Source organism: Crinia signifera, chromosome 1, assembly GCF_055691185.1.
Source record: "Crinia signifera chromosome 1, ASM5569118v1, whole genome shotgun sequence".
In the NCBI taxonomy this organism is placed as follows: domain Eukaryota; kingdom Metazoa; phylum Chordata; class Amphibia; order Anura; family Myobatrachidae; genus Crinia; species Crinia signifera.
Window position 1 is genome coordinate 397689839 of NC_139217.1, and position 60948 is coordinate 397750786.

General features: G+C 44.2%; 1 protein-coding gene across 4 annotated transcripts; it reads left to right on the top strand.

Annotated features, from left to right (window-relative positions):
* The first annotated feature begins 15820 nt into the window (after positions 1-15820).
* CCDC112 (coiled-coil domain containing 112) lies at positions 15821-59631 on the top strand. Of its 4 annotated transcripts, XM_083151637.1 has the most exons (11): positions 15821-16116; positions 18338-18456; positions 41220-41332; positions 43545-43666; positions 46699-46788; positions 47700-47775; positions 49063-49447; positions 50751-51167; positions 52504-52593; positions 54219-54337; positions 57781-59627. In XM_083151637.1, the coding sequence occupies exons 2-11, from the start codon at positions 18430-18432 to the stop codon at positions 57809-57811; spliced, it is 1470 nt and encodes a 489-aa protein (XP_083007763.1). In that variant the 5' UTR covers positions 15821-16116; positions 18338-18429; the 3' UTR covers positions 57812-59627. The 4 variants fall into 4 exon arrangements, with proteins under 4 accessions (XP_083007763.1, XP_083007762.1, XP_083007761.1 ...); XM_083151636.1 differs by lacking the exon at positions 15821-16116 and having other exon boundaries at positions 18161-18456; XM_083151635.1 differs by lacking the exons at positions 15821-16116; positions 18338-18456 and adding an exon at positions 37830-38169 and having other exon boundaries at positions 57781-59626.
* Positions 59632-60948: the final 1317 nt, after the last annotated feature.

Consider the following 60948-nt stretch of genomic DNA (forward strand, 5'->3'; position numbering starts at 1 on the left):
ATGTTATCTGCTTGTTGCCCAGGGGGAGATACATTCTTGTTGCCCAGGGGGTGTTGGCATTACTTATGGTCCAGTGTTATAGACTTGTCCCTCAGGCTAAAAGATGCCAGCAAGCCTCTGATGAGGGGTGAATGACATGGGACCATTAATAAAAGGGGGGAAATAAATGAAGGGGAGGGATGTAATGAATAACAGTGCTGTTGTGGATAATGATGAAGGACACTTACTAAGCTGAAGGATTTACTGAAAAGCAGGGAATTCTCGAATTACCAGGGTATTATTGGACTAAAGGCGGACAGTTTCCAAACCTGCACATCCAGATGACAACCAAAGGAATTCATTATGCATACAATAGTGGCAATTATTTTGTCATGTTTTGAAACAAATGTATATTTCTAACAATCTGTTTGACGGTGCTGTTCTGGTGCATGTCACTGTAACTCATTTTGCCCCATCCTAAACAATGTTGGTTACTTGGTGGGGATAGCGGCTGGGGGGGAAATGTGACACTTAAAATGAATGTGGTATAATAGGTCAATAGCCAGAATATCGATATGGACCACATGCCAATGTGTAGCACATGGAGAGAAATACCGTATAGGTCATCATATTGAGCACTGAAACTGTGGATGTTGACAGTGAAAATGCTGACACACCATTTTTTAACTATTGCCGTGCAACCAGTGCAGGTGTCAGCGGTCTAAGCAAGCCCTAATACTAACCCTAAAACACACTGACTGTCAACATACACAATGTTGACATTATGAACATGTTAACATTATGGGGCTGTTGATACTGTATTCTGGTTGTTACCCCCTAAAACTTGAATCCTTTGCACAATAGCCACAGCTCCTCTGTGCACTAGTGACACCTACACTGGTTGCACGGCTAACTATAAACACAGCATAAAGTTCATATAAAAATAGTGATTATTTGAAGATTAGGGTTTTTTTTCTCTAACGAATTTGTACAGATTATAAAGCACAAAATCATTTATCTGGTAGGGTAGTATTATTCTAGCAGGACAGAAAAGCCTGATAGCAGGACAAATTTGTTCTCAAAATGGGCAAAACGATGTTCACTGCAGGTGGGGCAGATGTAACGTCAGGAGAAGCCCGGAGAGGAGACTTCCAGCTGCAGTTCGGGGGGCGGGGCTGGAGCGTGCTGTCATTAAGCCCCGCCCCCAGGATGTAAAATACCCCAATTCACAGATCTCCATGGAGGGGGCGGGGCTAAAATGCAGCGATTGTGGACATTTTAGCTCCGCCCCCCCCTTTGAGACCCGCAAATTGCTGCATTTAAATGCAGAGGTCAGGGGGAACATGCTGAAATCGGGGGGTGGCGTGGGAATCCGGGAGGGTTGCCCACCTTTCTGTGGGGCCGGTAGGAGGACACGATTTTCGGGATCTTCCCGGCCATTCCGGGAGGGTAGGCAACCCTGTGTAACGTGCAGAGAGAACTGAATTTGGGTGGAGTGTTTTATAACTGAATTCTAATTAAAATAAAGCAGTCAGTATTTAACCCGCACAGAAACACAATAACTCACCCAAATCTAACTCTCTCTGCACAAAGGGTTTTGTCCATTTTGAGAAAAATTTGTCCTGCAATCAGATCTGAATTAGGCCCAATGTACGACTCCAGGTAGTCTAGACTGTTAACTATAACTATGTCTTTGGACTGAGTTAGAACTGCATATCAAAATATATATGGATTATCCAAAGAGTTGAAATGATTTTAATAATAAATGTAGTACCTAGTGTGTATACGCATTCTCCATTTATAGATGGTAATAGAGTAAAGTAATAGTGCTAGTGACAGTAAAAGTACACCTTTCCCAATGTACTTTCGCTCTTTGGCAGAATGCTTAGTAAAAATAACAGCAGCTTGAATTACCAGTCAATAAGAGCCAGAAGCTACAACGGTGCTTTAATGAGTAGGGATAACAGTATAACAGCTGTGCCTCTAACTAGCGTCATGCATTCTTTCTCCCTAGCTCATGGTGTTAATGTTGGAAAGGGTAACATTTCGCAAATCCGTTGTTTATATTTTTGTGTCACCATACAGTATTACACAGTACAAGGAACACTGACTTGTCACTGACACATATGTAAGCTTTTCACCTTTTTAATGACCTAGAACCATTGCTATCAATTTTATTTTTTAAAATACTTCCAAAAGTCATGGTCAGACACATTTCACATTCAGTGCTGTGCGCAAGTCCATATTGCGGATGGATATTGATCCGCGCGCAATATAACTACCATATTATGTTCAACTCTGAATCAGACTCTTATCATTAAGAGAGGTATTCAATCCCAGCCGCTATTTCCGCGGCCGGGATTGAATTGAATCGAATCCACTGCCATTTTCAACAATCCGCATTGTTTTTGCCGATCCACGGACTTTCAGACACTTGATGGCTGGAACATTGTATTCTGATTGTTGAGTTATTGTCGGCGAAAACGTTCCGGGACGTTCCGACAGTCGGATTCCTGGATTGATTACCCCCCCTAAGTTTTTTTAATGGAGAGTACAGTGCAACTTTGTATTCTTGTTACACGCTGATGTTACAGGTAGGCAGTATGGACGACGGACTTCTTTAGCAGCACAAACAGCTGGCTGCTGTGCAGCAGGATTGGAGGAGATCGTGGTCAGGGTCTGACCCCACGACTCCTGTCCGATAGTCTCTCTAGTACTGTCTGTGGTGCGCAACAATCACAAATCAAAATACATTGTATATTGGGGAAGGGATATGGGAGTTTAGTGTGTGTGGTCCACGCGCGTATCGCCGTTAGCTTCATCAGGACCAACGATTGGGAGTTGAATTCACGTTACCACCATCAGATTCGGTACTGCAGTCCAAACAGTTTCACTTTTTGGACAAAAACAGTTTTGGACAAATATTTTAAAACTTCCTGTTTTTTACTGTTGTGAGTACGGGTGCGTGTCTCCAAGTAGAAAGACACCTTGATATATTTGTGTATTCAATTTCTATAGTGAGTTTGGTACGCTCTTATACTGCCAGAAAGATCTATTTTAATATATCCTAAACTTGAGGAAAGGATATAACACATTATATATATGTATATTCTTTTCCACATATTCCAAAATTCGTCTAAGAGGACAAGAGAAATCTAAGATAAGAGGAATATCGCTAGAGGAGGTTCCCACCCCAATGCGAAGGGAAGTATAAATCTTTTGATTATATCTCCCCACCATCTATAGATTTATGCCCATAATGAAGAGCGCCTAGCATCTGAATCCAATCTGTATATATTGGCTACATTTACCTGCTCGCTAGGCTGCAAATATATTTAGTCTAGTGAATAGGTCCGAATTATGCCCTAAGTGTATTAATATTGCCTATTACATAGCTTTGAAAATGATTCACAATTGATGGCATGTTGGCATGTTATGTAGGCCCTTATTCTGATCTGTGCGGATATTCCCGCATTCTTACGGAGCGGTCCGCACGCCACGGTGTTTTGCCGCATGCGGCCATCGTCCGTAGAAACGCCCACGTGTCCTCCGCATTCGGACGGACTCACTCTTTAAGAACAGGGCGTGTTTACGGACGACATACAAACCATGCGTGTGCGGGAGAAACACTCCGATTCGGCACGGTATTACAGAGTATTACAGAGTATGCTCGGGAATACCGCATCCGAACGGGAGCCAAGCGGTGCTACCGCACGTAAGCGGAGGATTTACGCCAAACAACCCACTATGAAGTATCTTCTGCAAGACATCACATGACCCACTTATTCAATTACCTATCCTCATAAAAAACTGCTTATTTGGAATTGGAATCAATTAGATTCCAATATATCCTTACAAGCATGCCTAACACATGCATAGCACACATTAACCCTTACAGCAATTGAAGTGCAATGGTTTCAATTAAAGCACTGACAAGCGTCCTATTAGTGAGTAATGAGTAAAGGAGTAGATTGTTATTGGGTTCAGGTGTTAATGGTTGTAGTCATTAGGCGTACGTTCGCCTACCGCATGAACGAGTGGTGTCCGCAAAGCAATAGTACACTTGTGGACACCGCACATTTCAGCCCTTTTTGCTCGCGTGCATTCGGAGTGGTTTCCGAATGTACGCCCCCCAACATAAGTGTACTCCCCCGTGTCCGCCCATGTTTCCGCCCCGTTTTGCCCACTTTGAAACTACGCCCATGTGTCATTCCGCATGACGCCCATAATACGCCCCTATTTCCCGACTGATTGCGGTGACCAGTTTTGGACGGGCTTTGTCCGAACTGGTACCGAGTCAAGGCGTGGCACATGCGCGTAGCGTTCTCCACGCATGCGCAGACGCCGTAAAGACGCGATCCGTAAGAACGCGGTAAAGTCCGCATCAATCAGAATAAGGGCCGTAATCTGGAGAGTGAATGCTTTCTATTGCAGTAGACTACAACATTATGTGGGACACCTCTTGGAGCACCCCAGTAGGTGGAACAATTATAAGATGAGAGTGCAGAACACGCGCTCTATATGATAAAGGTGGTGACACTGAAATGTTGAACTGAGCTCCGATCTCTGAGTCTTTTGTGGCTGTCCCGTGAGTGCTGGTATTGTTTCATATTAAATATGATTTGTGTGTCACATATGTTTGGTTACGGTGCGGGCGCTGGTGGTCAGAAGGCTGACAGTGGCATCCTGATTTGAAGGCTGACAGTGGCACCCTGAGTATATTAGCCCCCCTACCCACCTAACACTAAATGTGCCCATACACAGGTCCGATATGGCCTGTTTTCACCTGACGGATTGGGTAAAAAGTGACCAAATCGGACCAGTGTGCTGATGCGTGGTCCCTTGCGCATCAGAACGGAGATCATACGTGCTGTGTGTATGATCTCCCCTTAGTTCCCTCCCTGCAGCGGGGAATTATATTATTATATTATGCAATAAGTAACATGCAGAAGGACCACATGCCAGCTTGCCGTTAGGGAAGGTCCCGGGCGGCTCAAGGGGATCAGATAGCAATACACTGCACTGAGAAGTTGGAGCACCATATGGCCACTTTAACCCTCCTTTCCTGCTGCCTAACTGAAACCCCCTCAACCTACACCTTGCAACCTAACCCTAACCTTCCATGCCCACAGCCTAACCCTAACCTCCATATACTGCATAACCCTAAAACTCCTTTTCCCTGCAGGCTAGCCATAACCTGTCATGATGGACTGACTGAAAGCACCCTGAATGGCGTTATCCTGACAGGATCCCCCTTTGGTAATAACATTACATTTTAACTACCATGTAACACAGAAGTTCTAGTGGCATCAGAGTACCGGTAAGGGAAAAGAGGATATGATAGGTTAACCAACTTTTTGTGCTTCTGGAGGTTTAAAGGCCCATACACACTGAGCGATGTTGAGCTGAAAGCAGCTCCGTTTTGTCGTTTGAGCCACCCAGTGTGTAAGGGCCAGTGGTGAGCACTGATGCATGCTAGTGCATCATCACTGGCCCAGCCTCTCATCTACTGGTATTACCTGGCATAGCGTCCGGCTATAAAAATGGTCCATCACTTAGATGGATGAAAATCGCACAGTGTATATGCACTGAACGATTTTCAGGCCAGCAATTTTCCCCATCATCGCTGTCCATACACACTGGGCAAAATCGCCCAGTGTGTCTGTATGGACCTTAACAGTGTTATTGACAATAGTAAGAAAATATCTTTATTGGTTGGAAGATGAAGTATATCTGGGTGACTTTGGGCTGAAAGCCGCTCAAAACACCAAGCTTGAGCGCCTTTTAGCTCATAGCCGCCTAGTGTGTATGGCCCGGCAATGAGCGGTGAGCGCTGCTGAGTGCTCTACCATCCTCGTCAGGAAAGCTTTAAGGACGGCTTTGCATAGTGCAGTGCTATGCAAAGCCGTCCTCCCCCCGCTGACAGCACCGGGCAAGGGGAAGTGTGTATGCACTGAGCGGCTTTTCCCCCAACGATGATAGCGATCATCGCTGTCCATGCACGCTGGGCATAATCACCCAGTGTGTATTGACCTTTAGAGGTGTGAGCAGCTACAATATTTTAAACAGCTCATATGAAGTGTGAATAGTATTACACTGATAGTGTATCCAAAAGGTTTATAGCCGAGCTTCCAGAAGCAGTGCTGTGTAATAGGGCTTTTTCTGATCAGATTATGTGTTCAGTCATCCATGAAATGCAGTAGTAGAGATGGTAGGGAACATACAGTAAATTGATCTATAGACCATGTGGGCGGCACAGAAAACTTGCTTTTAGAAACAATCTGCATAATGTATGTTGTTCTCCCTTTCTCTGCTGGTGTCTGTTCCCCATATGGCAGTACTGGATGGAAGAGGAACAGGAAACCACAGCCGAAGAAGACAAATGACAGCTGGACACCAGGCCCGTAGCACAGTGCAGCATTTACATCCCATAGCAAAAAGGAAGTCTGCACAGCCACCTAAATGTCCTGGTTCCTTATCCCGACCCTCTCCCCCAAGGCCTGCTCTCTGCTGCATCATTTTGTAAGTTCCTCACCCCCATTGAGGTCACTGTCATATTAAACAATGTATAGCCAGGACTGATTACTAGTCGCTGAATGAGGTTTTAGTAAATCAGCACATAAATGATATACTACAGTACACATATAAGAAATACTGTTATACCAGACTGGATTTTAGAGGAAAAGAGCAGGTGATAGCAGAAAGCTTTAATATGTTAGTATAGCTAAAAGGTATAATTGGTGGACGTCAAGTGTTAGTCTATAACAGTGGTTCCCAAAGTTGGGCCTCAAGGAGCACTAAGTCGGGCTAGGTTCACTAACAGTCAAGGTTGCAAAGATATCCATGGAACAGAACAGATTGTTAAATCAAAATTCCCAAGATACTTATTAAACCACCTGTGGCCAAGAATGGATAGCGTTAAGACCTGGACTGTTAGCGCTCCTTAGATCTCGAGGACCAGTTTGGCCAGCCCAGGTCTGGCCTGGGAACCTGTGGCCTAGATGATGAATTGAAACCACAGACCTTGATACTCTGACATGTGCACTGACTCATGTGACCAAAGGTGTGCACAGGTTCTTCCTAGACTTAATTGCTGCTGCTGCTTGCAGCCAATCACAGGCCAGCAGGGGGGATATAGCTGAGGCCTCTGGCCCCTTACCCCTGCCTTGAACAACTTGTCTGATTCCTGTGTATATCCAGTCATCAGCATTCCAAGGCTCCAGGTTCCTGTCCAGTGTCCCTGGGGATACTCTGTGCAAAACCCTGTGCAATTTGCTGCTGTTATCTGCTGCTGATATTAAAGCTCCCTGGCTCTTTTCACCTGCTAGGTTACCTTCCTCGCTGCCTACCATCACCAGCTCCCAAGGGAAGACAATAGAACACTACAGCAAAGTTTGCTACTGCCCTTAAAGGGCCATACCATCTCCGACTCCCAAGTCGAAACAGGTGTCAACTCTGCAGTTCCTGTATCTCCTGTGTCAGCTCCCAGGCTGTCAACTCCCGTGTCGACTCCCAGGTCAACAACAAGCTCCTGTTGATTTCCAGGTCATCAATACCCCTCCGGCTTCCAGGCCATCAACTTCCCTTCGGCTCCCAGGACGTCTACAGTACCGTGTTGGCTCCCAGGCCGTCAACACTCCATGACGGCTCCCAGGCCGTCAACACTCCATGCCGGCTTCCAGGCTGTCAACCCTCAGTGTCGGCTCCCAGGCCGTCGGCTACCCATTGGCTCCCAAGCCACTTTCATCTCTCCGGCCTCCCTGGCCAGAGTTCAGACTAAAGCTCCAAGTTCCAAAGCTCACTGTCACTAGTCACTTTCCATGTCCTGTTACTGGCCAGTTAGCTGTGGGGAACTCAGGTCAGAGGGCCGCGACCTCGCCACTGAACACAGCGGAGTCCAAACCTCCTTGCGGGGGTCCCTGGTGAAAATCGTTGGTGGTGTTAGACTCCGTGCCTCTGACTAGAGTCTCGTCAACTCCCCCCACCTAGCTGTGCCCCCAGTGTCAGTGTTACTCCCCTGAACTGTCCTTGCCTAAAGCCTCCCGTGTTCTAGTGCCCAGCATCCACCACTGGGCCACTGCTGCCACAGCTGGTAACAGCAGAGACCCGAGCCCTGACACTGTTATTATACTGTAAGTTATAATTGTTTGTAACAAGGAGACATACCTGAGATGGTAATATAGTATGTGAAGAATTATTGCAGATTGTTAATCCGTGGCTCATATTCTTGTGCATATTACAGAGGCAGCTACTAGTATATTTATCAAACAATCCCTTAAATATCTAAAAGCAGAACACAAAACTGGAGCAGATCCCATCTGCAGAATTATTCTCTACCGACCAGTACTAGTTTCCAGCATAGTGAAGAGGTGGTATATTGTTCTCGAGTATAAAACGCCTCCCTCCGTTTTTTGAAAACCTTAATCATTAACCGCTGGTTTTAACCTTTCACAAGTCAGTATGAAATGTGAATGTAGATATGTTTTGTTGTAGGTAAAGACCTTTAGTTCTCACACAAATAAATGGCTGTGGAAACTAAAGTTTAGAAGTGATACTGTCAACTATGAGTCAACTCCTAATGGTAAAAATATGTCATTATACAAATATGCTTTATAGCCTTATTTTTATATATAATTCTTAGTAAAGGCCATGATGTTAGGAACATGTCCATAATATTACTGTCTTGCAGCATTGGTGCCATGGCTTCTATTCCAACCAGGGCCTTATACATGTGGGGTTTTTATGTTCTCACAATGTTTGTATGGTGTCCTCCTACTGTCCAATAACATGCTGGCACTTTAATGTTTGTAAGGTGTCAATGTGTACGCTCCTGGGGTGTATGTACTGATGTGAATGATTAAACATGCTCTGTAAAGATGATGTTGTTGGGTACAAGAGAATAGCACAAAAGCCCCGTACACATGGGGGAGATATATTGCTAGCAATATGTTGCTGAGCAATATATTACTCAGTTTCTCCTTTTCATCAGCGACCACAGATGGTCGCTGATAAGACGGAACCTCTGCCGGGGGTGCCGCAGAGGGAATCAGCTGGTCGTAGGAGCAAGCTCCTGCGACCAGCGATTAGAATGGGGCTGAAAATGGGAGCGCGCACCTGGCGATTTATCGCCGGGGCACACTCCCATCACTAGCAATATGGTCACCAGCGACCATATTTCCAGCGATTTCAGCCCCTATCGCCCCCGTGTGTACACAGCTTTAGAATGCCAGTGGTCACGTGATCGATAACTGCGTCCTGATTTATAGCATTCCTACACCAGGTGGGTAAGTATAGTGACCCTCTCCCAAACCTAACCCTCCCTTCCCATAGCCTAACCCTAAACCACCCCACTCACAGCCTAACCTTAAACCTCCCATAGGGCTTTATTCTAGATCACTCTTTCTGCCAAAATCCTTCTTAGATGGACAAAACCATTTGCACTGCAGGGGGGCAGATGTAAAATGTGCAGAGAGAATTAGATTTGGGTGAGTTATTTTGTTTCTGTGCAGGGTAAATACTGGCTGCTTTAATTTTACACTGCAATATAGATCTCATTTTGAAGTAAAACCCCACCCAAATCTAATTCTCTCTGCACAAGTTACATCTGCCCCACCTGCAGTGCACATGGTTTTGTCCATCGAAGAAGGATTTTGTCAGAAAGAGTGAACTAGAATAAGGCCCATAGTGCCTAATCCTAAACCACCACCACCACGCATCTTAACCTTAACCCTCCCTGGGTTACTTATGTTCTGGATGTCGGCTGTTAAAGACTATTCTGATGCCGGTCTTCTGATCACCGGCCTCCCAGCGGTCATCGTTTCTACTGTCACAATTCTCGGCTGTGGTATTCTGATGCCCACAATGCCAACAGAGCTCAGCAGTGAGAATTAATGTTAGGGTAAAGTGTTATGTGTAGGCAACGGGGGTGAGTTACATGACACAACCCACCCCTTACACATAACCCTTTACCCTAACACTAATTCTCACACTTACGTCTAGGCTGCGGGAGATGATAAGTAAGTTTAGGCTGCAGGAAAGTTGGATTAGGGTTAGGATACTCACCGGGATCCATCTGTGATTAACAGGATTTCTATGCTGGGATTGTGAGTATTGGGCTCCTGACCACTGGAGTATTGTACCCAACCTCTATAATTATATTGGTATTACATAAAAGGTTAATGACAATAGAGAATTACGAACTGACATTCATAGTTATTTGATTCCTTTCAGGTATTCATTATTACTGATTGACAAGTTATTAGAGGTTCCAGAAATAAAAATACTTAAAAAAAAAAAACTTTTTGTATAATAAAAATATTCTAACACCCTCAATTAAAAACATGCTATGCTTTGCAACTAATACAATGAGTTTGCTGAAACGTTAAGCCATAGAAATCCTATGTAAGGGAGATGATTTGCAGTGACGCATTTGTGTTATAAATTTGTCCATGAGTGTCAACTTACATGTGAGCCATTTGCATGGAATGTATGACATGTTTGTGATATAGTGCATGTCTGTCACACATTCAGCATTATCTCATGAATCAGCCCTGCCTCGCTTATGCCGTACAGAAAAGCCTGCCATTCTGGGGAAGAAAAGGAGCCATATTATTGTAGCCAGTTCCATTTATTTTCATATCTGTGCAACAAGCCGCAGCTTCAGAAAATACAAAAATGATCTAAGCCAGCATCATTTGAATGGGTTCCTACTGTAACTGTTTATTGTAAACATATCATTTTATTGAACAGTACTCCGCCTTCCCAGTAGATGGCAAGCTGAAGGGGCACACAGATGAGGTAGGGAGAAAAAATGTGAACTCGCTGTATGTAGATCACGTCCCCAAAGGCTGTGGTGCATAGGATCTGTCTGCTTTTTGTCGTCCCCAGACTATCAGCCCAGCGGCAAATGCAGGATCCCTCCCCATTTATGATATTGCTAAGCCCTGCCCCGTGCAGCAAAATGCCACAATTTGTGGGTCTATTGGGAGGGGGAAGAACTAAAATGACACAATTCTGATGGAATTCTTGTTATATTGGCTCTGCCCCCTCCCCATTAACCCATAAATTGTCATCTCATAAATACTATGCAGTGTTAGAGTATATGGGCCAATGCCAGAGCTGTCCTCAAAACAATCCTGGCGGTAGCCTTAAGCTCTTTTGCATGTCTGCTACCCTGCTAAAGGGTACCCGGGGCCTGATTAACCAATAGGCTGAATAGGCTGCAGCCTATGGTGCCACAATTGGGGGGGGGGTGGGTTAGAAATAATATGAAGGCCTAATTTATTCATGCTTGTTAGATATCACCCGTCCCAGTGTACCCTGGGGGAAGGGGGGGGGGGGGGGTACGGTTCTTAAGGTGACTGCCAGGTGGCTGTGCCAATGTAACTTACTGATGGAACCATTACGTTATGTGTGCCATTTGGGCAGCCTAAAGCCAAAGCCTCTTTCCCACACCACAAGTATTAGATCCTACATGCCAGTTCTATAACTTTCATTACATGCACATGGGCAGTATGAATGGCGAGTCCCTGAGCGCCCATACATGTGATTAGCAGCATTACAAGGGAAGCTACATGTGTATTAGTCTAGGGCACCTGGAACCTTTAATCAGGCCATGGAGAACCCACCACTTTCCAAGGAATTCTAGTTGACCAGTTTTGGAGATGGTAATGTGATTGAAGGGGCCCAAACTGAGTGTTCCCCTGCTATGGCAATACCCCACCGTGGCTGATTTCAAATTGATAGGAGGGAATGGGTACTCATAAATGAAAAGTCTAATCAAGGGGTATGGGGGAGAAAAAAGGTTGGGAACCGCTGCCCTAGGCCACTCCCTAAAGGTACCTTGCAGAAACAGACATGTTTAAATGAAGAAATGGGTTAAACTTTAAAGTGACATTTCAGTCTTTGCAGCATGCACATTTGTGTGCAAGTCCAGATGGCTGCAGAGATCTGAGCAGACTGAGATTGCTGCAAGGACTGTGGCGTGAAGCATGGGTGAATGATGAAATGCACTAGGCAAACAAGAACTCTTGTACCATAATTGTCTTCTCTCATTATTGTCTTTCTTGGAGACTTTGGGAAAATAGACAAAACTTCTACATCTCCCCTCTCTCATAAGGATTTAGGGGCCTATTCAGATCTGTTCGCACAGGTACGCCTACACATCTGTTTGCATCCCTGCACAGGCATTTATGCGGCGCCGGCGGGGACAGGACATGCGTTTGGCGGGGCAGCATTAACCTGCCCACAAGGATGCGGAAACATGCAGCTTAGTGTGCAGGTCTGAATCGGGCCTTTAATTTGATAGTGATTGTAGCATTAAAGAGGAACGATGATGACATTCATTGTACTGCACAACCCCCACCCCATGACCTCCACCTTCTCTAATCTAATGATGCACAGACAGAAAACTTATGTATGTGTGATTTGCATACACAAAAAAGCGTGTACAGATATTGTGATTTGTAATTTTCTTCATTTTCCCTTCTGCTTCATTGGCTGCGGAGAATGAATGGGAAGTGGCTGCCAGTTTTGCATGTGAACAAATGACACAAATTATTGTTACTGTATTATTGCAGTAAAACTGCTGTTTTCTTTCATACATTGTCCAACTTCCCAATCAGAGTTTACTCCTGTGATTGCTTTGAAATGTAATTTCCTTGATTGATGATTGTGATTAATTTATGTGTTTAGTGCAGGTGTCAGCAGGGGAATCCTATGCTTTGCATTCCAATGAACTGCGAGCTTAGAAGAACGGCCTCTCTTGTTCCAGGATGTTTGTACATGGCCTTTAATTACATTCTGAGACTTAATATTAAGATGTTAACTGGGTGTTAAAATTACATTTTGATGTTTTATTTTAGTTAATGGTACAGCTTTCTATTGAATATATTCATGAAGAACAAACATGATTAGTAGACTATTATGATGAGTTAAATTAATTTGTAGGATGTTTAATGGAATTTTAGCTGCAAGCCTGTTTAATTTACACAACATTAACAACAAAACCTAGGCTCCCTCATCAATGAATTTTAGGCCCTTATACTGGTTCACCCGCAAAGGCAAATTCCTTCTCAAATGGACAAAACCATGTGCACTGCAGGTGGGGCAGAGGTAACATGTGCAGAGAGAGTTAGATACGGGTGTTATTTTGTTTCTGTGCAGGGAAAATACTGACTGCTTTATTTTTACACTGCAATATAGATCTCACTTTGAAGTAAAACCCCACCCAAATCTGATTCTCTTTGCACATGTTACATCTGCCCCAGCTGCAGTGCACCTGGTTTCGTCCATTTGAGAAGGAATTATCTTTGCAAGTGAACCAGAATAAGGGCCTTAGTCTCTTACATCTGGTGATTTTTGATCTATTGCTTGATCAAAAATACAGATTTGATTTTGCTATAATCAAATCTGTAGGCACTCGCAGATGGGGCAGACACACTAAAACGAAGGATGTGCCCAGGAAAACGCTTGGTGTCCCCATGCGAATACGGGCGGGTACCTGGCTTCTGGGGGCAGGTGGTTGATGCCACCGCTCGCCCAGTTCTCAGAGCCGCAGATCTAAGTCAGCAGGGACAACACAGCAAATCGATGTGGCCTGCAACTGACCAGACACACTAAATTCTGCTTCTTATTTCATACAGTTATTATTTTTATCTATAGTGATTATTTTGTTTGATTAGTGAACTTAAGTGAGACCCTGCAGATTCTTAAATGCTGCCCAGTGGTCAGATATGTTCCCAAAAGACACTATAATGGGACAAAGAATCTTCTATAAAAGTACATAAAACAGTCCCCTGCTACAAGTGTAAAAGACTATCCCACCCCTCTGACATCACCATTTACATCCCTCTCAACCAATGGACATGTTATAAGAGAGCTGGAAGTGGAGGGTAAAAAGGAAGTGGATGATTTTGTCAGTGGCGTAGCTACGTTTTGGGCGCCCCCCCCCCCGTCGCCGCCCCGCCGAGCACCCCTACCCCGCCGCCCCGCCGCCCATGCAAACCCCCCCTCAATCCCCCACAGCCTTACCTATCGCGCTGGTCCCGGTGGCTCCGTTCTTCTGCTGAGGACCACCAGAAAATGGCCGCCCCCATACAGCAGACAGTTTCAGAGAACTGTGTGCTATATGGGGGCGGCCATTTTGTGGTGGTCCTCAGCAGAAGAACGGAGCCGCCGGGACCAGCGCGATAGGTAAGTCTGCGGGGGATTGAGGGGGGGTTTAACTATAGCACCGCAGCCCCCGGCGCCCCCACATGCACAGCGCCCCCCCGCGGTGGCGGGGGCTGCGGTGCTATAGTTACGCCGCTGGATTTTGTGTTAGCCTGGAGGTGAGAGGTTGTTCTCTCCCAGTGCTGGAGAAATCTGGGGGAGACCTTGTGCAGCTAAAGGAGTGGATAAAGCTGATATACCCCAAGAGTGGACTCAGTGAATATCAGCAGCATTTATCAGTCAGATATCCTTACGCAGCGACCTGAAATGAGGGTGCCACTTCCAAGGAACATTGAGGCTGATCTAGCATCAGCCCTTTAGGGGAACTAAGTAAAAACCGGACCCGAGCTAGACCCCGGAACGCTGGACCGGACATCAAACTCTGCATTGTAGTGTCCAATCCGGGGGTGTCTTGTCTGTGTGTATGGCTGTCATAGCTTTCACCAGAGACAAGATGAAAGGGAGAGTAGAGCCTCCCTGTGTGGTCCGGACTGTTCCAGTTTTTGCTACATGCCCAGACCATACAGTGAGGCTTTATTCTCTCTCCACCACCCCACCCCCCCCCACCCACCCACCCCCCCCCCCCCCTAGGACACCCCAGACAGGCACCCTTCTCCCCCGGACCAGACACTACAAGCTAAAGAATGACAGAAATTGATGAATGGAGCCTGTCTGGTTCCGGTTTTTACCCATACTCCCCTTTAGGTAATGCCTGGGTAAAGGTAAGCAAAATGGAGTAAGCACTTTATAACTTTATATTGCTCTAACAATTGGCATCATGATGCTTTCCTTAATGCATGGTCCTACTATGGGATAAAGTTGCTTATGTATTGTGGTTTAGATGTGATCATTGTAATTTGTTATCACTACTGTGTGTGACAACACAAAATTAACATTTGCTCTAATGTATCAAAAAGCAAATACAGGGGCAAAAGCTCTAAAAAGTAGCCTGTCCCTGCAATGTACTAGAATAGAAGTGAGCATGCATCATACTGGTGGTGTAGTGTGGAGACATGGCACCTGGAGCAAGCTCATGTCACAGCATCCCCCCTATCTCCCCCATAGCATTTTATTTATTTATTTATTTACAGTTTCTTATACAGCGCACACATATTCCGCAGCGCTTTACAGAGAATAGTTGAACATTCACATCAGTCCCTGCCCCAGTGGAGTTTACAATCTATACTCCCTACCACATGTACACGCACACACAGACTAGGGTTAATTTTGTTAGAAACCAATTAGCCTACCAGTATATTTTTGGATGGTGGTAAGAAACCGGAGCACCCGGAGTAAACCCACGCAAGTATGGGGAGAATATACAAACTTTGCACAGTTAGAGCCATTTTAGTGCCACTTTAAGATAATGCACCCAGTAGTGCCATTCACATACCTCCCAACTTTATCATCTCTTGAGGAAGGGGGAGGAATTATTTGTGTTTCATGGTATAAGTATATGACCAACGAGCTAAGGAAGGTACGGTGAATAAACCTGTTTGAAAGAGACCGTCTGCAGTCATTTCTAAGGCTCTGAGATATCTGCGTGCTCTTGAAAGGAAGGTCGCATTCCTAAAGCTTTCAGGGGCATGGCCTGGCATTTTGCCACTGTGGGGGCATGGACAGAGACTCTGTGAGCTTCTAGCCATGTCCCCAGCCCCACTGGCTGCAGGAATAGCAGCGTCTATTCACTGCTGCTTGGCGGGTGACAGGGAAACTCCCAAATGCCTCCCCCCCACGCCGCGGGACACTGCCGTACCTGCAGAGCCACCCTCCCTACATCCCTGATCATACTTGTCTCATCTCCCAGGAGGTGCGAGAGACTCACAATTGTCTCGAGCTTGGTAAAGCTGACAGCCTCACATTTACAGAAACATATGGAAGCTATAGCTGCTGTCAGAAATGGGGAGCCGCGTCAGAGATCTAAAGGTATGTGCTACCGTTCATCCTTCATACATCGTGTGATCATTTTGGAGACATCCCTGAAAAAATGCTGCAAATATTAAATGATAAATAGGCCCCATAGTGAGGCTGTCCAAACATATTGATGGAAATGTACTAAGATGTGTATTCTACTTCACATGTGATGTTGCTATGGGCAACTAATCAGAAACAACTTCTTATTTATTTAGCACCCTCTAGATAGTAGACAGGATCTCATTTGGTTGCCCATAGCAACATCACATGTGAAGTAGAATACACATCTTAGTAAATTTACCCCATTATGTTTACAACCACTAGTATAGACACCTACTGCTGACACAAATGAGACCATACTGCTGACAAGCATTGATCTATTTAAGCACATCTCCAAGCCTTCTTCTATGTAGTGTGCTATGTGCATTATTATATGTGAATTACTATGTGAATTATTATATGCAGTATAATGCCTGTACATACTTCTAGAGAGATGCACGCAACTGGAGAACGTTAATTGTGGTGCTCAGTTTTGCAGAATAAGTAAGCTACATATATAACTTATCGGATTTCCCTGTATTGTGACAACTTTTAAGCCTCGTACACATGGGTCAACTGGGAGCTGAGCTGAGCGAGCTGGCTTAAGCATAGATCACTCAGCACACATCGTGGCACACAAGAGATGCACATGCGATGTGTGCTGTGCAATCTGTGCTGAGCAAAGTTTAGCCTATTGTTTACAGGCAAAGCCCAGCGATCTACCAGTTTAGACAGTGCAAAGCACTGTCAATCTCTGCGAGCGATAGCGATGCGCAGGACCGCGCATCACCATCCCCCAGGGGCATACACATTTGCCTTTATTCAGATCTGATCACAGTACAAATTTGTTTGGAAAATGGGCAAAACCATGTGCACTGCAGGTGGGGCAGATGTAACATACAGACCATACAGTGAGGCTTTATTCTCTCTCCACCACCCCACCCCCCCCCACCCACCCACCCCCCCCCCCCCCCCTAGGACACCCCAGACAGGCACCCTTCTCCCCCGGACCAGACACTACAAGCTAAAGAATGACAGAAATTGATGAATGGAGCCTGTCTGGTTCCGGTTTTTACCCATACTCCCCTTTAGGTAATGCCTGGGTAAAGGTAAGCAAAATGGAGTAAGCACTTTATAACTTTATATTGCTCTAACAATTGGCATCATGATGCTTTCCTTAATGCATGGTCCTACTATGGGATAAAGTTGCTTATGTATTGTGGTTTAGATGTGATCATTGTAATTTGTTATCACTACTGTGTGTGACAACACAAAATTAACATTTGCTCTAATGTATCAAAAAGCAAATACAGGGGCAAAAGCTCTAAAAAGTAGCCTGTCCCTGCAATGTACTAGAATAGAAGTGAGCATGCATCATACTGGTGGTGTAGTGTGGAGACATGGCACCTGGAGCAAGCTCATGTCACAGCATCCCCCCTATCTCCCCCATAGCATTTTATTTATTTATTTATTTACAGTTTCTTATACAGCGCACACATATTCCGCAGCGCTTTACAGAGAATAGTTGAACATTCACATCAGTCCCTGCCCCAGTGGAGTTTACAATCTATACTCCCTACCACATGTACACGCACACACAGACTAGGGTTAATTTTGTTAGAAACCAATTAGCCTACCAGTATATTTTTGGATGGTGGTAAGAAACCGGAGCACCCGGAGTAAACCCACGCAAGTATGGGGAGAATATACAAACTTTGCACAGTTAGAGCCATTTTAGTGCCACTTTAAGATAATGCACCCAGTAGTGCCATTCACATACCTCCCAACTTTATCATCTCTTGAGGAAGGGGGAGGAATTATTTGTGTTTCATGGTATAAGTATATGACCAACGAGCTAAGGAAGGTACGGTGAATAAACCTGTTTGAAAGAGACCGTCTGCAGTCATTTCTAAGGCTCTGAGATATCTGCGTGCTCTTGAAAGGAAGGTCGCATTCCTAAAGCTTTCAGGGGCATGGCCTGGCATTTTGCCACTGTGGGGGCATGGACAGAGACTCTGTGAGCTTCTAGCCATGTCCCCAGCCCCACTGGCTGCAGGAATAGCAGCGTCTATTCACTGCTGCTTGGCGGGTGACAGGGAAACTCCCAAATGCCTCCCCCCCACGCCGCGGGACACTGCCGTACCTGCAGAGCCACCCTCCCTACATCCCTGATCATACTTGTCTCATCTCCCAGGAGGTGCGAGAGACTCACAATTGTCTCGAGCTTGGTAAAGCTGACAGCCTCACATTTACAGAAACATATGGAAGCTATAGCTGCTGTCAGAAATGGGGAGCCGCGTCAGAGATCTAAAGGTATGTGCTACCGTTCATCCTTCATACATCGTGTGATCATTTTGGAGACATCCCTGAAAAAATGCTGCAAATATTAAATGATAAATAGGCCCCATAGTGAGGCTGTCCAAACATATTGATGGAAATGTACTAAGATGTGTATTCTACTTCACATGTGATGTTGCTATGGGCAACTAATCAGAAACAACTTCTTATTTATTTAGCACCCTCTAGATAGTAGACAGGATCTCATTTGGTTGCCCATAGCAACATCACATGTGAAGTAGAATACACATCTTAGTAAATTTACCCCATTATGTTTACAACCACTAGTATAGACACCTACTGCTGACACAAATGAGACCATACTGCTGACAAGCATTGATCTATTTAAGCACATCTCCAAGCCTTCTTCTATGTAGTGTGCTATGTGCATTATTATATGTGAATTACTATGTGAATTATTATATGCAGTATAATGCCTGTACATACTTCTAGAGAGATGCACGCAACTGGAGAACGTTAATTGTGGTGCTCAGTTTTGCAGAATAAGTAAGCTACATATATAACTTATCGGATTTCCCTGTATTGTGACAACTTTTAAGCCTCGTACACATGGGTCAACTGGGAGCTGAGCTGAGCGAGCTGGCTTAAGCATAGATCACTCAGCACACATCGTGGCACACAAGAGATGCACATGCGATGTGTGCTGTGCAATCTGTGCTGAGCAAAGTTTAGCCTATTGTTTACAGGCAAAGCCCAGCGATCTACCAGTTTAGACAGTGCAAAGCACTGTCAATCTCTGCGAGCGATAGCGATGCGCAGGACCGCGCATCACCATCCCCCAGGGGCATACACATTTGCCTTTATTCAGATCTGATCACAGTACAAATTTGTTTGGAAAATGGGCAAAACCATGTGCACTGCAGGTGGGGCAGATGTAACATGTGCAGAGAGAGTTAGATTTGTGTCAGTTATTTTGTTTCTGTGCAGGGTAAATACTGGCTGCAGTATTTTTACACTGCAATGTAGATTTCAGTTTCAACACACCCCACCCAAATTTAACTTTCTCTGCACATGTTACATCTGCCCCACCTGCAGTGCACATGGTTTTGCCCATTTTCCAAACAAATTTGTACTGCAATTAGATCTGAATAAGGACCATGGAGCAAACCGTGCTTCCTTTCTAAGTGATCTAGTCAGATGTGGTTAAAATCGCCCCGTGTGTATGCTCCTTTACATCTTTCGCTACATTGAATGTGTTTTGATTAAAATCTTCTTGTTTTTACTTTTAGATTGACAGATTTCTGTTTACCTCCCTATTTGTTTAGAACATTCACCAGACTGCCATATGTTATATATTCACAGGGTGTGATAAACATTCCAAGAAACTTTATCACTTCACCAATCATTTTACAGCCAGTGAAAATGCAAACATTGTAGATTCTGTTTCTAGAATTTCATTAATGTAGACCTCCATGACTTTTGATGCAGGTAATGGAAGGGAGTAGAGTCTTCCATTAGGAAGATTAGCATTAGGCAGCAGATTAAAAGCACAATCATAGAGTCGGTGAGGAATCTGCCTCTTGCTTGGAGAATAGTTTGTCCCTTGGGAATGAATTGAATCATATGTATGGGAAGTAACTTGTCTGTTTTCCAATGTATGGTCAGATTATGTTCTCTGAGCCAAAGAAGTCCCAAGGCCATGGGAAAACTAATACTTTCAAAGTGTGTAGCTCCCAGCGACAAGCAGATAGGTTGAGTGAAGCACCATGGCCCTTATTCTGATTGACGCGGACTTTACCGCATACTTTCGGATCGCGTGTTTACGGCGTCTGCGCATGCGTGGAGAACGCAACGCGCATGTGCCACGCCTTGACTCGGTACCAGTTCGGCCAGATCCCGTCCAGAACTGTTCACCGCTCTCATTCGGGAAATAGGGGCGTATTATGGGCGTCATGCGGAATGACACATGGGCGTAGTTTCAAAGTGGGCAAAACGGGGCGGAAACATGGGCGGACACGGGGGAGTACACTTATGTTGGGGGGCGTACATTCGGAAACCACTCCGAATGCACGCGATCAAAAAGGGCAGAAATGTGCGGTGTCCACAAGTGTACTATTGCTTTGCGGACACCACTCGTTCATGCGCTAGGCGAACGTACGCCTAATGACTACAACCATTAACACCTGAACCCAATAGAATCTACTCCTTTACTCATTACTCACTAATAGGACGCTTGTCAGTGCTTTAATTGAAACCATTGCACTTCAATTGCTGTAAGGGTTAATGTGTGCAATGCATGTGTTAGGCATGCTTGTAAGGATATATTGGCATCTAATTGATTCCAATTCCAAATAAGCAGTTTTTTATGAGGATAGGTAATTGAATAAGTGGGTCATGTGATGTATTGCAGAAGATACATAATAGTGGGTTGTTTGGCGTAAATACTCCGCTTACGTGCGGTAGCACCGCTTGGCTCCCGTTCGGATGCGGTATTCCCGAGCATACTCTGTAATACTCTGTAATACCGTGCAGAATCTGAGTGTTTCTCCCGCACACGCATGGTTTGTATGTCGTCCGTAAACACGCCCTGTTCTTAAAGAGTGAGTCCGTCCGAATGCGGAGGACACGTGGGCGTTTCTACGGACGATGGCCGCACGCGGCAAAACACCGTGGCGTGCGGACCGCACCGTAAGAATGCGGGAATATCCGCACCGATCAGAATAAGGGCCGATGTTATCCTTCAAACCATTTGCCTTCGTTGAAAGTTAACTTGACCATTGGTAGGGGTCTTCTATCCACACCACAGACAGTGATAGGGAACTATAATTTCTACATGAGAATATCACAAGATAATGCAAAGTACAGATCCAAGAAATCCCCAGCAGCCCCACTATCGATAAAGGAACATGTATCGGCCACCTTTGTTGTTAAAAATAATCTGAGCTGGAAGAAGCTATTAGGTTAATGTATTAGGAGAAACTACTGAAAAGCCTGAAAGAATCTCTCCGGTCTGACTAAGTGACCTTTGTCACTGCAATACAGAAACAACCCAAAATTGTGCCAGCGGGTCTTATGGACAACCAAAAGGCTCCAATCTGCATTGACTCTTCGCATCTTCATATATGTCGGAATTTTTCATTTGAAATTAAGGTAACTCCTTGTCTAGATGGTGCTCAAAGATCCGCCTATCAAAGTGGATGGGAAGCTGCATGAGTCCATCAAGGGTATCAGAAGTGGGTTAACCAATCAATAGGAGATCCAAAGAAGGCAGGTAATTAATTAAACAATAAATGTAGCAGCACTTCTGGGGTTTGTTAGGCAACCAGGGATGCGCCCGCGCTCCAGCATATCTGCACCCATCGGCCGCTTAGAGAAACCGATGCAAATTCCCAGATACAACCTGCCAGGAGAGGCAGGGAGAGGGCAGCCGAGTGGCTCATAACATGCACTGGGGTACAATACACAAAAGAAGTGGTGCAAACAGTAGAACAATACAGTATATATTTTTAGTACTTGTTTCCTAGCACGGCGCCCACAATTTTCAGTCGTATGGCGTCTTATGCATTGTATCGCATCACATGCCATATAGCCACATGCGATGCAATGCATTTTAAATTGTATAAGCACCCTAATGGGTGTTTTCAATGTTAAATGGCCCCCTATACGATTTTTAATTGTATAAGCACCCTAATGGGTGCTTACATTGTTAAATGCACCCCCACGGCACCCCCACTTTCAACGCCAACCCGAAGCGTGGCGAGCGGCGGCGGTACGTGCCCTCCGACCTTTTCATACCCCCACTACCCACGTTGGCGTGGAGTTGATTTTATATAGTGAGGCGAGCGGACGCGTATTACTTTACATGTATTCCGCGTCCCCTTGCGGGGCATGCTGCGCTCGCCACGCTTCGGGCTCGGTGGCTCACTGCGCTCGCCACACTATCTAAAATCAACCCATTAGGGTGCTTATACAATTTTAAATCATATACCATTGTATATGGCATACAATGCGATGGTATACAATTTAAAATTGTATAACAACGGCTCCCATCGCATAACATCGCATCGCATATCATCGTATGGCTTAAGGTATACGATGCGATGGGCACCGTGTTAGGAAAAAAGTACCACATTTTTTTACTACTTTTTTTGCAAATGAGAGTTCAGACTGCAAGTTATCACAGCGCTTATATGTATTCTAACAAACGCAATGATGTACAGCACACATAACAATGGGCCTTATTCTGGTCTGTGCGGCCGGAGCCGAATATGCGGCCAGGACCGTGCATCCTAAACCCCGCCTTCCGTACGGATCGCTCACTCCGTCCGAATGCGGTAAGCCGCTGACCGCACGGAGCACGAGTGGATTTCTCATGTATACACCGCCTCCATCTCTGGGAACCTCCCCCATCATTCGATGGTCGCAGACCATCGAATGCAGGACCGAGTGGTCAGGCAGCTCCCGCAAGCTCAGACCACTCGGGCATTTCTCCGTACAAAAGCAGGGATCTGGGCGGGCAGCTGACATCCGGCATTGTCATATGTCCGCCCCCTACACGTGCGTCACGGCCGCATTACCATACGTACGCCCAGCGTTTTCATGGGAACGCCCATGAAACGCGCGGGGGGGAGGGAAAAGATGTTAATGAGGCCAAACGGCCCTTCACACCCCTCTCCTCCCCCTGTTCGTAGTGTAAACAATTCATGCGGAATTTGGACATATGTCTCTTTCGCACATGCGCAGATATGCCTCTGCACATGCGCAAACACAAAACATCGGCGGAACCAACGCACGCGGACATGTCCGCACCAACCAGAATAAGGGCCCATGTGTAGTAAAAATAACCTTTTTTGAATTATTTATTACCTTTTTTTCTTACAAATTACACTGCTTATAGTTGGAGTGGACACAGCACAACACAGAAACAACCACTGACTGAAGTGTATGAACACTGTAAAATGGAGACAGCAGACAAGCCACTGACTGCAGTGTATGGACAGAGGACACAGCATAATGGAGACAGCACAGCCGAGCAGCCACTGACTGGTTATATGGATGTACACAGTACGATGGAGGTAGCACAGACCGGCTCAGCACCCAGTTCAGAAGCGTGGACAGTGAGAAATGGAACTAAGTCAACACCACAAGGTCCTTAAATAAAATCCCAAACCCACAAACATCCTGTGCAAGTATGATAACGTTTTGCCTCATTTTGGAATTCAAGCAAGGTGAGAAAATCTGAGCTGCTGCTTGATTTCCCTCAGATCATCAAAGATAGGGTGGGCTGGGATCTCTTAAAGGCCCCCATACACCTGAAAGACATTGCATCCAATCATACAATCTCGAGGGATTGTATGATGGATTGTATGAAGATTATGTGCAGAACGTGTGCACACAATCATGCAATGCTGGCGCCCCGGGTTGTTGGAGGATTGGCTTTGATCTGACATGCTGCGTGTCAGATCATTTGGGATTGGGAGCAGATTGCATGTGATTTCAGAAAGACCTGCTTACATTCATGATTTTGTCGAACTTTCCCTTCAACTCCCTGCCAGTCCTTGGTGGTTTTTGGACACACAATGTACTCTCAATCTGTCATACAATCCATCTGCTGCACTATTGTATTATTGAAGCTTCATTTAAATAGGGGGCTGGCCTACTTGGGTCAAAATGATAGGACACAGTTGCCTACCCTCCTGCATTCTACAGGAGACTCCCTGAAATAGCAGCAATCTCCCTCTCTCCCTCATTAGTCTAGCAATCTCCCTCATTTTACCTAGCCCTAATAATGCAGCTGTTACTTTTTGGGGAAAAATGAAGGAGAGATAGATACATTTACATTACAGTATATTAGCTCTTACTAACTGCTTTGGGGCTCATCTTCGTTTGGATATAAGTCATTTTACAAGATTCCTCTCAGATGTAGCAGTACACACCCACACATCTAGGTGCCACGTTCACAATCTTTTTTCACAATCTCTCCATGTATGGAACAAGACACGCCCTTTGGGTGGAGCATGACACACCCCATCAATGTTGCACTGTGCAAAATTCTACTATCAACTATAATCTCCCTGAATGTGAAAAAATTATATTTTAATTTTAATTTTTGTAATTTACAGATTGCCAGCAACTACCAATCTGCTCACATCTGCTGCGCTACTCCATTATAAAATATCCCTAACGCAGCAATCCTCTGAAAACTGTTGTCAGAGTAGTGACAGAATTGAGCAAAAGGTCGTCCGTCCGTCCACCCGCCCGCCCGTCTGCCACTTGTAAACTTCTGTGGCTACCGTGGACCACCCAGAAGCTGCACCTCTGTTCTCTGCTAGTCAGGGAGGGGGTGTCAATTACCCCGGTTGTGTGAGCCATCTAATGACAGATTGCATGTGCTTAAAAGCACATGCAATCTGCTCCCAATCCCAACTGATTGGACGTGCAGCATGTCAGATCAGAAAAACAGTTCTCCAACCCCATGGGGCCGGCATTGTATGATTGTGTGCACATGATGTGCACACAATCCATCATACAATCCCTCGAGATTGTATGATTGGGTGCATGCAATGTCGGGTGTATGGGGGCAACTGATGTATGGCCACCTTAAGATCTGAGCTCCCATATCTCTAATACAAACCAAGGGGGTTATTTAGACCTGATCGCAAAGCTGCTTTTTTTGCTAATTTAGCTGGTCGGGAACAAAAATCTGGTAATGCATAAGAGCATATGAGAATGGAACATGTACTCCCAAACACTGGAACATAGTTACATATAGTTACATGTAGTTAAGGCCGAATAAAGACGTGCATCCAGCGAATTTAACCTTTTTCATGTGTATGATCCATTTGCTACATCCCTTATTATGCGTTGTTTATTCTGATTTCTTTAAAGACAGATAATGATTGTTGTTTGGGTACTTGTGTAGTTTCACGGCGCCAGCATGGCGCTGTGCTACTTCCGGGTTTTACGCTCGCCACAAAATCTAAAATAAAGTAACTTAACTCCATGCCAACATGGATAGTTCATAGCTCCACTATCCATGTTGGCATGGAGTTGATATTAGATAGCGTGGCGAGCGTAGCGAGCCACCGAGCCCGCAGAGTGGGCGAGCGAAGCAAGCCCCGCAAGGGGACTCAGACGCACGGCGCCATGCTGGCGCCGTGAAACTGCACGAGTACCGTTGTTTGTACTCCTGGATGTTTTTACCCAATACATGTTTGTCCAACCTTATTTTAAATGTATTTAATGTGCCTGCCGTACCACCTCTCCAGGAAGAGAGTTCCACAATTTGTCTGCCCTGACTGTAAAAAATGTTTTCCTTCTAAGGGAACAAAATCTTCTTTCCTCTAGTCTAAACTCATGTCCACGTGTCCTAGAGTCCTTCCTCAAAACAAAAAGGTTGCCTAACAGTTCTTTATATTGGCTCCTGATATATTTGTACATGTTTAACATGTCTCTCTTAAACATCTCTTTTCTAGCGTAAATAATCCCAATTTGTGCAGTCTGTTTATTTTATTAGCGGATGTAAGCAATCCATGCTCACGAAATGTAGATTCCCACTTATTTAAAGCAGATCACCGCCATTAGCGGTCTATACAATCTCTAAGGGAGCCATGCCCATCGACAGGGGTGGTCTGTGGGGTCTGGAGTCTCGGGCCCTGACAGAGAAGGGGGCCCGTACTTGGTCCTCCAACTAGAAGTATTAACTCCTTACCAGCTATCTGCCCCTGATTTCTGTCCCCGTGGTCAGGTGTGTCTGTCGGCTCTGCTGCAGCTCTGGTCTCGGACAGCAGGAGCTGCTGGGATATGTAGTTTTGATTTAGGTGTCTGGCAGCCAGGCAGCCCCTGCTGCCCAGGACCAGAGCAGTCCAGACTAATGGATGCCTGAAGCAGATCTCAGTGAGAGCTGCTTGCTGCCTGAAGCTCATAAGGCGTCACTCAGAATGGTGCATGGAGATGGTGCACTGCCTGTGCGGATGAGGGGAGGAGGAGGACCCCTGATATATAACATATTTGTGGTACCAACTCTTTTACCTATAGCCAGCGGAGGTTCTTACTGCAGACAGTACTGGTATCCTACCCCTTAGTACTGGTATCCTACTTGATATTGCACCATTTACAATTACTCTGTTCTCTTTTCCCGCAACCAATTTCCTACCCATCTACAAATCTTTACACCTAGTCCCAAATCCAATCGTCCATTTTATTTATCAACATCTTATGTGGAACAGTATCAAAAGCCTTAGCAAAATCCAGGAAGACCACATCTACAGCATTTCAATTTTCTAGGTTGTTGGGGACTTCCTCATAAAAACCTCATTTATTTTTTGCCAAAGTCAATGGTTATTTAGCCAAATGACTTATAGCCACTTGATTTAACAAATTTATACAAACAATCATTCTTGTCCATTTTTCAGCATTTGTAAGCAAATGGTTATTGTCATATGCTCCCATACGTTACCAGATTCTTGCTTCCACTAGACAGATTGGTCAGATAAATCGTTAGGTGTGTACTCAGCTTTAGAAAGGGGGGGGGGGGGGGGGTTTCAAACGGTAATCTAAATTGCAGTGTAAGAATAGAGCAGCCAATATTTACCCTGCACAGAAACAAAATAACTCACCCACACCTAAAGTCCTGTATACAAGGGAGCCAATGCTGAGCTACTTGCTTATGCACGGATCGCTAAGCACACAACGCTGCACACTCACAATGTGTGCTCAGTGATCCTTGCAGAGCAGCGTTTTGCCTATGCATGCGCTGTCTATCCCTGCGGTTGATGGTGACACGCAGGACTGCACATCGCCATTGCTATACCCTGTACACACAGAGCGATCCGGGCTCACTTTGTAAGTGATCTAGATAGAAAATAGCCCTAAATCGCCTCGTGTGTATGGGCCGCAGCTCTGTCTGCACATGTTACATTAGCCTCACCTGTGGTGCAATATGGCTTTGTACATTTGAGAAAAAAGCAGTTTTGCATGCTGGGAAAATACTGACTTCTGTTGAAAAATTGGCAGCTTTATTTTTACACTTTGGTTTAGAGTTAAGCTACTGTAAGAATTATTACCTCCCAACTCTTAAAATATTCACATATTTTATATTTGACCCTACTGCAGTATAACATGGTTTGGCTAGATGCTAACTTGCACCTTCTAGCTGTATGTTTCCATAACTCTATATGGGAGATGTATCAACCCTTGGCGAGAGACAGAAGGGGTTGTGCATTAAAACGTTGGCATATATGATCCATTTCCCTTTATTTGAAGTTGTGTATTTCCTCTCAAGTAAGAAGTAAGGGGATACGGTCGGTTGGTCAACCTAAAGATGGTTGACAGTCATTAGGTTGACACTGTTGTCGACAGGGCTCTAGGTCAACATGGGACAAGGTCGACATGACATTAGGTCAACAGTCAAAAGGTCAACATGGGGCTTTTCACTGTTTTTTTTTGTGCCGAAATTAGGGCGTGGTGGGAGAATAAAATAGTGTGCCGAGTGCAGCGAGCCATGCGAGGGGACGCGGTGCACTTAATACAGTGTCCATGTCGACTGTGTCGACATTCGGGTCAAAAAACAGTGAAAAACTCCATGTTGACCTTTTGACTGTCAACCTAGACCATGTTGACCTAATGTCATGTCGACCTTGTCCCATGTCGACCTAGACTCATATCGACCTTGCAGTATGTCGACCCAACAGGGTCGACCTAATAACTGTCAACCATCTTTAGGTCGACCCAATGATCCATACCCGAAGTAAGGTACATCGGGACCTACAGCATCTGCAATCACGAATAATACCTGTAATCAGTGAAATGGCCAACACTGCAGCTGATGTTTAACTCACTGATTAGCAAATTGTTACTAAAGACCCTCTATCAGGAAAATGCAAAATGTATCTTTTATACAAAATGAATGACACTTAAGTTACTGAAAGCAGTCCCAGAAAAAAGAAACAGAACAAAGAATGAACAAGATGATGCCAGTTCCCATGGAAACATCTTGCAATGCCTAAACATTTTTGGGTACTCATTTACATTTGATGCATCCATACAAAAGTCTTTGCAAACACAATAAGCATAATCAATTTCAATTGCATGTAAACAGACTTCAATAGCGCTAAATCACCAAAAGATTCGGCTAGAATGTGATCGGCTAGAATGTGATACTTATTTAGATGTATTTGTATGTATGTATTCATTTAAACTCTCCCTGATGAAGGTGGAGCAGTGGTAATAACAAGAACGCAGATGTGTTTGCCACTTTCTGCTGAGGCATTTAAAGTATACTTAGAAATTGCAAATTCATTAATTGTTATATAGCGTTATGAAAAGAAAATTAGAAAAACAAGAGAATTCAGACCGTTTGGGTCTGATTCTGATTTATACATGTACCGATGTTAGTAGCCAGCACGTGCACTGTCTCCTGCACCAAGGTACCTTAGTGATGCCACTTGCAGTGTGAATTTCAACACATAGTGATTGACAGCAAAATATTGTTTGGGTGTAGTAATGGGGAGTGTCAGGTGTGTCACGGGCATTTTTGTGGAGTGTATCTACCTTCAAGTTGAAAAATATGGCACCTGCATTGCTACTGCCACAACCAGTCTGCGTGGCCACAAACTCACTCGTGGAGTCAATATTCCTCGTTATTGCATTGTGGCTCCAGTGGGTGTCTATATTCTGTTCTGGGTGACAGCTTCACTTGTGATGATTAGCAAGTCTGTAGCCTAATAATATTGCAACTGCATAGGCTTGTGCATATAAACATGAGGCCCTAAGTTTAAACTGCGTGCGCATTTGCACATACTTTTCATGCATGTGTAGTTGGGTTTTCTGAGGATATTCACGGATGCGTACAAATCAGAATTTGGCCCTTTTGTGCTTGAATACAGCTGCTTATATCTGCCTGTATACAGAGTTGGCCAGATGTATGTGGCTGTACTACCCCTATACGTGCAAATGTGATAGCAGCTGCCATCACTATTAGCGTGGATCTGCATAAGCCCCATCCTGGGTACAAGAGGTCTCTGAAATAGTATGATCTTTGCAGTCACTTATTTCTGCAAATAGGGGGCGATTCACACCTGATCGGTCAGGTCTGAATTCGCTACCGTGGCCGATTGTTGGGGTTTGTGCATGCGCAAATATGCGAATGTGCGAACCCTCGGGCATTCAATCAATGGTGGGCGGGCAGAGGGTGGACACCCAATGTTTTATGTGCGCACCCATAGAGATGCTGGGCGTACTCCTGCAAATGCAGGCGTGTCCATGCCTGCTTGGGGCGGGAGGCTGATGTCACATGACGTCAGCGCCCACCCCCAATTCGGCCATCTCCATCCAGGATAAAAATAAGTATAGACTTACTCATTTATCCTAGTGAGCGATAAATATCACAGATTTGGCTGCTTTGTGTGCAACTTTAAACCATACTTCCAGTGGTCCTCAGTGGTGGAACTTGTGGATGGTGATCTCAGGCGCAAAAATATAATCTGGGCCCCCTTCCTTCACTCCAGTCCAAGTTCACAATATGCAACACGACAGCGGGGAGAGTTAGAGGGTGACAGGGAAAAACAGTGGGTGACAGGAAGTAGGTGACGGGGCAGCACGGGTCCCCGTTGCATTGCACCTGCTCCTGCTCCACCAATAGAAGTTCTGCTTCAGGTGGGCCTAAACCTAATTCTGCACATGTTACATTAGCCGCACATGCAGTGCACATGATTTTGCCCATTGTGAGAACAAATTTGCCCTGCGATCAGGTTTGAATTAGACCAAGGGTCTGATAAAGTCCACATAGAAAAAAATAGTATTTGAAACATTTATGGTATATTATTATTTGAAAACAGAAATAGTGGATGTTCAAAGATGGACCAGTTTTGGAACTATGTATCTACCTATGTGCAGATAGCTATATCATCCACAAATTCTCCATTTGGGTATCCTAACCTCCAATTCTTAACTAATTACTAATGGACCACAATCGGTAGCTCGTTTTTTTCTGTAAATAGTTTGTTACAGGGAGCTAAATTATTGAGCTACAGAAAAAAATACAATATGAAAGCAAATAAAAAAAGCATTGTACAGTTTTTCACGCTTCACGTAACAAGTCTAACAAGCAACCAATCAGAATCTACTTCTTATTTATTTAGCACCCTCTAGAAGATAATAGACAGGATCTGATTGGTTGCCCATAGCAACATCACATGTGTAGTAGAATTCACATCTTAGTAAATTTCCCCCAATATCTGGTTTCATTTACTCAGGAGGATACCTTTCCCAGCTTCTCTACTGTGAAGGCACAGGGTAATGTCCAATGTGAGACCTTGTCCTCTATAGGGTAAGTAAATACATTACTGTTTGTTGAAGCTGCATTCATCACATAGCTGTAAAGATTGCCAAAAGCTTAAAACCATCTCTAAAGCTCCATCCACATTAGACGACTTTTAAAAAGCTATCGCTCAGAAGGGCCCTTTTTAGTGATATCTTTTTTTTATAAAAAGTACACTCAATATCATTAATGATGTGTGCTCCCATACATACTTAACAACCCCCCGCTGGCAACCAAGTCACCTTTCTAGGTGCCTCCCAAATCTGCCCCATGTCATTTTTGCCCAACTCCCACTGCCCTGCAAATGGAAGCGCATGTGCAAGACAGCGAGTCCTTAATTAACAAAGACAGGGTCTGAAAGAGAAGCCGGGAAGAGACACAGCATGTGTGGCCCCACACCATTGTTTACAATGCACCTCAAACAGCATGGTGCCGGAAGCTCCTCCACTCACCAGTCACCAGCAGCACCATAGAGACCTGCAGCAGAGCCACAGGACAGGGTAGACTCTGTATGCAGAATGTTTTGTTTCTGTAACAGTGTCTTGCTGGCACTCCTAACCCCCCCCCCCCCTCCCCACACCTTTTCCCTTCTGCTAACTACTCCTCACATTCCCCTCCCCCATAATTCCCATCCACAGCACACTCCACACAGGTTTGCCCTCTGTTGGTCTCTCTCCTCACACCCCCTCTCCACACACAGGTTGACCCTCTGCTGCTCACGCTCTCCTTACACCTCCCCCCCCCCCCCAGCAAATGCCTCATCCCCTCTATGCCTGGCATTATGTGCAATGGGGGTTCTACCTAGCGTAACAGGGAATCTGTCAGGCGTAATGTGTAAAAGGGGACACTGGGCCAGATGCACTAAGCTTCAAAAGTGATAAAATGGAGAGTGATAAACAGCCAGCCAATCAGCTCCTGCCTGACATTTTTTAAACACAGTCTGTGATGTCTTCCATGTCAGTAATTTGGTTGGTTATCACTCTCCATTTTATCACTTTTGAAGCTTAGTGCAGCTGGCCCTCTGCTTGGAGAAAAGTATATATGGGGACTCATTACAGTGCAAGGTGTAATGTGTAAGGGGCATTACAGTGTGTGGCGCAATGGGCATTACAGTGTGTAGCATAATGCAAGGGGCATTTCTATAAGGCGATAAAATTACAAATGTAAGGGGCATGAATCAGGAGCAATAATATTGTGGGGGGGCCCAAACCAGTAACTTGCCTAGGGCCTATAATGTATAAATCCAGCTCTGGGCGGCGGCTATATTTTTTAAAGTAATTTTTAATGGGAGCAATAGTGCCGGAACCGGAGACAAGTAGATCAGCAAGTTCCTGCAGCAGTGCAGCAATAGCTCCCCGTAGACCCCAGGGTTAACTCTTAGCGGGGGCTATTGGTACACCACTGCATAGAAGAGAAGGCACAAAGTCACCTGCAAGGGCATATTCCACATCATCAGCATAAAGATTAGAACACAGTGAGATACATACAAATACAGGTTGAGTATCCCTTACCTAAATATTCGTTATCCAAATTACTCCGAAAACCATACATTCCAGAAAGTGAAAACAAAATTATTTTTTTTGCTAAAAACTTACTGGGGACATTTGTAACAGCACTACTGAGGACATGATATGTAACTGACCTTAAATATGTGCATGACAATGATTGCTTGGCATTCAAATTCAGTGCCTGAGATAGTACACAAACTTTGTTTCATGTTTTGAAACCTTGTTTTATGCACAAATAAAATATACAGTATTTGTGTGTATTTCATGTGGTTGATGTGTTTATAGTACATAAATGTAATATACTTCAAAATACATCATTGAAATATAAAAATATTCTGAATTATAGACTAATCTGTTATTCAAAATTCTCCTGGTCCAGAGCATTTTGGATAAGGGATACTCAACCTGTATGCATAAGTGCATAGTACAAAACCAAGTGGTAATGATAACTTAAGACGGGGTGACATTCAGTGCATAAATGTGGTACTTACAAGAGTAAAGATGGGAGATGACATTTAATAGGATGAGATATTTGGACTTTTTCTATTTCTAGTAAAAAAAAAACATACGAATTTGCACGTTTTTCTGAAATTGCACATTTAATAGGGTGCGTATTGCGGTAAAAATCACACTTTTTGCTACGAAAATCGCACATTTTGGTCGATTTTCATCCAATTCTTCAATTCGCATCCAGATGTTTTCCCAATATAAAGTATAAAACTCACAAATTTAATAGGATGCAATTTTTGGAAAATTTTACCAAAATCGCAAAACAAATACAAAAATTACCAAAATCGCAAAACAAGTTCAACATGCCGAGTTTGACAGAAACATGCTCAGACCAGTGCGATCTGTCCCCAAAAAATGTGTCAAAGTAAAAAATGTAAAAAGAAAACTGTGTGGGGTCCCCCTTCCTGAGCATAACCTGCCCTGGCTCAAAGAACCAGTCCTGGTTGCCAAAATACGGGGCACCCCTACTCATCTTGTCCCCTGTATTTTTGGAACCAGGACCGGCCCTTGAGCCTGGTGCTGATTTAAGAAATCCTAAAGATCCCGTATGTTTTTTGTCCCCTGAATTTCTAAAATCAGGGGGCGAGGACCCGCTCATTATATATGCACTGCGCGGAGCGGGGCCTGTCCCGCTCATTACATATGCAGGGAATGGGACCAGCTCAGTGCACACTGCTGCCTGGGTCCTAAATACCAGTTCAGACCCATTCACACTACACTAAAAACGGGTCTGAACCTTGTAGGATGCTTCTTTTTCACCGGGTTCAAATACCGGTTTTCCGGACCCGGTAAATTGACTCTGGAGCTCCACATCACAAGTATTACCATTTTAAAATCGACAAAGTATCGGGTTTTAGCTGCGATGTGAATGGGGTATGACTCTCACCATGAACCAGAATATATAAGTTTGCAAAGGTGTCTTTCACACTGCCATATTTTTTCTTTGTTTTATCTTAGTATTAAAATTTTTTTAAGAATCTGTAAAAGTTGTTCAAGTCATCTTTATACTGTATTTACGATTCACAGGCTGATCTGTTTCATGTTTATTATATTGGACAGTTAAAACAATAAGGACATCTAGTGGTTGAAAATGAGAATCCTTTAAGGAAATCCTACGAATACAGTATACTGGACAGCAGAGATGTGCAAATGTTCATGGCCTCTTCCTCATTGCTGACTGATCCTGAAGAATTGTGATTGCAGCAAATTGGGGAAATTGTGATTGCAGCAAATTGGGGAAATTGTGATTGCAGCAAATTGGGAAAATTGTGATTGCAGTAAATTGGGCAAATTGTAATTGCCCCAAAATGGGAGGCATTGTGGGGCCTACAGTAGTTCAGATACTTTGTGTCCCAACTCCACCATGGCATCCCTGAAAAAGTCATAGAATATACTGTACAAGGGCCTATTTTTTTTATTAAATTCCAAAATAATTGTCTCTACAGAGAGGTTCTGAGAGTTGGCGCTGGTTCCTTGGGAGTTATCTTACCTGAACTTCCACAGTATGTTTTCATGTTACACTATGGGCGGTATTCAATGAGCCTGATTCGCCATGTTTTTATGGCGAATTTGTGCTGTTTGGTGAATTTCTGACTAAAACGGTGAATCACCCTATTCAATGACCACATGGCGAATACATTTCAAGGTTTTTTTCGCCATGATTCACCGAGTAGCAATCGCTATCTTTTTATGGAGAAGTGGAATGTGAACTTTTAAAATAAAGTGTTTTGTTTTTTTACATTTGGTGTCAAAAAATCAGGAATTTTATTCTGAGGAGGGGCATGCTACTTTTATTCATGTGCTGTAAGCACATGAATATATATTTAATTTAAAAAATATATATATATATTTTTTTTTCACAGCAGCCAGCAGGGGGCGCCGGAGCCGAGCCACTCATTACATATTAATATATTCACTGCACCCGATCGTTACGATCGGGTATAGTGAATATAGGTCCCCTGCTGGCACCCCCGGGGGGCAGCCTGTGCTGTCTGGCACCCGGGGAGCCCACCTAACCCCCACAAACGTTCTGGGCTAGGCAGAGAGACTTCCATCTCTCTGCCTGCCACCGTCCTCAGGCTCCCTGCGGCATACGCCACAGGAGCTCATATTCGCCAGTCAGGGGCAGCGAGCCCCTGACACGTTGAATACCGGAGCCCGCCGGCTCCGGAACGTGGCGAATGTGCAGCGAATCCTAAAAAGGATTCGCTGCACCTCGCAGGTATTCTCATTGAATATCGCCCTATGGCTCTGTTCAACAAAAAATATAAGGTGTGCCCAAATGAAAAGGAGAATTTTGCTGTAGCGGTGTTTTATCTAATTATAGTGGTTTAATGTGTTTTCTGATAGATGGCGTGGCATTTTTCCCCAGTTGCACATGTGTAGTGAAAGGCTTCACCTGACTTTCTTCATTCCTGTAAAGTTGTTTTGCGGGGTCGGATGCATGATGGATTCCTCCAGATCAGCGCAAACAGCTGTTATCCAATTCCTTCAGCACATTTGCAGCACACAGGCTTGACATACACATTACAATCATCTGTCCAATCTGGCTGATTGGAATGAAAATCTAGTACTTTATTGGAGCAAATGAGAATCGACCATTTGCTCCCAAACATTTTAAAAAGAACAAAACGGTTGCTCAGATAACTTGGTTAAATCACAAATATATATAACCAACTTGTCTGAATGAACGTTTTTTTCTGTTTTCCAGTGTTTGGGAGCAAATGTTTGATTGTAATTGAGGGGTAGATTTATTAAGCTCGGTGAAGTGATAAAGTGTCTGGTTTTTATCACCGGCCAATCAGCTCCTACCTGTCATTATTCAAACCAAGCCTGTAACTTCACAGTTAGAAGCTGATTGGCCGGTGATAAAAACAGACATTTTATCACTTCACCTACATTACTAGATTTTTAGGTCAGGATACCATAAAAGGAAATGCATTGATGGCTTGTACCATATATGGATGTTACTCCTGCAAGCCAATCAGGAAAGAGAATGGGGCTAAACAATGAGTCATAGACAACGGGAATTAAAAATGGTACTTGCTAATTATAAACAGGCACCATATGAGTTGGTGTGGTCTGTACATCAAGATCAGATCATAACTTGAGCTTTCAAATTAGTGTATCTAAGGCCCACTAAACACAATTGTGCTGTTTCTGCTTTGAGTCTGCTGCCAGCCTGTTCCCCGGTCAGGGTTACTTTTAGTAAAGCCCTGGGCAAAAAGTTATTTTGCCCCCCCCCCCCCCCTAAAATAACGATACTGTTTTTTGTGTGTATTTAATAAAAACACCATCAGAGGCGAATCAAGAGTGGAGGAGGCACATATGCGATCTCCCTCCTCTCAGGCATGCAGAGCAATCGACTCTGGGAACTAGAGTCACGCGAGTCCAGTAGATCAATAGACTTTGGGCACAACAATTGCCATTTCTGCTGATATTGGACTCTGGAGGGTAAAAAATGGAATCAGTGTGGGCCCCCTTGGACCCCAGAGGCCCATGTGCATGACACACATTAGAGCTACACCCATACCTACAGTATATGGTTGATTGGTTTCTATGCAACAGGGAACCTCTGAAGAAATTTATATTCCTTGGTCAATGTCTTAAGTCAGTATTTACTGTTCATGTAGATCATTTGGTATGGTAGAAACCTGTTTGTGTAGGAATACAACCAATCTCATCACCATACTACAGGAGTTCAACCATACTCATGCGCCCTGTGTTGCCTCCAGCCTTCTGTGTCCATCCTGCCCCGTTTTTACAGCCACTTGCCACTCCAGCTTCCTGCACCCTTTGTCACTCCAAGTTCCTGTCACTCCAGCCTGCTGTCCCATAGCACTCCAGCCTCCTCACTTTCAAGAGCCAAGCACTTACCTTCTCTATTCGCAATCTGCAAAGCTTCTTTTTGCGCATCTCTTTTGCACCTCAGCTGCAGACATGGAGGACATTTGTGGTGATTTTCCACACATGAGCGGAAGATACATGTTAAGGTTTCTGTTGACCAACAGTGAAAGGAGACCGATGCATCCACTGCCTCTTCCTGTGAACCACTGCCTCTCCCCATCACCCTTTTCTTTAACCCACTGCAGTGGCATATTTATAATGGGTGCATTGTGTGCAGTGCCCTGACTCCAGGGTGTCCCACACCGCACATGCTGGACTAATTTTTTTTCAATAGTTAAGGCACTTTCACACACATCAGTTTTAACTGGCTGGCAAAAAAAACTGACATTTTATGCTGAGTGTAAAATGTAGTTAAATACTGAAGCTTATTTGTCCTTTCACACTGCACGGACACGGCCCGGCAGCCGGAAATATCCACTGACTTGCCTGGCTGACGGGTCGTGTCCGTGCCATCCCTGCAACTCAGTGAAAAGCTAATGTGTCCTTTTACACACACACACACACCGGCTTTTCACAGAGTTGTCTCAGCCCACAACTTAATTTTCACTTTCATTTTGAAAGAAAGCACGCGTTTAAAACGAGTGCATGTAAAAGTCACTGGCAGCTGGCAATAAAAACGGACAGCTTTTTTTTTTGCCAGGCAGTTAAAACCGATGTATGTAAATGGACCCTATACACTTCTATGCGATGCAATGGGATTTAGCAACCCCCACTATCCACACCACACCACACCGAAGTATGGCGAGCGCAGCGTGCCTCGTGAGGGGACACACAATACATGTAACGTAATCCGCCTCCGCTCACCACGCTTCGGGCTCGCCACACTATATAAGATCAACTCCACGCCGACGTGGATAGTGGGGGTATGATAAGGTCAGGAGGACACGTTCATGTGATTTTGCGTGCACATGCGATCGCATCGCACCCGCGGGGCAGAGAGCAGTGAATAAATTACATATGAAAATCGCATTGCATCGTACACAAAAACCCGCATGCGATGCGATTTTCCTACGGTGCCGCGCGTATGGAAATTGGGCGCCATGCTAATACACAAGTACCAAAAAAACTGTTCAAAGTAAAATATCCAAACTGAGCCTGTAATAATAGAGGCAAAATAGGAGAGGCACTGCAGCACTGCTACACTAACTCTGTGTGTCCTGTGCCGGCAACAGTACTCCTAAATTAGAGAGGGAGGGGGTGCGGACATTAATTTAGCAGCTCCGTGTGTGAGTTACGGACCAGTTTGCACACTGCAGCAGCTACACTAGCTCCGACTGTGTCCTGCATGCAGACAGTACAGCAGTTGTGCCCTCTCCCTGTGCGTGTGAGTGCACCTAGCGTTGCGTCCTCCTCCAGAGCCCCGGTCCCAGCTCCACCCATGTCCCTGCAGCGAGCGGCTGTGTATTGTGTTCTGTGCGACGGTTGGAGAGGAACATGGCCTCCCTAGCAACCGGAGCGGCGCAGGCAGGACAGGCCAGCCAGCAGGTAATAATTAGTGTATTAGTCGGCGTACATACAGACGGGCAGCATAGGTGGTCTGGCTAAGTTCTGTGTTAGGGGATGTGTAGGCTCCTGCCTCCTCCATGCCTGCTGATCTCATGTAGATGGATATAACATGGGGATACTGGCTGCACCTGAGCTATAGGTGGTAAATGTGGGTTTTTGTGATGGCTGCTTTGCAGAAACAACTTTTACAAACTGCAGCACTACTGGATGTCCCAAAGTCTCCATTCATAAAGAAAATCATCACTTACTACCAAAATAAAACTATTCACAAAATAGGCTCCATATATGGTTGCCATTATTTGAAAAACACATGGATGTGACCCTTCCATTCATCATGAACTTACATAACTCCATCTGGTGTTATGTGGAAAACTGTATTTTGAAATGTGTTATGTTTGGTGATTCATGTTTTGTTTCTTGGGGGTTATTCAGACCTGATCTCTAGGCTGCTAATTTGCAGAGCCCTGCGATCAGGAAATTGCTGCCCAGCCAGTGTGAAATCCTGCCCTGTGCAAGGCTGCACAAATCTTGCAGTCCTGACATTAGCTCATACTTGCCTACTTTTATTGTCGCCTAGTCTCTAGGAGGTTAGGCAAGCCTGCATTAGCTGCAAGACCTTTTGCAACTCACCGTCAAATGATTTTTCCAATGTGTGCATCTGTGCTTAGCCCGTTTTCCCTGACACTCCAAGTAAAGGGCCGGTTCCCACCCCAAACTCCAGCTTGCTGTCAATCAACTTGTGTACGGTCAGTCATAGGCATTCTTAAAAGGTTTGTGAATTAAATGAAATGTTGTTAAGTGTTCATTTTTCCTATGTATGGAGTTTTACTATTTATGGAGACTTTTGGAATCCCACAGTAATGCCACAGACTGTAGTATTCCAGAACACTGCAACATTCTGGGAGTTCACAGCAGTTGGATTAATATCAGCAGTGCTAAAATAGTTGATGGAGATGTACTAAGCCGTGGAGCAGGATAAAGCACCATCCAATCAGCTCCTAACTGCCATGTACCAGCTGTGTTTGAAAACTGACAGGAGCTGATTGTTACTTTATTGAGTCTATTCATAAAGAAACTGAAAAAATAATTGTTACTTTTAATATATATTGCATCATTCCATGCAATACATATCTTGGTACTTATGAGTTATCTGGGCGCCCGATTTTTTGATTGTATGCCTTAAGTTAAGGCATACAATCAGATGCGATACGATATCGCATCGCATCGCATCGCATGCGACCATCGGATGCGATGACCCGATTTTTCCATAGGAATCAATGTTAAAATGGACAGAGTCCATTTTAACATGGAATTCAATGGGAAAAAGGGGTCCTCTTCATACCCCTACTATCCAAGTGGGCATGGAGTTGGATATAAACCTGTGGCGAGCGGACGGTATTCTGTGTCCCCTCGCGGGGCTCGCTACGCTCGGTGGCTCGCTACGCTCGCCACAGGTTTATATCCAACTCCATGCCCACTTGGATAGTAGGGGTATGAAGAGGACCCCTTTTTCCCATTGAATTCCATGTTAAAATGGACTCTGTCCATTTTAACATTGATTCCTATGGAAAAATCGGGTCATCGCATCGCATCGCATCGCATCCGATGGTCGCATGCGATGCGATGTGCCCGATCCGACCCGATTTAGAAATCGGGCGCCCGGATAACTCATAAGTACCCATATCTTTCAGTAGCAGTTCATGTTGCCTTTCTAGCAACACGATCCAGTATCAATGGTTCCGACAGTCCTGTCTACAGCTGCAGTCCTCCGTAAAGCATGGAGTTGACAGTCAGGTATGTTCTGCACATGCGCCGGTGGCTGAGCTCAGGGGATACTGCAGGAACGGCTGGGATATCAAGGGTATGGAGCAAGTGCCGGGCACCGAGCAGGAAGCATGAAGCGTCCCTGCTGTTTTCGTCCTGAGGTTCAGATTATGCCAAACTGAGATGGTGAAGGTGAATACGCCACAGAAACGTATAGCAGGTCTTTCTGTCCTTTACTGAATCACACGTACCAAACTAAAGTATGATAATGCGGGTCAGACAGGAGCTGGAGAAGACTCTCCCCACATTGTCGCTCTCCATCTGTACAGTAGTACTGATTGGTATTTACATAGCTTACTGTTGTAAACCTTTTGCACTGCCAGCCTTGGTCACTAGCACGGGATTCAAGCCGCGTCACAGTGTTGAAATATAGTTTACAACTTAGGCTGGACCCGAGTAATTGGCGCCAATGAGCCAGCTCTCCATAGGCTTGTAATGGAACCTGGGTTTAATGAGCTGGATCACCAGTTTACACTGGCCCGGCTGGAACTTGGGTCCAACCCTGCTCTCTAAGGGGGTCAGATTGTTTGTCCTTGATCACCCGTTACTGCCCATAACCCGGTCCAACCAGTTTATATGCCACAGAAATGGAAACTCCCATTCTTTGTTTAGGGAAATATGTTTGGAATATATTCTTACCCTGAAACATTTTCACCTATGCAAACTGCTCCCAATCTTCATTCAGCATCAGTAACTGCAGTAGGAAAATAATACCCCTTTCACATCGCTTTTTTAAAACGGTATATTGCCGTTTTTTTTCCATTTTAAAACGTTTAAGGCTGCAATGTGAAAGTGCCAAAGTTGATTTACCGGTTAAAGATAACCGGCATTTCAACACGGTTAAAAAGCAGAGTCCTACACGTTTTAAAGCCGTTTTTTTGGCAGTTTGAATAGCTTTATTTCAATGGCTTGATACGTGTCCCTTGGGGGTTAAACGAGTTGAATGTTTGAATGGCATTAAATATTTTTTAAAACGGTTTTCACCTGCAATGTGAAAGGTCTCAAGGCTCAGACCCGTTTTAAAGTCCCATTTAAGAATACCGTGTCATTACCCATTTCTGCAATGTGAAAGCAGTATAAGTGTCAGAAGCAATGAAATATTTTTTTTCTACATTTTATATTCCATTATAGGCAGATACTAGTACATACTTGCATACATAGATAAGTTATTGTTGTATAATTATACTTCTGTGTGTGTTTTACAGGAAGATGGCAGCTATTGCAGTGTTGGTGAAAATAATGCACAAAGCTGGAAGCTAAAAGCTGAGCAAGCAAAGAAAGCAGAATTTCTCCGGGAGACAGAGAAGCTCAAACACCAGTAAGTGGTCCCCTAGCTCTTGCCAGGGATCCACCAATGAGAAACACAACCAAGCTTCTCCCTTCTTGTTATGAGAGTACTAGTCTAGTAATAACCAAGCTTCAAAGTTATCCTTGCTCTAAGTGTAAAAGCTATGATATCTTCAAATGAACATTAGTCATGTTAATTTTAACATGTATGATCGTCTGACACCTTAGTATGGGGAGATGTACCAGGCCTTGGAAAGATGAAGTGGGGAAGTTGGCCTAAGAAACATATCAGATTGTAACTGTCCATTATTTAGCCAAGTCTTTGAAATGACAGGTTACATTGGGCTACTTCTAAAAGGTTTCGTACATACCCCAATGTTTAGGGTCATCTTAGTGTATAGACAATCTGGGTAGCTGCCCAGGGCCCCACAAGCAGGATCTGGTGGTGGTCACACAATCAGAGTGGTAAGGAAGCATTCACTTCCTTCCTCCCAGCATACAGTCAGACAGTACGGCTGGAGCTATCCACCAATCAGAGCCATGGGGGCATGTTATACATTTTTTAATTGGTTTGTGTGAATGGCTAGTTTGGGGCTCCGGTGCATTGCTTTGCCCAGGGCCTACAAGGCTATAAAGATGGTCATGCCTATGACAGCTATGTTTATTACAAATGAAACCTTACAGTGGCACTTTATGCTGATACCTGAGTTTGTCTGCTTTTGCAGGGATCTGCTTTGCTTTCTAAATAAGTATGTATGTATGTATTTGCAGGTAAAGATAGTGGAGTCTATATGAGGTGCAAAATTGTGCATCTTTTAAGGAACATTTGACAGACCAGGAGCATAGGTGCTTGTAATAAAGACACTCCAGATTTTCCTCTACACTATTTTAAGCCCCATAAAGACTGCCGGGGGAACCGGCATTGGCAAGGGCATACACAACTGCCAATGCTGCACACGACGGATCCGACAGCAGGGGGTACAGCGGTCATGCTGCAGCTGCAGCATGGCCGTCGTTGACAATGTCCTCCCTCGTCCGAACATGCTTGGACGAGGGAGGGGGCCATTAACGACGTTCTGGTGCGCACAACGTTAGCGATGCACAGCGTACACACTGGACAATATCGTTCAGAAGTGTGTATGGGCCTTTAGGGACAATTCAGAGCAGGGGAACTGCCTTAAACAAATATTGACATTTATTAAGAATGTGCATTTCCAAAGAATGTATGTAAATCCTTATACCTGTATTTTAATTTATTAACATATTGACAGAGGGGCAGGACATTAAAATGTAAGTCATACTGAAGCTGTTTGTCGAGGTTGCTTTCAACAAGCTGCAGCAAGGAGTTAAGAGTTGGTGCTGGGGATAGCGAGGGTTATCCCAATCATTCATTATGAATTTGTCATATGCATTACTTTGTATGCATTATTTAGATCTTTTATATAGTGTTGGCAATTCCACTCAGACCCTCACATGTAACAAATATTAGCCTGAAGTTTACAGTAAGAAACTGAAGAGTCTGCTCTGAAATGTTAATGATCTATGCAAAGCATAGTTCTATGGCTAGCTTGTATAAGCACAAATACTAGTGCCTCTTCACCAAGCACAGGGCCTGATTCAGGTTTCTTCCCTTGGGGCTGAATTCCAAGGGTGGGGGTCTGCGCACGCGCGAGTATGTGCAACCCCCCCCCACCCTGCGCGAACACTTTTGGCGGGTATTAGACTCGCCGAAGCATTTGCACTGTTAGGGGTGGGAAGGGGGCGGACAGGGGGCTGGTGCAGGGGAACTCCCACCATTTTGTGGGCATTCCTCGACCATGCAAATGCGGGGATTGGGAGGTGTGGCTTTGGGGCGGCCATTTGTTTGAGCTGCGTTACATGTTCGCTAGGTTGCAAACATACGCAGCTTAGCAAACAGGTCTGAATCAGGCCCACAGTATTTCAAACACATCAGCACTGACAAGTAGCCCATGGTTGACCATGGTACCACTTACACGCTTTTCTGTTACCTACATAATGCTAACTCCAACACTGATCTGGTTTTAGTACAGCTCTAACAGTGTTGTCAGAGCTTATTCCAGGCATTTCCTGGAAACCATTTTAAGTGGAATTCTGGCATGGTATTAGTTACATCTATAATATTGGAGGAGGGGATGTCACCTTCATCATAAAAATAATAACAATTTATTTAAAGATGTTTGCTGTTTATATTAAATTATAATCTGATTTCTCCCTGCTTTTAGAATAGCAGTACTTGAAAAAGACAAGAATGGGCATCTGTATAATAAGAATAATGATTTCAGAATTGACTACAGTGCGCTGGAAGAATATGAGCAGAGGCTGGCGAACAGCAGGAAAGCAGACAGTAAATATGTTATTAGTTCTTTTGAAAAATTTAATAAAAAAATGTTAGTTATGAATTACAATTGTTGCATGCTTGCTTCCACTGTGCTGTACACACCCGTGCAGTGCCGAACTCCTGCAGGTGAGATGGGTTACCCTGTGTGACCACTGCAACAGCCATTACCGCTGTTACCCTGGATTACTTTGCATCACTGTTTATTACAGCTGTTAACACCCTGTTACCTATAAACCTGCACGACTGGTTAAGGTATACTGGCTATGTGCTAGTGTGTGTGTGTGTACACATATGCTTAGGGCAAACTAGATGGGCCAAGAGGTTCTTATATGCTGCCAAATTCTATTTTTCTAGATTTAATTTAGGTTACTATGTATTTTCTTATATTTTAAATCTTTTATCATGTTGCGTAACCCCTTCAGTGGTAATCCTGAGAATTTTCGGGGCTATGTTTCAGTTCCCAGACTGGCAAACACCGGGCAGCCCCACTGAGCTGATCGCTGAACTCCCGCTTCAGCGCTGCCTGGCTCCGGCTGCTCGGATGCGCCTCCTACCCCCTGTCACCCTCTTAGAAGCACCAGCTGGAGAGTAACGGAGGCTGGGTGCTTTAACGTATGTTGGTTGCATCCACGACAGAAGGGAGTGAAACAAGGAGGATAAAATAATGAATTTAATGAAGATATTGCAGACAGTGATAATGATGATAAAAACGGTATATGGCAAGTATGCAAAAGTCAATTGTCCAGTAAATTATTATAATAGATGATGAAGCTTGGTCCTTAAAGAATATTGCAATATAATTGAAGAGTGGAATAGAATAGAAACCGGAGTAGTAATTAAGGGTTGCAGAAGGAATTGAGGATTGGATGGCTTGAAGAACAAATGAAGATTATATTGCAGATTGGATGAAGGTTGGAAGATTGGATGAAGGTTGGATGATGTGGATGATTGGGTGAAGGTTGGATGAAGGTTGGAAGATTGGATGAAGGTTGGAAGATTGGTTGCAGATTGGAAGATAATAAATGAAGATAACTGGAGAAGAGGAATCCTTGCAGTTTATGGTCGTGGCTGCTGCCAGAGGCAACCTTTGGAAGTGACCGTCGGGAGTATAGCAAGGTGAGACCCCTTTATGGATCTAACCTCGCTGTCCACATAGGCGGTAAGCAGAGTCCGGTGGTACTTGATGCAGTAAACGGCCAGCAGGATCTTCTCCAGGGCAAGCTCAGGATTGTAGTGGGAACTACAGAGCCAGGTGAGAGCGGAAGCTCAGGATTGTAGTTAGTACTACAGAGCCAGGTAGGAGCAATGATGCTACGGGATCGACATCATTGTACTGACTACTGGACTAGCCTGAGCAGCCAGTACTTACCAGGTGAGCTGTGCTGGGATTGGTCAGGCAATCAGAGAGGGAGGCGGAGCCGTGCAGGAGAGGCTGGGAAGCCCTGATTGTATGCAACTGCACAAGCACCGGCCTTTACACAGACCAGGCACAAACACACATGGTGATATGCTACTCATGTCCTGCATGGAGCTGGAGCACAATACACCAGTGTCACAACGCGATGACAACACGGCCACATGTACCTCAGTGGAGCCAGAGACATAGCAGAGGTGAGCGCCATGGTTTCTAGTGCACCTAGAGGGTCCAGGGCTGGGCACAGTACAGGGATCTTGGGCAAATGCCATGGTGGATGTGACACCCCCGTTAATAAACTGACAAATTATCTAATATAACACTCTCTTAGCAGTCAATTAGATTAAATTTAAGGACTGCCCCATTGGGCTAATTGACCTACCTTAATTGACTGACTTAGGAAATTGCATTTTTTTGTAAAGAATTTATCGGATAAAATCATCAGGCACCTCAGTCCTTAAATTTAATCTAATTACCTGCTAAGAGAGTGTTCTATTAGATAATTTGTCCGTTTATTAAAAATTAAGAAATTATGAGCAAATGTGGTGTAAATATTTACTTGTCTAGACTGTTTTCTTTAACTGTAAGGCCCCGTACACACCAGAACGATCCTGATTGTTAGTAGATCGTTAGCAGATTGTGTGATGGTCGCACGATCTGTTGGAGCACACGATCTGCATCCAATCTGATCCCAATCCGATCTGAGTCTGTATCCAGTTGAATGGATCTTTTACAGATCCTACCAGCAGCAGGTAGGATCTGTAAAACGACCAAACGACAGCGGGGACGCGCATCGGATTGGAATTGGATCGGAATTGGATCTAAACATGCCCAATCTACATACAATCTGCATCCAATCAGTCAGAATTGGATCCATATTGATGGAATTGAGCCCTAATCGTTCTGGTGTGTACCCCCCCTTAGACAACTGTCCATTTGGTTGACACTGTTTCTTTTTTGCTTAATTGATCTACACGATTAAGCGATACTTAAACTACAAAGACAAAGGGTCAAGTTCACATCTTTAAAAAGGTTAATTGCTGTTTCTTATTGAATATGCAACAATTGTTACATTTCATAACTATGCCAGCTAAAAGATTTAATGCTGTTTCAAATCCATTGAATCTGGTCTGTCTCTGATTGCTACCTTTTTGCTATGACATGTTGAATTTATTGGCAATTATGCTTTATTAGCAATAGTGCGGCGGTTCAAACTTGTATGAGCTCCTTCTCTAATGCTTGATCATTTTATCATATAAATTAGGAGCCTAATTATTGAAAAATTGTTTGCAAGTGACAGGGGTGTGACATCCTTCTGCAGTGCAGTTTTTATCTTTAGTTTTAAAATTGTGATTTACCACTTATATTAAAATGTGATTATTAAAAGTTAATTTTTAAACTACTATCACCTCGTTTGACATATTTCTCTCTACACTTGGGGTACATTTCTTAAGAGTGCCCCCATAATGAGTCTTCTTTTCTCTATGTTATAAAAACAAATATGTAGTATTGAAGCTTGGCTTGCACCTGACATGATTCCCTAAGCCACGTTGTCCTTTGTTAATACTGTATTCATATTTCCAGTTAGAAAATAGATTTAGTTATTTGTTTTATTACTCAACAGAAGTTAAAACTGAACAACAACTTACAAAAATACATAATAACGTCAAGAGGCTCCAGCTCCAATTAAAAGATGTCAAACCTACTCCAGAGTGTAAGTACTTCTCTTCCCTTTCCATTCTCTTTATACTCTTCATCAGGCAGCTGATTTATGGAGCATGTTTTGCGGTTTCTGTCTCATGTTGCTGTGATTGTGGATTTGCTCAACTCTGTTTTACTGTGTTCACTCTAGGATTTTTTTAGGACAGGGTGCTGCCCCCCCGAGCAGGCACCCACCCCCCATCACCAAGCAGGCATTTCCTCCCTTCCCCCAATCTTGGTGCAGGTATTCGGGGGGTGGAGACAGTTGGGAGAGGCAGTGATCACCACTGGTCTCCTCAGCTCAACAGAGATGCGGGTGATCACTGAATGCACAGCACTGAACCCTCTATGCAAGGCATCTATCGGTGCATGGAGCTGCCGCTCAAAAAAATGGTAAACCAGGGGTCACCGTGCTAGGCCATACCCCCACATATCCCTCCCTTGTCCGTGCCCCTTTTCGTGTAGGCCACCTGTACTGCATAGCAGGTCCCAATTCTAAAAAGAGTAAAGTTGGGAGGCATGGTTGTGTATGCTGACTTGTATGTCGATATCCTGAATATACTGTCAACATAATGACTAGATACCGTATTATACAATGCCTTAACATTTCATTTTGGATTTGTTTGCAGCTGCAAGCTGGTGAGCAGGGCTTTCCAGTCTTGTTTTGTTTCTTAACTTGTTCCCAGTTGTAAAGCTTTGCTGCAGATTATCCTATAAAAATAATTCTAATACATAAGTCAGTAGGGAGGTTGCAGTGCTTTTTTACATTCGCTTGTTAAAAGTATGGAAAAAAAGACCTCATTCTAAAATTGCTTTTGTCCTTATAACAGGACACATGCCTATATGTCCCTGCTTAAATAATTAAAATGGAATCCTTACCTGTCCTGAAAAGACAATATAAATGATAGTTACTGTGTCTTGCAGTTGTTGAGAAGCTTAGAGAAATGATGGAAGATGTAGACAATGCAATTTCTGCTTTTAAAGAAGAACAGCGGATAATGTAAGTTATTCAGATGATTAGTATCTCTAACCTTTCATTCTTCTGCAATTTCTAGCAGTTCTAAATCTGTTCTTTCGTATTCTTTATATGTATGTCTTGCCTTAAGTGGTATATAAAGCAGTCCATTGTGTTTGCTAGATTTGGGTAATGGGATTCAGTACTGAATCCCGGCGGTCGGGATCCCGGCGTTCAGAATCCCGACGCCGGAATCCCGACAGCCAAAATCCCGACAAGGGGGGGGACGTGGATCGCCCCCCCTTGCGGGCTCGCTGCGCTCGCCACGCAGCGGGCCCGGTGCCTCGCTACGCTCGGCACACTAATTTATTCTCCCTCCAGGGGTGTCGTGGACACCCACGGAGGGAGAATGTGTCGGGATTCCGGCGTCGGGATTCTGAATGCCGGGATCCCGACCGCCGGGTTTTTAACTGCATCCCGGGTAATGTGCTCATGGACATACTTTCTCAAATTGACACCTATAGATTTTCTTTTGGAAAATAACAACAACGTAGGGATCCATCTAGAACAGAGAAAAAAGGAAATGGTGCACAGTTTAATGATGGACTTGGGTCTAATATAACACTTAATAATTAACCTCTTAATTAATATTTTATACTTTGATGTGTGTATATGAATTTTTAGATTATTGAGAGGAGTTTTTGATTTTAAGAGATTTATTTACTGGTTCTTTGTTACAAAACAAGAGGAAAACAGCTGCATGGTTGGGCTAGGGGGACAAGAAGGCTACTATGTTAAATTGTTGGTAAAACAAGTAGCTTTTAATTGCTTTTACTATAACCTATTTTGACTGCTGACCGTATAAATGACTCTTGGAGCCGCTGGTTTAGGTCCTGTTGTTGGATTTTTTCGTGACTTAATCCCTTTGTCTTCCTGTGTCCCAGATATCAAATGTTTAATAGTATCGTATATTTGGTAAAATAACTCCTTGCTTAGTATTGATTACTTCCACCATCTAAATGTACAGTAAGCATGGGTGCATATTTCTTTTCTCCAATATAAGTGACTTTGCGTCCATAGATTTAATGGCAAAGAGGCCTCGGGTAACTTTTCAAATCAATGGTTCTTGTTTACATTGCAAAACCCGCTCAAGCTGCTGATCATCTCTTTTTATCTTACACCTTTTTATTATTTATGTAAAATGTACTTTCAGAATTTTAAAACCATGTGTATTACTTTTTGATGCTGGTATACTGTATGAACTGTGTATGGTTCACATATACTAAAAACATTTATATAGCCTATAATTAACTTGTGTTTTTATTGTTTTAGTTATGAAGAGCTAATGAAGGAAGAAAAGACAACTAATATTGAGCTGACCGTGCTGGAAAAAAAAATCGAGTCTTCATTAAACAATGTGCCCGGACAGTCCTTTAGGGCGCCCTCCGGCAAAGCTGTAATAGACACTGTTGTTTTCAGCCGGCTCCCAGAAGAAGTGGTGGCATTTGAAAAGTTTCTACAACAGACAGGAGGGCGTCTGGGAGGGTGGGATGATTTTGACCACCAAAGCTTCCTAAAAGTGTGGACCAAGCATAAGGGCAAGCCCTCGTACCTAGAAGAGGCCTTGGCGTACCTGCCAAGCAGGACACAGGAGGATGTACAACAACATGAAGCCTGGTATCTGGAGTTTCTCTGTCTAGAGGAGAAGAAGAAAGAAGTGAGAATTATTTGCAGTTAACAAATGTGTTGTGTTTCTGATTTGCAGAGATTTATTTAACCTGTCCCTTCTAATGCTGGGTCCGCATTAATGACGGGACCCAGTGGGGTGCCAGCATCAGCCAATGCATACACTCTTGCTGATGCTGTCTGCAATGAGTGATGGCTGGGGAGGGAGGATTGGGGCTACGCTGCTTCCCGCAGCATGGTTCCTTATACTTGGCAGCGTTATACATTGTCGTCCTGCATATACAGACAATGTCACTGATAATGCCCCAGAGCATGTATCGACAATGACATTGGAGGTTATTCTGGTTGACTCGCAGATTTGCGAGTCAACCAAACGCCGCCCACCCAATGCACGCACTGTGAATCTCCCCGCACGCATGCGAATGGATGTTTTGCATATGCATCCAATCGCAGCTTGCATGCGGTGCCAAATCATTCACCAGCGCTCGCAAATCTAAGTCCGTCCCATGGGAACGTTGGGTGGGGCCATGGGCACAACCATGGCCCCACGCCCGCCACCCGCACTGCTGTGTGCGAACGGCCGGCGAATAATTAATTTGCTGCGTCCGCTCGCACAAAGAGGCTGCACATGCGCATACATGCTTCTGCGCATGCACAGTCTCTAAAAATCTCTCCCCTGTGCAAACGTGCAGGGGAGCAAATTGATCAGAATAAGGACCATCATACCGTGTTTTAAAGTTGTATCTCTGTAAGGGTGATTATAAATAGACTTATAAAATGCAGTGTCATGGATGTTCTTAAGTCTGACCTACTGGATATCCTTGAAAAGATGGCTAATATTCTCCTGCAAAGTTCTTAAGCGTCACTATGTAATGGTGATAACTGATAACACTACGAAACATATATTACTTTAGTGACATTTCTAAAAAGATTATTAATAAAAGTAAGATTCTTCAACACATACAAATAGTGAACAATTCCTAAAAACATAATACTTTTTATGGTGCTTACTTTGTTGTATTATATGCAGTTATCCTTTAGATTCTGGCACAAAATCATAACTAAAGCACAATGCCATAAAAGCGAATATGGCCCACACATTCTGCAGCTGACCAAAAACCTCTACCAGCAGTCCTGACCTTTGGCAGTCAATAAGGACATGGCCTACAAAGAAGAGGCAGGACAGTACACAATATTAATGTGCTGTGTAGAATGGGAGAATGGTCTAATTTGTCTGACATTTCACATAGGATATGGCTTAACACAAAAACACAACAGATTGATAGATTGTGTGTGGGATTTGTGATAACGTTTGGGGTTCTTTTGTGTTTCAGTCTATTCAGAAGTGGAAATCAAGAAAACAGCAAGAAAAGCAGGAAATTTTAAAGCTTCAGGTAAAAACAAAAGAAGTTTCAGAGTTCGATCGGTGGCAGCGTGAAGAGGCTCAAAGACAGAAAATAGAAGAGGAAAAGAGGAAGCGGCAGCAGGAAGTAGAGGCCTGGAAGAGGCAGAAGGAGATTGAGACTGCTGCAAAACTTGAGGAAAAACTGAAGGAAGAGGAAGAGCGCCAGAGAAAACAGAGGAAAGAGCGCCAGCGTCAGCTGGAGGTTAGGCTGGTAGTGGAGGAGCACGCACGGATCAGGAAGGAACAAGAAGAGTTTCTAAGGCTGGAAAAAGAAGTCATGGAAGAAGCGGAGAGGGAAGAGAAGAGGAGACTAGCTGCATATGAGATCATTCGATTTCAAGATAGGGTAAGTAACAGAGGTGTACTTTCTACAGTAGCAAATTTTTATGTCATCATGTGGAATGTAATGAAGTTGGTCTGAACTCAGGCCTCTCCCACATGTGTCCGATGCAGAGGATATAATTATGTATGTGATAACCTGTTTTAATGGCTCATTGGTACAGCTCTGTATGTATGTGTGTATATTTTATTTATATCACATACGATCAGCGGCGGCTCGTACCTTATTGGGGAAGGGGGCTGCCTCTGGCCGCAGGCACCCCCTGTCGCTGCCACTGCTACTGCCTCCTCTCCCGTCCCGGTCCCGGCGCCTGTGCTGTGATGAGTGACAGGCGCTGGGACTGGCGCATGCGCAGTACACACATGTACCGCGCATGCAGCCAACTTCTATGGGCTGCTTGGGCAACAGCCCATAGAAGCAATCTTGGTCCCGGCGCCTGTACAATGTAAGTTACAAGCAACGGGACCAGCGCGTGCGCAGTACCTATATAGGTACTGCGCATGCGCATCTGCCATTTTTGCACGGCAGCCCGCACAAAGGCGTCCCGGAGGGAGGGAACACCTCCCAATGGGACTGCCTTTGTGACTGGCAGGTCGGACTTCCAATTGGAACTCATTGCCAGTCACAGTGAAGCCAGAGCAGTCTCACAGAATGCATCTGGCTTCACTACAGTGGCAGATTTTACCTGGGGGGGCTGCAGCCCATAGGTAAAAACCGCCACTGCATACGATACCCTTTTACAATGCTAATGAGTAATAACTTTAGAAGTATATGGCCGCTCTACTCACTCAGTTGCCTGTTAGCAAGAACTAAACAAGACATACACAACAATAGTGAATCTGCGCCCCTGTGAACCTTGTATCCGGACCAGTATTTATTGGTCACTATTATGCCTGTACAATTGTTAAGCCTTGTAACACAATAAATGCTGGATGATCCAAATATACACATTTATTAAAAGTCCTTTTTCCACATAAAATCAGTGGTGAATAATGTCCTTTTGTTCTGACAGAATTCATTCTCCCCTCTTTACATTGTATCAAGTAAACAAAAACCCAACGTGATTTGTCTTACATCAGGGGTATATCTTCCAATGAGTCAGAATGAACTCCTCAAATTGTGTATAAACACCTGAGGGTGGTTTTAGAACATTTATTGCCTCTAATCTGCACCCAGGACTGTCGGGCACACATGTCAGCTATATACATATCGTCCAGTGTGTACCCAGCATTAGTTGACTACAGAAATGTGTTTTCATGGCCGAAAATATTACTGCAAAGTGTGGGCTGTATTTAGTAGGATGTACAATGTCATTTTTATAACTTTTTTTATTTATTTCTAGGATCAAAATAAAATTGAGGAAAGGGCAAATGAAAAAAGAGCTAAAGAAGAAGCTGAAAAAGAAAAGAGACTAGCAAAATTAAAAGAAAAGGTAATGTATTGTTCTATCTATTATTATTATTATTGTGGTTGGAAGGCACGGTGCTCTGCAGCACTGGTCAGTGGAGAAAACGGTACTTGTGTTAAACAGGGGCATACATGGTAGCCAGAATAAATACACATATGAAAACACAGTACATTAAGGAGCAATCTAGTAGGAAAAGGGCACAATTAAGAAGAGAAGAATGGGTGCCACTCTTTGGGAAACATTGGTATATAATATATTTTCTGCAAGGGAGCTGGCAACATTATGCTGGGGGTGCCTCAGTGGGCATAGTCATGCCCTCCAGAGCCGAACCTACTGAGTAGGGATGCCAATCCCAGGATCGGGATCGGCGGGATCCCAGGATTTTTGGCATTTTTGCCCGGGATTTCGGGATTGAAATGTGCATTTCATCCCATACTGCCGGGCAGCGCTGAGCGCAAGTAGCTCTCGGCTCACACGCTGCCCGGTTCACACACTGCTGCATGATTAATGCTCCGTCTCTGCTGAACCCCTAGCAGCAGTGCTCTGGCACCCCAACCCCCTCCCTCAATCAGTGCCCAGGTTGGGGGATCCCAATGCCCCCTACTCACGGTGCAGGCAGCGGCAGCTGCTCTGTGCTAATACCTGGGGAATTACTCTCTGCTGCCTGTGTCTCCGCCGAAGCTGCTGGGCACAAGACCACTCCGCTCAAACAAGGGACCTGAGAGGTCACTGCGCGCCGTGAACGTGCATCCTGAAATGGAATAATGGAGCGGGTATGTTTGAAAGTGCCCTCTCCTCCTCCCTGCACATTGCCTGTGTGTTTCAATGGCACCATACTTTTAATCCACCCCAGGTGTGCTGGAGCTCTGGCTGTACTTTCCAACAATCCATGGAAATTCTGTCTGCCCTCTACCTATCAGGAGGCCAATCCCGGTATTGAAATTTTTTCAATCCCGAATCCCGGGATTGAAAAAATGGCCAGGAATTGGCCACCCTACTACTGAGCCCTACCACACTGTAGTCCCACATTATACCATCATTTAGTGCCCCTCAAAAATCCATAGCATACCTCACTGTACTACTCCCATTAGGTCACATTATACCACACTGTACTGCTGCCAGAAATGTCACGTTATGCCACACTGTAGTGCCCTCATTGTAGTGCTACCAGTAGATCACATTATGCCAGATATATGATATATATAAGTGATAAATTAGCAATTTGTCAGCCACAGACTCAGACTCCCTGCAACACAAGGGGGTTCTCTGCAAGCAGGTCATGACTCCTGGGAGTCTATAAACGTCCCATGTTAAGATGAGGCGTAATAAATAATATAAAGAGTCCGTGTGTTCCCTGGACCAGATAGGTATTTAAGTAGTAGGAGTAGTCGTTACCCCTGCACGCACCCCCTCCCTAGGCCCCTGAACAATAACGGTGAGGTACCAGAGTATGCACGGCACTAGGCACTAGTTGTGTATACAGCTATGCTTCTACTGCCTTCAAATCAACACCACTATTACACATTTTATGGATTTATTATCTGTATGTGGTGTTTCTCTGGAAATTCATTTTTTTTTGTGTTGGCTTGGAGAGAACACTGTAGTTAATGACTGGGCATTGTATACTTTCATATACTTTATGAAAACAGGTACAAGTTCATGTTGAAAGAGATCCTTCCAGACTGTGTAAGCTTACGAAAGGATGGGAAGAGCGCTGCAAAAACATAGGCCCAACAGGCTCCGGTCCGGCTTTGACCATTCCACACCGGTAATACTGATTGAACATGTTTCTGCATATGTAAAGATATAATTTACTAATATGTGGGTTTAATGACTATCTGCTTACTTTTTCTTATATTGTGAGAGCAGCAATATGTGTAATAATAATACCAAATAGCATAAAACATCAAATTGTATTGTGAAATGTTGGTGTTCCAAAGCTAAGGATCAATAAACATTTTAGTTTTGGATAAAGACCATGAAGATAAAAATACTTTTATATGAACTGATAATCTGACAGTTCTCTGCAGCTCCATTACAGACAGCTGAAGGCCTACCTATATCTTTGTCCTATTGGGATCCAATACAAGGCATAAAGCTGATATTGCAGTAGTTTGAACTGCAGTGGCAATAATGTTCTACTCCTGAGTCTATGCAAATCTGCTGAGTATATTTGAACAGAAAAAGCCTCAACCCTTTGAGTGCCAAATTCTCTGAGAGATGTGCAAAATATCCACTAAAAATGCCAGCCTTGCTCACATTTGTTATATAAAGTCAAATTAAATGTGTTTAAAATTGGATTATGTGTCCTACATAAGGTAAACAATACAGGCCATTGTTAAGTTTTTTTGTCTTCCTGTACTGTTATAGAATCGGTGCATCTGTCAGAACAGACTTAGGTCTACAGGTCTACTTGGGGCCAGTCGACCCCGGAAGGTCAACTGGCCCCAAGGTCGACATGGGTCAAGCTTCAACATGACTTAAGGTCGACATGGGTTTAGGTCGACAGTCATTAGGTCGACATTAGTTTTTCACTTTTTTATAGCCGAATGTTGACACAGTGGACATGGACACAGTTGGAGTTGCACCGCAGCCCCTCGCTTCGGGCACGGTGCCTCGCTACACTTGGCACACTATTTTATTCTCCCACCACGCCCTAGTGGATGGTAGGGCATGAAATACCGCCTGTCGGCACGGCGGCTCAAAATAAGTGAAAAACTCATGTCGACCCAATGACTGCCGACCTTGACCCATGTCGACCTTGACCCCTGTCAACCTTGGGGCCAGTCGACCTTCCGGGGTCGACCTAATGACTGTCGACCTAAGTCTGATCTGACAGATGACCGCATCCCACTGTTATATTGTTTTCCCTTTGTACGGCGCTGCAACACCTGTGGCACCTTTCTAAATAAAATATAATCATAATGAATAAATATGTTTGCTTGGCAATTTTCACACCTATTTTGACAAATTCGCTTTTCACTTGTCAGTGTTAAAATTGCCTGTGTTTGCTCGGTTGCATCAGTATTTTACACCTGTACTGGCAACAAACTGCAGAGCATTTATTATTAACCATTACTTGTTTGGTTTGTGCAAATGACTAACACAGAGTGGTTGTAGTTATTAGGTCAATAATAAATAATGTTAATATACATAGGGGTATATTTATTGTCGGAATCATTCCGACATTCATTTGTCGGAATGGATCCGACAATACCTATTCAATCAGCGGCCAGATCCGAATGTCGGATTTGGCCGCTGCTGCTCACCCGGGACCAGGTGAGCGATGGTGGGAGGCGCCGGATGAGCTGCTCTCCCCCAGCCTGGCGGCGGGACCTGGTGAGCGACAGAGGAGGGTGTGGGAGGCGGGCAGGAGAATGGCGAACAACAATTTTTCAAAACGGATTGAGATTGCTTGAAACAGGGCCAAAACCTGTCGGAATTGGTTGTGTTAACGTCAAAAGCACGTGGATCCGCGGCTATTCCACCAATCCACGTGGTTTCCGACAGGTTGGAGCTAAATCAGTCAGAAATTGACATCTTTCCGACTAGACGGCAGTTTTGACTGTAATTGAATGAATATACCTCATAAAGTCAACTGTTATCAGGGTGACATTATTAAAATGTTGACAGACAACATGTTGACGTTCTTAGAATGTTGACATGTAAAATGTAAACATCAGAATGTTGACTGTGGGTTAGGGCCAGATGCACTAATCTTCAAAAAGTGATAAAATGGAGAGTGATAAACCACCAACCAATCCGCTCCTGCATGACATTTTTCAAACACAGCCTGTGACAAAGCAGTTAGAAGCTGATTGGCTGGTTGTTTATCACTCTTAATTGTATCACTTTTTGATGCTTAATGCATCTGGCCCTTAGGCTGCAGGATGGGAATATAGGCTTAGACAGTAGACTCTGAGGAAGGGGTAGAGGTTAGTTATAGGGCCAGTATACTCTGTGAATTACTCTTCCATCAAATGATTCCACTGAAAGTGACATCTACATGACATTTGTCATTTGGAAGATGTAGCTGCAGCCGTCGGAATAAAGTAAAGGAGCCCACACACGCACCGATCCCGGCGTGCGTTGTGGGCTTAACTAGCACACATAGCATCGCATCGTATGCCTTGTGCATACGATGTGCATACGATGTGCATGCGATGCGATGCTAAGCGATAAAAAGCTAGTACAAAAAGTATGTGCAGCACATACTTTTTGTACTGTGCGATGAGGTGCCGCGGGAGCGCGCACCCCATCGCATAGCATCGCACCACCGGCATCGGTGCGTGTGTGGGCTCCTTAAGTCACAGCTGGACTGTGAAACAAAGAAAGAGCACACAATTACATGAAAAAGAAGGTACAGATGATCCTGCCACAATGTGATATGTGGGGAACAATTTTTACATAACGTTGTGGAATAGCTGTAGTTGCTGGTGGGTGTAGCTACTCTAAGGCACCGTGTTAGCAACCAATTATAAATTAGCTATTGTCAACCATCTTTTTGGTGCTCCTGTCATTGGTATAACTGTTCTGGATAGAGTAGAGACAATGAAAGGTGGCGATATAACATATTAACTAGTTTTGTAGAACGTATAAGACTGTCACCTATTGTCAACCATGACAGTCTTTGACCGATCATATTACTGAACATCCTTCCTCTTCAGGAATGACAGAAGGCTTTTGCTGTTCTGCTGAGTTGGCATTCTTGTGGACATCTGTCATCTCAGAGTAGCTTTTGTTTTGTTTTTTTTTTTTTACTTTGACATGTACGCTACTGGACACACAGAGCCAGGACACTTTTCATAGATGTTGTTAAATTGGCAGCTGCTGCCACTAAGGAGGCTGCAAAGATCACCAAGTGGAACAGAAAAGGAAACATCGTAAAAAACACCATTGTGAAACTAGCCAATGGGAGTCCTGGGGCAGGCGTAAGGGTGTGTGAAACATGCTGTTTCCTGGGCACCTGGTATATTCAGTGCTGCCAACCCAGGGGGTGCCATCCAGCACATAACGCATATAAACATTCATGTCATTAAGAAGTTTCATGAGACCCCCCCTCATTAGATGGCTGGCGCTGGTTATATAGTTTGTTCTTTAACATATGATCTTTCTCCATAAATGCTTCTTAGGCAGAGACTTTCATATGTGTTTTCTTTCTTACATAAGATGCGCTTCATGTTAATTATTGTTTCTTTTTTTCTCTTTTAGAGCTGTGCCAACGTGGAGGCAAGGTTTATAGGCTGCCAATGCTAAATACCAGTTTAACAAAAAGCCTTGGATTTAAGCATTAAACAACTGTGGTTAATCTGAGACCTACCCCTATGAACCTTATGTTGTTACACAGCAGTTCTGCAGACTGACGGCTGAGGATCACCACTCATTGCTCCTGCTTTCAGCACAAATAAACAGAATATTTTTGCTGCCTTTGTGAATGGGACAGGTTCTGGTGCATGCAATCTCTATGAGTACTCCGAACTGAAAAATGGACTTTGAGCCTGTTTTCAGAGTTGAATGTAATTTTATGAAATTATGCAAAATAACAACTACCGGCGCTAGGGTGCATGGGGCCGTCCAGTACAGGGCAAGCCTGCCTGCAAAATTTTATGTGCATATTGTTAAAATGCAAGCGCTTTGCTACACAGCGAAGCCCTCGCATATTACCGCCTGGGTGCGAACCTAGGCACAGGCCGGCAATGACTTCACACAACCGCCACGGCGCTCCCACTGAGCGATATGGACAGGCCTGAATTGTCTGGACCCACCCTAGCTTGCGTGCATGCGCAGAAGTGGGGAAATCACTGAATAGAGATATACACCCTTCTACGTCAGGGGATAAATCAGGCCCTATATGCCCTAATGTTTCCCTGATCTTTTCAATTTACGTCTTATTTTATGTATCATTTTTAATTTACATTTTCAGTAATAAAATATACATACTTTTAATATAAGAAAAATCTAGTTGAATATCTAGAAACTAATTTTTATACATTGTCTTAGGAACTCCTGCTCACATAACCGCTTACGCAGGGGGAAATGTATCATACTCTGTAAGAGATAAAGTGGCGAGAATGTACCAACCAATCCACATCTGACTGATAGGTAATTTATCTCTCTCCAAGTTTCGATACGTATATCTCTTAGGGGTAAATTTACTAAAGTTTGAGGTTTTTAAAAGTGAGAGATGTTGCCCATAGCAATTCTATCTATTATCTTCTAGAATGTACTAGATAAATTATGAGTAGAATCTTATTGGTTACTATGGGCAACATGTCTCACACTTTAGGAAATGTATCCCATAGCCGTATAGTTAATGAGAGCCACATGGGTACTTGTGTGAGAAGTCTGCATAGTTCTATGACTGCATAATGGGGGTAATACATGTATGTAAGCAAGATCAATTGCCATTCTCTGGCTGTGGAGCTGTTAATGTAAGATAGAGAAGATACCATCCAGATATTAAGAAACACCCACCGAAGCCATTGCAACCTCATTGATACACATTCACAGCCTATATGGAAATATGGGGAACATTGAGGCTAAGGCGAGGCCTATGCCGACTGGACACCGCAGAAGTGATACAGGTACCATGTTTTAGCATGTATGAGCTTGTAGCTAATGGGAGATACATGCCATGTAAACAGCCATACCACGCCTGTGTTTCCACATTAACAACGCCAAACAATCACTTCCCGTCAAACACTTTTCCCATGAAGTCCTCATTGTGAGCGAGATCACTTTGGCACATGCTCATTGCAATGGCAGCAGATGCGCAGTCTAATAATAATTACACCGTTGCATCATAATCAGTGATTGTGAAGAGACTTGAATTAGGCCCAGTGCTCAAGTTTATTGTAAACTACACCAGATGCGTTATGTATGTTTCATTCAGATAGGCTGCAGGGTTGATAATTGCTTTCATTCTGAGGGGTTTAATGCACCTGAAAAAAATATGTATTTTCATAGCATGTAAAACTGCATATAACTTCACATAATCTAAAGAATACAAATCTGGTCGCACACAGATGCCAGAAAACGACACACATGGCAAATTAGTTATATTAAACATTTAACCAAATTGTCTGATTGACCATTTTTATTAATTTTCCAGTAAATCATTGATTGACATTTACTAGATACATTACCAGATTTTCATTACAACCACCCAACTAGTAGACTGGTTTGAAAGAAAACCTTTCTTTACATGTTTGATCGGCTTTACTAAGTGCAGGCTAAACGAGTTCAGAGAATATAATTCAAGATCCTTTTCATTCATCTGTCAAATCTCCTTGTATGTCTCAAAATCGTCAAGACTCTCTATTTATCTTTCTAGCAGATAGTTAATGTTGCTTAAAGCTGGCCATACACCTAAACGATGTCTGGCCAATCAGTACAATTTCAACGGATCATGCGACAAATCGTGTGCACATCGTGAGGAATGTCTATACGATGAGCGGTCTCACAGGTTGAGAGGTCGGCCCTCAGATCGGGATGCGGTCATTTGGTCTACAGCATGATGGTCGACACGGTTGTAGGTCAAAAGGTCATTAGTTCGACAGTGTCTAGGTCGACAGTCAAAGGTCGACATGGGGTTTTTCACTGTTTTTTGCCCTGAATGTCAACAGTCGACATGGACACAGTTTAAAGTGCACCGCATCGCTCGGTGCCTGGAGACAGGGTGCTCCACCAGCACACAGCCAGCGGAGGGCAGCCAGGTGAGGATGGAGGACACCTGCTATGGGAAAGAAAAAGATTAGAGATTTTCTGGGTGCACACTGGGAATTCTCATGTGGTCCATTCAACTGATTTGAGAAAAAAATGGACTAATTAAAACTTAACGTTTATTCGTATACTTGAGGATAGAGGACACCCCTGGTGTTGCAGCGGAACAGCAGGCTCCCCTGGCCCAAAGAGCACCCGGCGTGCCCTGTTGCTGCAGGCTCCAATAGACTCATACTCCTGGCCCCCAGCATTAATAATACCACGTTCTCATTGCTGCCCCTGCAAAAACCCGGGTTTTTCTTGCTGGATTTTTGGCTGGGCACAGAGCTTCTCAGATCAACAGGCCCCCTTCATACTGCACCTCAGACCCAGGATTTTCCTGTATCTGCCCCTTTCACACTGCTTTCCATGGTCTGCCTTCCAACAAGTGTGGGATTTGATTGGGTGTTGGGAAATTTGTACAAATTTCTGTGAATGGTTGTTTAAAAACCAGCTTTTATTGGCTGGCTGTCACATATCACATGATTACATCCCCCAATGAACTTGTTTTTTGCCATCATGTGTGGAAAAACACGGGTCTGTGCTGTTCACACTGCCGTACACCAGTGTATTACCCAGGAAAAACCCTGGAAAAAAACCATGTCTAAATACCCGGGT

Coding starts and splice junctions, on each gene's coding strand:
- CCDC112 (XM_083151635.1), top strand. CDS start 38,119: ATGGCCTCCCTAGCAACCGGAGCGGCGCAGGCAGGACAGGCCAGCCAG. Junction 38,170..41,219: donor CAGGACAGGCCAGCCAGCAG/GTAATAATTAGT, acceptor TGTGTTTTACAG/GAAGATGGCAGCTATTGCAG. Junction 41,333..43,544: donor ACAGAGAAGCTCAAACACCA/GTAAGTGGTCCC, acceptor CCCTGCTTTTAG/AATAGCAGTACTTGAAAAAG.